Consider the following 71,690-nt stretch of genomic DNA (forward strand, 5'->3'; position numbering starts at 1 on the left):
GCCAGCGAGAGAGGGAACACAAGCAGGGGAAGTGGGAGAGGAAGAAGCAGGCTCACAGCGGAGGAGCCTGATGTGGGGCTCGATCCCATAACGCGGGGATCACGCCCTGAGCCGAAGGCAGGCGCTTAACCGCTGTGCCACCCAGGCGCCCCTGGACCACAACTTCTTAATCCAGTCATCTGTTGAAAGGCATCTCGGCTCCTTCCACGATTTAGCTATTGTGGACAATGCTGGAGAGCCTTGCTTTTACCTACGATGGTGCTATACTGTATGACTGCATTTTGGAAATCTTTAGATAAAAAGACTTCTTATCCTTAGTGTTACTGATTGGCCTGAAAACAGCATCAGCAAAATTTAAGATGTATTGACTCTTGGGAGTAGAAAATTGGTAGATTCTGAAGGAGACCACAGAATACATTTTTCTCAGTAATGACAGGAGGATGGCCTAGAAACCCTTTTGACCAAAGACAGGCATGATTTTGGCCATTCTGGCCATTCTGAGAACAATATCTGGCCTATGATAGGATGTGGGTCCAGTGAAGAGAATGCCCTTAGTCAATTTACAATTGGGGGTACTGGTGAGAGTCCAGGGTAATGCCCAAGCTCCTCTAAACTAGCCTCAGAGAGATGGTGACTCCAGGGTTATCCGGGGTTATTGGTGGGCGAATGGTTATCTGCCTTCTGGATTACTTGTGGCAGAGTTTGAATTCTAGACTGGTTTTCCAGAGTGACACTCTCCCTGCCCACTCCCTCCAGTTTTTTCTGCTATGTACTCCCTCTACTATCCCCGAAGGGATGTGAACGTCTAATATTATTTGCGTTGAATGGAATTAATATGGTAAAGTTGTTATAAAATGTTATGTAGTACCGTCTGGTATCTCTGCCTCCACTGAGGGGGCAGTCGTGGATAATCCCAATCTGCAGATCACCCCAGTTTTAAATAATCGAAGTATGGATATGATCTGACATTGGAACAGGATACATCTTCTGTTCTTGGATTTCAGATCAAATAATGGAGCTTCCCTGAGGGGGTTCAAATCCTCTTAGGGGGCTAGACACACTCTGGCTTTCCACCTGGCCCCCTTGTCCACCCTTTGAACTCAGACAGGATCTTTATTTTTGTCAATTAAATTAAAACATTTCAGTGATTTGTTTTTAACTGTGTCCCCTGAAGGACAGGTGGGTGCCCACGATGACCAGCCCAGGTCTGGGAATGTGAGATTCTCAGTCACTGGAATCTGCAGTCCTCTGCCTGAAGAGCTGAGGAAATAGCTCTGCAGCTGGCAAAGGTGACAGAATCAAGCTGCTTTATAGACCTGAGAGAACTTAAGTGAGGGGAGGATGTGGAAGGGGGGTAGGCTGGAATAAGCAGGCAGCTTGGGATGCTCCTTGGTACTGGCTCCTTGGCAACGGTTACTTAGCAACCCTCATTCACCTCTCTTGGCTGCCTTCTCCCCCCCCCCAACCCTCCTCCCATCCACAGCCGCAGCCTGAAGATCTAAGAGGCTCTAAAGAAGATGGATAAGAAAATCGGTGCATAATAAAAACTGCAGGCAAAGCCACCTTGACGGAGGGCGGGTAGCTCTCTCCTCCCGCCCTCGTTAGTCTCTGGGCTCAAGCCTTCCATCTTAGCCTAGTGTCCTCTCCTTCCTTCTTTCCATCTGCCTTTTACTGGTTTAGGGAGGGTTGTTTGGCTTTGGGGTGGAAAAAAGGGAGCAAGGAACCCAGAAGAGAAGAAAACAATGTATAGGTGGGATGTACGTAGGGGGTGCTGGGATAAGAGAGGGAGAGGGAAAAGGGAGGGATTTATATGAGAGAAGCTAAATGAAAATGAGTTTAAATTGTACCAAAAAGTACTGCCCTCAGTCAAAAGGAAAACCTTAAAAATGGAAGTAGGGAGGCCTCATGTGAAATGTGTGAAGTTACCCTCTCTGCAGGATGTTAAAGGAAAAAGTATAAGCAGTCTTTCTGGAAGGGCTGGGTTCGAATACAGCTTGCATAAATGAAATGCTATATGTGTAAGCACCTACTACTGGCACATAGTAGGGATATAACGAGTATCATCTTCCTTCTGTCTTAGAAGCAAGGGATGGAGGACAAGACATTTTAGAGGTCCATGTTGGCCCGAGAATCTGTGGAACAATTTTGTGCCTATGAATGGTTTTGACTCTTACTGTCTTCCCATTCACGCAGGCAGGAAGTCATTTCTTTTTTTTTTTTTTTAAGATTTTATTTATTTATTTGACAGATAGAGAGACAGCCAGTGAGAGAGGGAACACAAGCAGGGGGAGTGGGAGAGAAAGAAGCAGGCTCACAGCGGAGGAGCCTGATGTGGGGCTCGATCCCAGAACGCCAGGATCACGCCCTGAGCCGAAGGCAGACGCTTAACCGCTGTGCCACCCAGGCGCCCCAGGAAGTCATTTCTGATATCAACCTTCACCCCGTTCTGTTGAAATTAAAACCTTTGATCAGTTAATGAACCCTTTATTCCCTGGTGTTTATTGAGCAGCTATATGCCGGGCACCGTGAAATTGGAACTAGGAGCCCTGTGTCTGTTTGTGATACCGGGTCGAACTCTTACGCACAGTGCTCGGTTCAGGCAGCTGTGGGAGCCTGGGATTACAGTGCTGACCGCTGGAGGATTGAGATGGGAGCAGAACACTGCCCCCCGCCCTCCTCCTGCTCAGCCTTATCTCCTATGATCCTCTTGTACTTGTTTGCTTTCCACCTTCTCTCAAACAGGGGTTGTGCTCTTTAGCAAACCATCTCTTTCCTAGCCTTCAAAACATTCCAAAAGTTCCTTCATTTCAGGGATGCTTTCCTGAATTAGAGGCGAGCTGGTGACTGCCTTGGGTCATGATGGCTGGACTTGGACATCCGCCCCCCAGCCTCATACTGTATCCCTCCCCCAGTCCTTTTCTCAAACCCTGTCCTTCCCTCTCATTTTGCACATATTTTGGTCTTTAGTCTCAATTTACACTTACTTCTGATTTCTGTGGGATATTATTATTTAATATTTCAGACTTCTGATCTTTCCTTTTTGGTTTTTTGGGTTTGTCTGTCCTTTATTTATAAGATCATTGACTGTATTATGACACTTGAATGTGCAGGAGGCCGATCTATGTAATTTCTTCCTGTGTCACCCAGCCCAGGCAGATGATGAGAAAGTCTTAATGATGGTGCTTCTGTCAGGTTGCCTCGTCCGTCGATTCTACACCCCACATTCCCACTTCATGATCTTCCACCCATTGCGGCTGCCTCCCCCCTCCCAAGTTGCCCACTTGGTTTTTTATAACTCTGTAACTTGGACTCTTTCTACGCTTCATTCTGAACATAAAACTCTCGAAATCATTGAGGGGGAGGAGGAGCATATGGCTACACCAGTTTGAGTCGGATAGATACACACACAGGAAATTGCAAACTAGGTACCAGATGTATAGTGTAAAAGAGAGCTTGGAAGTGGAAATTTGGCTTACTTAGGGAAGCCTTCCTGAAGGAGGAGAATTCTGGACAGGGCTTGAAAGAAAGGAAGGGCTAGATATAGGTGAAAAAGAGAAAAGGATGTGCCAGGCAGAGGTCAGTGTGAGGGTTCGGAGGCAGAGAGAATAGAAACAGAAAGAGGTTTGCTTGCGTAAATCAGAGGGAGCATTGTGGAATCACAGCTGGAAGCGTAAGCGCCAAAGCTTAAGCTGAGAAATGACGATTTAAAATTAGGGATGATTGTGAGCCACCCTCCGGCCCCTGAGAAGAGGAAAGATCAGGATGACAGTGAAAGTTACGATCGGTGAGTGTGGAATGGCTAGATGGAAGCCACAGGCTGTTAGCAAGTTTCTTCTGTTGTCCTGATTCTGACCAGAGACCTGGTCAATGACCTGGCTGGGGTGTGGGGAGAGGAGGTGGAGGGGAGGGGGTGAAGATACAGGGAGCACATTGTTTCCCTAGAGCTTGCATCACAGACTTCTTCCCCTTGAACAAAACCCTCTGTTTCCAGCTCCAGCTGACTCATCCCTCCCTTTCCCCTTCTCCCCATTAGAGGAGCTCTCCTGGTCCTGGTGAAGGCCTCCTGTGGCTGCTTTTGAGGTGGCAGTGATGGGAGAGGATGCCTCTGCCTCTGCTGGGTCAGGACTCCTGGGTTTTACCTTTTTGTTCTTATTTATTTGTCTGTTTTTTGATGTTTACTTGAATCTAAGGAAAAGTTGACCAGCACCTGGGTGCCTCAGTCAGTTAAGTGTCCAACTCTTTTTTTTTTTTTTTTACTTTTTTACTTTTTAAAAAGATTTTATTTATTCATTCGACAGAGAGAGAGACAGCCAGTGAGAGAGGAAGCACAAGCAGGGGGGGTGGGAGAGGAAGAAGCAGGCTCCCAGTGGAGGAGCCCGACATGGGGCTTGATCCCAGAACGCCAGGATCACATCCTGAGTCGAAGGCAGACGCTTAACGACTGAGGCACCCAGGCGCCCCAAGTGTCCGACTCTTGATTTCCGCTCAGGTCATGATCTCAGGGTCCTGGGATCAAGTTCTGCGTCAGGCTCCACGCTCAGCATGGAGTCTGCTTGTCCCTCTCCCTCTGCTCCTCTCCACCACTCGCACATCCACACATATTCTCTCTCTCTCTCTCATAAATAATAAATTTCAAAAAAAAAAAAAAAAGGAAAGAAAGGAAAATGGAAAGAATGTTTTAGTCACTTCCTCTCCTTCGGGGATGGATGACCCTTGACTTATTTCAGTTGAACAGGGAGGTGCTAGATTTCCCTGAGCCTTCTGTGGTCACTTCATTGCTCAGGTCACTGTCCTAAGATTCTTCACAATATCTTAGTGGTGGTTGAGGCTGATGAGGAGAAGGGAAGGGAAGTTGAGACCTGTGACCTAATACCCTAGAAGGCTTAAGCGTTTCCAGAGAAGGTTAATAGATGATGTTGGGCCTAGGAAATGGGAAGATGGAGAAAATCAATTCTCCAGACTTGGAGTTCTGAGACAAATTTTCTAGCTTGGGGAATCCTGGGTAAAAATTGAGCAGGAAGCTTCGTAGAGAATAGGGGTTGGGATATAACGAAGTAATGATAAGAAGTAGGCTAAGTGCTGAGGATTTTAAGAATAAAGATGGAGAGAAAGCCAGCAGTGATTGAGTAGGTTAGTGATTCTCTCGGCTACGTTCCTGAGACCTGCACAGGCTGAAGCCGGAAGGTCCAAGGAGGCTCTTCCATCCAACCTGCCTTCTCACCAGAACCAAACTGTAATAGATGAAGAAAACGAATACTTATTGAGCATTTATCTGTAGGTGCTAGGCAGTGATCTACTCTTTCCATATGTTTTCTCACCAAGTTAAGCCCTCATAAAACCCTGCCCAGTAGGCTCAGAATTTAAGGTCTCTAATAACTGGTGGAGCTGGGAGGCAGAGTCACTTCTTCTGACTTAAGAACCATGGCTTTTTTCCACGACTCTGTACTGCATTTCCATCCTGGAAGTTTGCTTCTTCAGTTGGCCGACATGGTGTCTCCAGTCGCATTACACGCACAACCGTGTGTGTAAGGCACTGTGTTAAATGCCTTGGGGTGACAGAAGGAATGGCAGGGTCCCTACCTCCAGTGCTTGAAGTCATTTGGGGAGGTTAAATGTATATCTTGTATAATACATATATAGGTAATATGCAATATTTATAGTGTTTATTTAAGTATAGCGCTGGCACACTATACATTAGGCAGTAAGACAAGGCCCAGTGAGTGATACAGACAATGAAGCGCTACTAGAATTCTGAAAAAGGAGGGGAAATGGTGACAGGATAGCTAGGGAAGACTTCATGGAAGTGGTAGTATTTTAAGGAAAAATTTAAGACTAGACAGGACATTCTACATGAATGGAATGGTACAAAGTCATGAGAGCAGGAAAGCAAAAAAATATAGTCTGGGGATACCAAATAGAGCTTTCTCAGCTTCTTAAGGTCGAGGATGATATATATTCACATTTGCTTTCTCAGCACGTCAAAGATAGAGTAGCTAGGTGTTAAATGCATATTTGTTGAAGGAATGAATGACCCATTTATCTAGCACAGAACATTCATGTGAGGATCTTTTAAGAAATATGAATTGAACTGTAGGCTGTAGTAGAGAGGATGAAATGACACACAAAGTGGTTTAAATGAGTTTCTTCCTTTTTTCTCTTTTAAAGCAGGGCCTGAATCCATGACCCTGAGATTAAGACCTGAGCGAAGATCAAGAGTCAGATGCTTAACTGACTGAGCCACCCGGGCGCCCCTAAATGAGATTATTCTGGAGGCAGTGGGAAGATAACTTGGAGAAGAGACAGAGGCAGGGAGACCAGTTAGGATGCTAATGAAGTCTAGATGAGAGAGGCTGCAAGACTAAACTGGGACAATGGCGTGGGAACAGACATGAAAGGGTGGAGGTCCCAGCATTGTGAAAGCATGATGAACAGACCTGGTCACTGAGGGACTTTGATGGGCTAGTTGTGGGGAGGGTGAGTAAGATGAGAGCTCAGGGAAAAAGAAAGAGGAGTCAAAGATGAAGCTGGAGGTTCTCAGCTTTGGTGATTAGAATAGTGGTGACTCTAACAGAAAAAGAGGAAGTTAGAAGAAGAGGCTGGTTGTGGAGGGAATATGAATTATATTTTAGATTAAATTGCTGATAGACCCCCAGGAAAATTCATCATACATTGGAAGTAGAAGACCAGAGAGAACGTGGTCATGTCTGGAAGGACAGATTCAGAACGCACTCACATAGAAATAATCACTGAAGCTGTGAAAATGGATGAGACAATTGAGGAAAAAAGTGTCTTGGGGGAAAACTAGAAAGTTGGAGGTATCTTCGCAAGGGTGAGAGTTTATTATAGGGCCACCTCTAATGTCTTCCAGTGTTGTGGCCAGTTCTTTACTTGTTCTTGAGAGGTGAGGTTAAATAACTCTCTAGATAGATAAAAGACCCTATGCTCAGCCCTCTGTGTTCTCTTCTCCACTGAATTCTGGATCTTGACCAGAACAGTAATAGGCTGGAATTTCATGGAAAATTTTTTAGCTCATCTGGCTGAAACAGGCAGAGTCTATCCTAAATAAATGTGTCTGTCTTCTCAATTTTCAACTCCCTGGAGAAGAAGTAAATACTCGGGCAGTTCTGTTCAGGCTAGCTTAAAGTGCTCATGCTTCAATGCAAACCTGTTTTGCACCCATTTGCGAAAGATTAAGAACCTCAATCTGGGAAGTGGGTGGGTGGGGTGGACAGTGATTTGCTCCTGAGCCCCAGACGCTTCAGCTGACTTTTTCACAATTCCCCACCCTTTGTACTTTTCATCCAGAGATCTCAAAGCTCTAAAAAAGCCTTGATCCTCCCTGACCCCCTGAGTCATCTTCTCCTTCCATTTTCCCAGATGTGGGGGTGGCAGTGGGATACCATGTTTGGGGATGGGTACTTGGTGGGTGGGGGGGCAGTGTTGGTGAGCTAGGTGCCCCTTCCCTATCATAGGGTGGGGCTAAAGGCAGGCATCAAGGTGGTTCTATGCAGTTTGGTTTCAGCTTGTCCTTTTGAGGTTGTTTTATGACTGCAGAGACTTGGATAAAGAGTCCGAGCTAGAGAAATTGAAGAACAAACAAAGCGGTAAAAGACGCCGATAAAATTCCTCCCAGCTCAGAATAGTCTTTGGATCCTCTCTCAAGAATCTCAGGGTAATCTGGGAAGGCTAATTAAGCCTCACAGCCCCCAGTGGGGACTGGGGCTGGACCAGGGCAGAACCAAGGTTAGGAGAAGAGAGCGCTGAGAGATTTCCCTTATCTCCCTCTTCTCTCAAGGGACACGGGTGTTCAAACATTCAGTTTGGAGGTTGAATTAAGACAGAGGGAAAAGGGGAATGGATAATGGGAAATACTGATATTTTGTAAGAACTCTTTTCATTACAGAATGCTCGAGAATCTGGAGGCAGGTTAGATGATGAGGAATCCAAATAGGGGGACATTAAGAATGCAGGCTCTGGGACATGAAAATAGGGGATACTATGCATAGGGGTGGTATGAAGAGTGGGTCTAGATGGGGCTGAAGGCACGTGGCCTCGGAGGATGGCAGTTTGAGGGTGAGCAGGTCTGCGTTGGGGGCTTATGAAGCTAAAGGATCTGTATTTGGGGACCAGTAGAACAGGAGTTCTGGATGGGGGCAACTGTGTGGGAATAGGAAGACGAGATCAGAGGAGCGGGGAGGTTGGATGGTAGGGGCTGGGGGGGGCATCTGTGTGAGGGCAAGAGCAGCATCTGTGATCGTAGGGGGGGGTCCTCAGCTCAGGTGAGTGATTAGAAAGCTAGAGGTCGGCCGTTCTCCCCCAAACCAGTGATTTTTCTGTTCTTTGTTTCAAATGAATTGGTGTATTGGTCACAAAGAAATCTTCTGAGCTGATATGACTCGGAGGTGGGAGGGAAGGAGGTGCTGGGGGAGCGTGTGTGAGGGGGAGCCAGAGAGAGACGGCTGGTTTCCATGGTGATGGCCAAAATCTTCATTTCTATTCTCCTGTTTTCTGCAGCAGGTCAGGAAAAGCCGTAAGGGAAAACTGCTACCTTTTCGCCTCCTCAAAAGAATCAAGATCTAGGGTGGGCTGGGGAGATTGGTGAGGGTAGGGGCCTTTGGTGGGAATAAAGTCTCTAGTTCCAAGATTAATTGAGTTATCTCCTTTGATATCTCATTACATTTAAGAAATCTGTGGATGGAAAGAAGCAGCAGAATCCAGAGACCTTTCTTACCAGTGGGGTGGTCTGGGGTTTTTCAGGGGGTCCTTCAAGCAGGGCTATCCTGATCTGAGTATAGCCAGCTGGGCGTCTTCTCTGAAACCAGACACTAAGTTTGGGTCTCCACAGTCCAATGATCCTTCCTGAAATTGCCCTTGCAGCGATAGGAACCTATTTCTGAGTCTCTCCAGCTCTTCAAGCAGCCTCAACACAGTCTGGCTGCTGTTGGGCATTGGGCACTAAACAGGGGGGAAGAGGTTGATGACGGTGGGGTGGTAGGACAGGCCAGTGAAGAAGCTGTCGCTTCTATGGCTCAGGTGTCACATGTGCCAGACCTGGATATTGTAAGCTCCTGGCCGTTCCATTCTGTTTACTTCCCTGTGAGGGCCAGAGAACTCGAGCAACTTACCAAAAAACACCTAGTGTATTCAGGATTCAAACTTGCTTCCTGTCCCAGAGTACCCTGACTTTTGCTCCAGTCATACCCCTTTGTAATCAGTTCTGAGTCTAAGTGGGTGCCCAGGTCCCCAGCATAATGAGATCATGTCTTAGGCACAGTAGCTTCTGTGTGCTCCCCAAATTCCTTCCACCTGCCTGACTTGTCTAGTGACTTCAGAATGAGGCAGCTGCCAACGCTGGCTCCTCCATTCTCAGAGATTTGCTATGGGATATTTGCTGAAAAAATATCTGTCTCCTGCTTGTCTGTCCTGTGCTCAGTTCTTCTTTGTCACCTCTTCCAATTGCAGGCACCAACTGCGAGGCTATAAGGGAATGCCTCTTGTGCAGAAATTTCCCCTCACCTTCTTATTTCCCTGGGACCCTGCCCCCATTCTGGTTCCACTGGCATCCTGGTGGCCCCTAGCTCTCTTACTCCTGTGCCCCCCCCAATGTCCATTTCTCCTCCACTGGTAGTTCCTGCACCTTTTCCTGTGTCCCTTTAGCTCTTGTCCCCTTTTCCTATTTTCCTCTCAACCTCTGCTCATTTCCCTACAATGTCCTCAGCCCTGCTTCCACTTCTTTTACCTCCCTCCCCTTCTTTCATCAAACATTTATTGAACACCTATTATGTGCCAGGTCCTCTAGTTGGTTCTGAAGGCACACAGGCCCTGAGCAATCTCAGGAAGCACAGAATACTCCAGCAATTTTGATGTAGTGTGACAAGCGAAGACCCTTGGACTTCTTCCAGAGTCCTCTTGCGGCTGTGACAAGTTAGACTGACTCACATCCCTTAGTAGTGCATTCCCATGTTTTACAATTCCTACAGGTGGTATGTTCCTCTCAGTGCCCAGCCTCAGTTCCTCCTGCAGGGAAGACCTTCCGCTGGGCTTCCATTTACTCACCTATACTTTTTAATCAAAATGGGCATCATAATACCAATGGCTACTTTCCCCATCCCTGTATGGGACGTTTGTGCAGATTGGTTGAAATAATGGGTATAAAAATTCTCTAAAAACTTAGTGAATGCTAGACAGTGATTCCCTCTTGACTTCTCAGTGGAAATAGAGTGCAGCCTTTTCTCCTACAAATAGTACAGCTCACAGGATAATTTAATTTAATTTAATTTAATTTTATTTTTTAAAGATTTTATTTATTTATTCGACAGAGATAGAGACAGCCAACGAGAGAGGGAACACAAGCAGGGGGAGTGGGAGAGGAAGAAGCAGGCTCCCAGCAGAGGAGCCTGATGTGGGGCTCGATCCCATAACGCCGGGATCACGCCCTGAGCCGAAGGCAGACGCTTAACCGCTGTGCCACCCAGGCGCCCCCACAGGATAATTTTAAATAATTATGAGTTGCGTCTACCTTTAGCCTCCTTTCTCTTTACTCATTATTTGCAGATGGTAAGTCTTTGACCTCTGTCGCCAGTAAGATCCATGTCTCTTGAAAAAATTTTCCTTGAAGAAAACAAAAGCTTTTCTATGTCGTAATAGGGACCGAGGGCAGACTTCAGACAGGAGCCCTTAAACACCTACCTACAAGGGCATAAATAACAGGCGAAATCCTCCCCAATCACAGTGCGATTCCTTTGCGTTATCATTGGAGACAGGGGAATTGCTGTGATGACTGGGGAGGAGCCCAAGGATTACATGGGAGAGTGCTATGACGCTTGATCCCAGATGATGGATTTCCAAAGAGAAATTAAGAGTCTGACTAGGCTGCCCTGAGTCAGAAAATATCATCAAGCTCTGCTCCTATTAATGACTTAAGAGCAGCCGCTGGATTCACCCCATTACCTACGGAGGGTGGAGGCAGAGAGCAGGGGAAGAGGCTGCTCAGGGCAGAGACCGCCCCGGATCGCAGGGTGGGAAGCCAGCCTCTCCTCTGCTTGCTGAAGCCCTTGCTCGCCGGGCTCGCCCACAGGAGAGGTGGCAGTGGGCTATCACTCTGGTCCTTCTGCCCTTCCATGTGTCAGCGAATCAGGCTTCGGGCAACTGCCGACATCTCCAAGGCTCCCTTTCTCTGTCTGCCTCCAGACTGACCCAAAGAAATGTTTTTGGTTTTCCAAACGCCCCGCTCGGTCGCCCTCCCCCCGGAATCCCGTCAGGGATCTCTTCCAGTTGTTTGCCTTGAGGCTCTCATTCTTCCTTTTCTGGCCAGCGTCCTTCCCAGCCTGCGCCTGGTGGAAACACGGGCACACTGCCCTGCTGTTCTGTTCTATAGTCCCTTCTCTAGCTCCAGTGGCACTTTTTGTTTTCTTCCACTCTTGTTGACCTGTGTCTTCCATGCCTCTGACTCGAGGCAGAGTAGTTTCTTTGCTTCTCTGGCCTCTTAAGGCAGCCACCACTATTTTCTTCGTGGGAAAGTTTCCAACTTTGATGGTTGGTAGGTTCTTTTCAGTTTGTTGTTTCATTCTCTACCAGTTCAGCTCATCCCTTGTCTCCCCAGTTTCCCTTATGGAACCAGGAAGAGCTGCATGCTCCCCAGGACTCTGAGCCTGGGCATTTTCTGAACTCGCCTTTCCTCATTGTTAGCCTGATTCTTCCATCTGCTGGCTGCTGAGCAAGGAGACCCGTGCATGGCGGCTCCTAGTGACTCAGGCTGAGCAGCTCCAGCTCAGAGGCATAATAGAAACCCATTTGTAATGTGGTTGTTTTTCTTTCAAATCCTTAAGAACAGAAGCAACCTATCTTATGGCAGAGTAGTGAAATGGAGGTGGGGGGTGGGGCTGAGAGGTGGTTCCAGATTTTATTTTGACTTCAGGGGGCTTGTTTTTCAGCTATTTCCTCAGCCTACAGTGGGCTTGGATCCTTTTTTTTTTTTTTTAAAGATTTTATTTATTTATTTGACAGAGAGAGACAGCCAGTGAGAGAGGGAACACAAGCAGAGGGAGTGGGAGAGGAAGAAGCAGGCTCCCAGCCGAGGAGCCCAATATGGATCCCTGGATTCTGGGATCATGCCCTGAGCTGAAGGCAGATGCTTAATGAGTGAGCCGCTCAGGTGCCCCTAGAGTGGGCTTGGATCTTAGTCCTAGTTAGTAGCACCAACTTTTTATGGCCTCTGCCTCCACTATGATTTCTTATTGTGGTATAATATATTTAACAAAATTGAGCATTTTTAATTTTTTAAGAAGATTCATTTTGTTTTATTTTTTAAAAGATTTATTTATTTTAGAGAGCGAGAAAGAGCGGGGCGGAGGGGCAAAGGGAGAGAGAGAGAATCTTAAGCAGACTCTGTGCTGAGCGTGGAGCCTGATGTGGGGTGCTAGCCTACAACCCTGACATCACGACCTGAGCTGAAACCAAGAGCTGGGCTCTTGGGGCGCCTGGGTGGCTCAGTTGGTTAAGTGTCTGCCTTTGGCTCAGGTCATGATCTCCATGTCCTGAGATCAAGCCCTGCATCAGGCTCCATGCTCAGTGGGAGCCTGCTTCTCCCTCTCCCTCTGCTCCTCCACCCTGCTTGTGCTCTCTCTCACTCTATCTAAATAAAATCTTTTTTAAAAAATTCAAAAAAAAGTGCTAGGCGCTTAACTGACTGCATCATCCAGGCGCCCCAGAATTGAGCATTTTAACCATTTTTAGGTGTGCAGTTGAGCGGCACTAAGTACATTCATGTTGCTGTGCAATCGTCACCACCAACCATCTTCAGAATATTTCATCTTCCCAGATTGAAATTCTGTGCCCATTAAATAGTAACTCCCCATTCCCCCATTGCCCCCAGCCCCTGGCATGCCTCCACTACGATTTTACTCCGTTTCTTAAAGCACCATTCTGACCACAGAGGCTCTATTTCTTCTATTAAATCTCAGCTCCTCTGGCTGAATTTCAAGACCCTTCTTCACCAGCGCCTACAGACTCACTCCAGTGAGGTCCTATCGTTTCTTGGCCCAGAACCCTGCTCTGAGAGGCAAATGTAGGCCCATGCCCTTGTGTGAGTATCCTTCTTTCCCACCCGATCCTTTGCATATGCTGCCCCTGACTCTTCCTTTCAGTCCCATTGGCCCCTTACCTTCATACTCCGTTCATAATTCTCCTGTTTTAACACATCCTTCCTCATCTCCTGAGACGTCCCAGCCTCTATTAGATGATTCCCCTTCCTAATCTCTGTAGCATTCTGCCTAGTTGCTCTTCCTCTGTTCTTGCCTCTTCATCTCTGTGTCTTGGTTCCCTTTCAGACTGGAGGCCCCCTCAAGGCAGGAGGTGAAATCCACTCCGGTTCATGTACTCTGTTCTAGGTCCTCGACACTCATAGTGTGGTCTGGGCTCCGGTGGCATTAACCTCACTCAGGAGCTTGTTAGAAATGCCGAACTTCAGACTCCACCCCAGACCTACTGAGCCAGAATCTGCATTTAATAGGATCCCCAGATTTTTGGCATGTACATTAAGTGAGAGAAGCACCGCCGTAGGAGGGGGAGGAAAAATTTATGTTGCAGGTGAGCGAGAATAAAAGCTACCTAAGTAATACTTCTAGACTAGATTCGAACTGTGTGGGGTTTTCAAGGAGGGGGAGGGAGGGTGTTTTGTGTCTTTTGGATTCTGAGTCCGTATCAGAATTGCCTAGGAAGCTGAGAGGGAACAGGAGTCAGTGTCCTCAAGGGGAAGGAGTCAGTGTCTGTCTCACAGTCAGGCACAACAGGGCCGAAGTTCCCAACGATTCACTTTGAGGTTGGCTGGTGGTGTTCCTCCAGAATTAGGCACTTGTCTCCCAGCAGACATTTGTCACTGGAGTCCTGAGGGGAGCAGAGCTTCAGGCCTCAAAATAATCTTCCTCGTTTCTGTCTCCATGGCTGGCTGATTCATATTTTGTAGGAGGTTTGACCATAGCCGGGAATGGCTGAGGAGCTGGTGTAATTCTCTCCTTCCTCACCCCACGGAGAGGGAGTGAGGAGAGGCATGAAGAGTGGAGACAGGGTGTGGGAGTCAAACCTGTTCTTCACATAGCAATCGCCTCGTCTCACTCTTTGCTCTCACTCCAAGAAGTTGAGTCCACAGCTGGGAAAACTAGGAGCCGGTCTCTGAGTCGGCTTGGCTTGTACCCAGCTTCCCTCTTTTTTTGTTCCCTCTCCCTGTGGGAATTAAAGGGAACAGGTCACATCTCCCCCTGCTCCCCCACTTCCAGAGGTAGGAGAACTGTAATGCACAGAAATGTAGGCCGGAGGTGCGAGTTTGAAATGCTGTAGGCTAGTGCCTCGCTCTCCTTGGTTATCTCCAGAAGAGGATGCCAGGGTCCACTCACTGGCCTTACTGCTTGCTTTTCAGGGCTTGAAGGGATTGTAAAAGAACCGTAGGGCAAAGTAGCTTTGGGCAAATTGGGAAGATGTGGTTTGTGGAGTGGGCACATAAAGTAGTGAGAGGTTTCCCCCCGGAGTCATGGAAAAGATTACTCTGAGTCTTTCTCACACTTTTCTGGGTCTCTGAGTTTTGCTCTTCTGGTGGAGAAATGTATGCTTGGTCTTCTCCTAGAGGTGATTTCTAGAGCAGAGGCCTTCGGATTACAGCTGGAGCAGAGAACTCCTGTGTATCTCTTGTCGTCTCTCCTGTCGTCTCTCCAAAAGTATTTTCCCTCAGAAGCAGTGCCCTTCGAATTTTGCCACCTGCTATAATCTAGTCCTTGAGTGTCATTGCATAGCTGGGGTGGCAGGATGAGGCATTGGGGCCTGGTGGTCAGGACCAGGAAGGAGTGCAGCCCAGGTCTTTCAGAATACAGTTAGTTTCCAGCCTTTCAGTCATTCAGAGTGAATAATAACCCCCCCTCACTTCTGTCTTTCCTGGGGGGCAGCATGGGGTTGGTCATTTCATCTTTCACCGAAACATCTTCCTCTTGTACTTTGTGCCAGCTCTGGGACCTTAGAATCACTACTTTAGCACTGAGTGCAATATTTCGGTGTCCTAAACTTATCCCTCTTCTCCATCAGGCTGAAATCTTCCTTGAAGGGAATCCCACATTTCTACTTCAAAAAGTATCTAAGAGGTCAACTTGTTTTCACATAGTTCCATTAGGAGAGAGATTATTAGGCATTAAAAAACAACAACAACAACAACAACAACAAAAACCCCTCGGGGTGCCTGGGTGGCACAGTGGTTGGGCGTCTGCCTTCGGCTCAGGGCGTGATCCCAGCGTTATGGGATCGAGCCCCACATCAGGCTCCTCGCTATGAGCCTGCTTCTTCCTCTCCCACTCCCCCTGCTTGTGTTCCCTCTCTCGCTGGCTGTCTCTATCTCTGTCAAATAAATAAATAAAATCTTTAAAAACAAACAAACAAACAAAACCCCTCAACTTCTAGGTCAGATCGTGTTGGTTTAGTTGAGCAGAACTTCTGACGAGGCTGTAGCTTTGGGGCTGTCTTCTGTCTCTGGCTTCTTTCTGGAGCAGACTCAATGTTTTGAATACTTGGAGGTGGGGGGATATTGCTGATGACTGGGATATGGAGAAATCATGAAATTTTAGCCAGGAGAAGCTATCTCAGGAATCTGTAATGAGTGTATGTGTGTGTGTGTTGTTATTTCTTTTCCAACAGGCTGCATAATTTTTATGACCAATTATTCCATTTGTAACGACGCCGAGATAGCAGAGATCCCATCTCATGCTCCATGGCACACGCCAGGCACTCATGGGAGCTAGAAGACACCATCCCTTATGCAATGAGATGGCAGGAGTGCTGGGACCAAGACTCAGTTCTAGCAGGAGAGATAGACGGGAGTGCTAAGAGAAACTTTGTGACAGGAAGGGTGTGAAGTACCTGAAACAGGGCATGGAGAGGACTGTAGTTTTAAAGCAAAAAGAGATTTACTGGGGACAGATAGAAGACCTGTCTTCCAGCCTGAGGATTTTGTGACCCAACAAAGCTTTGACGGTGTTATTTATACATAACGAAAGGACAGGTGTCTTTGGCTGTGGAGATAGTGTTTTCTCAAGTCACAAGGAACCAGCCTTTTCCCAAAAAAGATTTGAGGGCTCAGTTGGAAAGGACTGGCTTTTGGAGGCTTGGGAAAGACTTGGACCCGACTTGGGCGGGGGAATGCTCCTCTTGGGGCTAGCGGTTCTCTTTTCCCTTCCACCCAACTTTCAAGTCAGAACAGGGCTGATAATCTCCTTGAAAGATCTGGTAATTGGCCCATCAGGCCTTACGGCATGCAGGCTAAGGATTGACATCTAGTTGCTCCTACCGATTGGTCCGGAACACTTACTTGCTCCTGCCTCCTTAGTGTTTTCCAGGATCTTTCCCATCTGCTTGCCTTCTTACTATTTTTCTGTCTGTTTTTTTTCTTGCTCATTAGTCGTTGAGGGTTGGATAGTCGAAGCCAGCAGGCCTAAGTCTGAATCCTGGCTCTAGCACTTGGTATTGTTCTACTTAGACTCTTTGATCTTATTTCCCCATCTGTAAAATGGGGGTAATAAGACCTATTGCTTAGACTAGTTGTCAGGGTTAAATAAGAGAATGTTAAGTGAGGGCATGAGACTAAGTAAGTGCTCAGTAAAAGGCAGCGTCTGTAGGACTCCCTCTCTGTGATCCCCGGCCACATTTTGGGAGACTAGAGATGCAGAGACAGACGAGGATGACTGTAAAAAAACCAGATGGATAACAAAAGGGACAGACACCATGGAGACAGGAACACAAGCCCAGTTAGACTTTGAGGAAGACAGCAGGCACAGCAGGCAGAGGCAGAGAGAGCAGGAAAGACACACAGATGGACGCGGAGAGAGGAACAGCGAAAGGTAAGAGAAAGAAGAGGGAGGATAAAGTCAGCCGGACAGAACTGTTAGAGTCCAGAGACGAATGGTTCATTTGCAGAAGCTGGCGTAAGATCCCTGGGCCAAGAACATTCCTGCTTTCTTCTTGCCCCTTGCTATTGCGGGACTCAAGTTCTAAGTCCCTGCTCCCCTCCTGTGCCTCCCTGCAATCTGGTCAGCCCGGGTCTGGCTCTCCCCGGAGCTTGAGCAGCCCTGCCCCGCCCTCCTCTGAGCTCCTTGGCCCTACGTGGTGGTGGCTACCCAAGTCCGTAGGGATTTTTCATCTCGAACACAACTGTTTAGAGTGCAAGAGCACCACGGTGTCAGCCAGTCAGTGCAATAACCAGGTGTAGTTTTACAGTCACTCCCCCCCGACTGTAACAGCACTTTCATATATCTCCGGCTGCGACAGGCAATTTTCTTTCAAAGATTGTTTTTTCTGGAGCCCGTGATTTCTACTCTCGCCTCCAACCTCTGGGATATTAAAACGGGGTCAGTGGCTCTTGGCAGGCTGACCGATTTGTGGTCATTTCCCAGCTCCTCTGTTCACCCTCCCTTGTTGCCACGTCTCCAATCTTGGCATCCCTCTGCCTTTGCACCCTGTCTAATTGGGCTAGAGGGAAGTGGCTTCTGTGGCTCTCCATATGGAGAAGTTTGGTCGTGTGTCCTTCCTGAAGAGTGGAGGCTGAGTGGGGTGCAGGTGAAGACCCTGCAGAGGATTCACCTTCTAAGCCTCACCCCTGTTCTGTGGTCCCCAATCCCTCCATGCCATTCTGGGATGGAACTGTCAGTTGCTTTCTACAGAACTATTATAACTTAGAGGCGCCTGGGTGGCTCAGTCGTTAAGCAGCTGCCTTCAGCTCAGGTCATGATCCCAGGGTCCTGGGATTGAGTCCCGTATGGGGCTCCCTGCTCAGCAGGGGGCCAGCTTCTCCCTCTCCCACTCCCCCTGCTTTGTTCCCTCTCTCGCTGAGTCTCTCTCTGTCAAATAAATAAATAAGATCTTTAAAAAATATATATTACAGCTTATTTTACAGGGGGAATATTTTGAAGAAACTGGTGAATTGAAATAAGATGTAACATTAAGGAATTTTTCTCTGCTAGAGACTGGGGTGGGGTGGGAAAGCTAGTGTAATCTCTTTTTCTGGAAAATTCGGAGAATAGGAGGAATTCCCATACAGATTAATGGCTGGGTTTGGGGAGAGCTGGCATATGGGAAGGGATAGGGCAAACTTTGCATCCCTGCTTCCCTACAGGGAGACTCTATGACTGCTCTCAGGGCTGCCAGAAGCAAGGTCTCTTCCAGTGTTCGCTGGTGCGGTAGCTCTGACCAGCAAAATCGCCTCCCTATTTCACACTGGTAGGGGTTCTTTTCTTAGAAGAAAGATCTAAACCTGCTTTTGGGGTTGCCCATGTTAGGATTTCTCTGTTCCCTTCCTTGGCCTGTGGTCCGGTGGAAAAATCCTTCCCGAAGTCTAACTCCTGCTCCTCTTGCTTTGCCAACAGATCAAATCCCCTTGAAAAACAACATGACACCACACGCTCCCCTCCTCACTCATACCATCCCTTGTTTTTATTAAATAAAAGTAAGTGGAGCTATAAGATGTGACTGGCCTGGATCCCGGCTTCATAAAACAAAACTAACACCCTCTTTATCAAGGGGCTGAGGCATCCAGAGAAGATTTCTTAGGCCATTTTGCTGTCACGTAAATGGGAATCAATATTCAATAAGCCTTTGATGCACGACACTAGCGGTTCACTTAATACCGACTTCCAGTACAGTAAGTGGCGTTGATATAGGGAGGGCTTGTTTGCAAAATAACACTGCAGCCCTCACCTTCTGGATATTGGATCTGGCTTCCGCTAGGAGAGAAGATTCAAGACTCCGAGCAAGCAGGAGAGTCATCTTGCCGGGCCCGCTGCCTCAGGACGGGCTCTCCCATAACCTAGCTGGAAAAAGGAAACCGATTCTATGCTTTTAAAGCAAACCATTTCTACGATCCTAGAGGTTAATAGGCCCACCTTCCTCTTAGGAAATTTTTCACTGTGCCTGGTCTGATCGCCTCCCCATTTCCAATGAATTAGTCACATTGGAAACCAACTGAAGGATAGAATTGATTCCACCATTAACAGATGACAGTAGACTCTCCAGGGCACTCAGAGCCTGCAGGGGTTAGTAATAATAACCTCATTTCCCTCAGCCCCTGTGTTTGCTGCAGGGGAAGACTGCTGGACGCCTGGCCCCCTGGTGGATGCATGGTGGGTCTGGGTTTCCCCGTGTCTTGTGACTGAGAGTGTGGTAGGAAACTGACCACTTAAACGTGGTCAATTATTTCAATTATTTAGTTTCCATTCTAGGACATCTTTGCAGGGAGTTTGTGACCTTACACTTGTTTTCCCACCCAGCTCCGAGCAAGCATGCATTAAGGAAAAGCAATCTCATGTCTGCCTAAAAAACATAGATAAATCTTATAAGAAAATTTTGTATCACACATTTCAGAGCCAAATGGATTTTTGAAAATTTATCAAACATTTTTGGATTGTCTGTGTTCTCCATTCCCAGTGTTCATAGAGTATATAGGATTCACAGTCTGGGATGGAAGTGGAAATTTACAGAGAGCTTTAACCCGTATTATGGTCTCGGTTATTTCTTATCCCATTTAGGGCGTTTGACAGTTTGGAGGGAGCTGGGGATAGAAGACTTTCCCATTTGTTACTGTGTGGGGATACACTGGCAGAGGTCAGACCTGCTCTCTGCAGTGATCCTGTAGTTGTCCCTACAGAGAGATGCCCTGGCTTAAGTTTCCTAGAGCCCTTTTTGACCAGATCTGTAGAAATTTCCCATCCTGTTGCAGAGAGCTTCAGTGAATCTAAAGCGAGAAGCTGGTATTTGGCCTCTGCTTGGGCACAAATAGCAGGAGTGAGCTGTCTCACAGCATTTGCTTGTATGAAGTTGTTTTTATGGGGTAAGCCCTCCAAGGATATTGAGTAATGGGTGCATGTTTTGAAGGAGAGATGTAAAAACACTCTTGGGGGTTTCTTTTTTTTTTTTTTTTTAAAGATTTTATTTTTATTTATTTGACAGAGATAGAGACAGCCAGCGAGAGAGGGAACACAAGCAGGAGGAGTGGGAGAGGAAGAAGCAGGCTCATAGTAGAGGAGCCTGACGTGGGGCTCGATCCCGTAACGCCGGGATCACGCCCTGAGCCGAAGGCAGACGCTTAACCGCTGTGCCACCCAGGCACCCTCTTGGGGGTTTCTTATCTTTCGAGTTTCTCACTTGGTGTGCTTAGTGTCCTTGGGAAGAGCCCAGCAAAGAGTAGCCAGGAGCGATGAGTTTAGAAGGGGCCCGGGGATTTGATAACCTGTTTCTGGGGTACCTAAATGAAGGAGAAGGGTACTTCCTTTTCTCCTCTTCCAAATAAGAGGAAAACAGATCATTTAAAGCTGGAGGTGCTGAGGTTAAACTTAGCAAAAGTCTTCCTGACAGTAAGCACAACATGACCAACTCTTTTGGTTTAGAGGCCGTTCTGGCCTTCCTCCCAGGCCTTCTTTTCTGCTGCCCCGCCTGGGGCGTGAGGGCCAACTGTTGTTATGCCATCTCTCACCAAGGGTTCACTGGATGGGAGTCCCAACTTCCCTCTCCCTTTCATGTCCATCCCTCCTGCAGCTGCATACTTAAAAAAAAAAAAAATTGGGACGTGCTTGTCTTTGGTTAGAAGTGCTTTCTTTGGTTAGACAGGAGAAATCTTCTCTGCTAACCCTCCAAACAAGCTCTCTTGTTTTAGTGAGGCGCACAGAAGATGAGATCAGACCAAGAACGTGGACAGAGGACAAAGATTCCAGGGGATGGACCTCCTAGGGGGCAGTGAGCCTCAAGTTACTTTCCTAGGGAAAGAGGTCATGGGCGAGACGTAAAGCTTTCGCCACTCTGAGATGGTCAGGCTTCTCCCAGCAAGGGGATACAAGGCCACGTGTTACTTGAAGAGTCCCACCATGCCGTATGCTGGCCTCTTCCTTTGCGTCTGCTTTCTGTTGGTGATGGAGCACTTATCAGGGAGCAATAGCATCTCAACATAGGCTGTTACTGATGACCAAGCCCCTCTTCCCCTCTGGTTAAACTCCTAATCACTCGGTACCTCTGGCAGTTCATTCTTGCCACAACTTGTGTTCTGGCATCAGCGCTCCCCCACGCAACAGCTGATGACATCTCTTGGCCTCCCCCATCCATTCAGCAACGCCTCTCCCCCCAACCCGCCTCCTCTGCCTGCTGTCCCAGCCTGTAATCCTGATCTCATTTCCTCCTACCTCTCACACCGTTCTAAGACCTCTTGCCTCAACCTGCACCTGCACCCCTTTCTTTGGAGCCCCTCTCGTTCCTTCGGAGAGCCTGCTCCTCTCTGATCTAGAGTCTCCCCTGCATGTGTACCTTCCCCAAGACTTTCAGGAACCAGAGGACGCTCCAGAGAGGAGGGTGGCTTCTATCCCTCAGGTTGCCTCCAGCTCCTCAGTGGGGTGGATTTCATGCCTGGGTTGTGTGTTGTTTGTCTGTCTCAGACTTTGCAGCCCCCGAGGCAATGGCTCTGTCTTTGCAGGCTCAGGGAAGCTTTGGCAGCCAACAAATAATAAATAATACCCTGGTAACACCACCTGCAACTTGCTAATGAGTGCCTTTCCCCTGCCTCCCTCACCTCTTGGAGGTTGGGGGTGGGGACCCCCAACTTCTGGGCAAATGGATGCTTCTCCTTCCAGTCTGGGAGAATTGGGTGGGGTTGGAGGGTGGGGGCAGGTTCTTTTTTAGGACAAAAGAATATGGAAATGACCTTGAGGAGTATACTAAATAAAAAGGGTCTAGTTGCAGAGTTTTGGAGAAATGGAAACCTTTAGGAGCAAGACAATAGGTGTGGGGGTCTCTGGATTTCTTGGGGGATCCTGGGCTTTGGTCCCAGAAGCAAGCTGGAGAGCTACCATCTGACTCCCATCTCTTCCCTCAAGGCATGTTTTTCTAGGTAATTGGTTCTCTAGGTTTGATACTCAGGGAGTCATCTTCCTCCAAGTCCATATAGGCCACTAAGTGACTCTACTGTCTTTGTTCAGTTTTGGACTATTAAAGTTAGCACACCAAGGGCAGTTTTCTTGAAGGTACCTGTACCTGAAATTCTAGCAGTTGCCACCAGGGCAATCAGGGTGATTTGGCTTTGGGTCATCTAAAGAGACTGAGACAGGTATGCAGTCTTATCCATTTATGCATTTCCATATTGTCACCAAAAATGCCATTATTTTTAAGTATATTTTTGGACATAAGTTTGGCTTTGTACAAGCCACATATGCCACCAGGCAAAAGCCCTTCCAATCTTTGTTGTGGCAGTTGCCGTAGCAAAAGGAAGCGAATAGAGTGCATGATTTTCTGAGATTGTCTAATGACCCGGCCAGACGGTCCGCGGAATTAGTTTGTGGTCCATTTTTCTAAATGCAGGCTTTGTGGTCTGTATCAGAAAGAGCCATTCAAAATAATTTTGGCTTCACTCCGGTGTAGTGATCTCTGTGGAACTGGGCAGGTAGGTTGGGATGTTTTTATTTACTTGATCAATGCAGCTCTTGGCGTGGTGTAACGGAGGCTGTGAAGTGGGGCAGGAGAACAGGATCGCTGGTTAATAGAAATCACATTCCGATGTACACACTATGGGTTTGCATTTAGACTTTGTATGTAGGCCACTTCTGTAGAAAAACCGATGTTGCCTCTTTTGACACCCAGGAAAATGAAGAGCAGCCCTTCCCTGCTTGGCCATCCAGGGCCACTCCTACGACTTGAGTTTCCCAGAACCATCCTCCTCAGCTCTCTGTTGATTCGGGCAGTGTTTCTTCAGCAATTTCCCATCTCCTTTAAGAGATGTTTCCCTCACTGCTGCTTCTCTCTTCCAAAATTGCCCTTGCCCGTGCTTACTCCCCCGTGCCTCCCACCAGTTCTTGGGGGAGTAAACAGTCCTGTCTGGTATTGGGGTAGACAAGCTCTGTGTTGGATTAATTCTACATGACCCTGCTTGTAGACTGCTGGGGGAGGAGCTAGCCTCCTTTTCATTCCCCTGGAGTCGGCACCCAGACCTGGGCCAAGGAGGCTCATTTTCCCACGTGTAGGAAGCTGATGGGCCCCCCTCCTCTGCAACATTTGGCTCCCTAGGTTCTCTGAGTCACCCCCTGACCCTGACCGTCTGTAGCAAGGGCTCAGACCCATCGAGCCAACCTCCTCCAAGAGAGCTTAATGAGCACCTGGCGGCTAAGTGCTTTGAGATGGTTCAGATGAAAAGGGCTGTCTGTGGTTCGGGGGTTATTATTGTCAGGGTGGTGGCGGTGGCAATTACTCTCGATGATCGGGGCATCCAGCTTCCTTTGCCCCTCATGGGAGCACCCGTCTCGCTGAGGAATGGCAAATTGCCTTGCTTTATCTGCCTTGGATTCTGGTGGGCTATGAGCAAAGTTCCTTTAACGATCTGCCATCTTCCCTCTGTGGCTGGACAGGTAGCCCCGAGAAAGGGCAGGAAACTCTAAAATGCTTATTCCCTCGGAGGTGAAGTGGTTCTGAGTTGTGTAGAGCAACAGAAACCAGACTCCTTCTTTCCAGCTTCTGCATCTCAAGAGGGACCGGAGGAGCATTCAGGACTTGGGGATGGAGGATGCCCATTTCATGTGACTTTCTGTCTCCAGGACTGAAGGGGGAGGGGAGTGGTTGGTGCAAGGGAGCCTGAGAAAGACAATTCTATGGGTAGGCATGAGAAGAAAAAAACGTGGGTTCTGACTAAAGCTGCTCAGGGGTTATGTCAAATTTATAGAAAAGAGAGGAAACATGACAAACTGGAGAAGTGGTGGAGGCCTTCCACCTTCTCTGAAGGGTTTTAAATGAAGAGAATTTTGATCGCTGAGTTGGAGGGTTGAAGAGGAGGAACATTCCAGAGACAGAAGGATACTGGGGATCACCCGAAGGAGTATGTCCTCCTAAGTGAATATATCCATGGGCCACAGCCATGCCCCACTTTTCTGCCTGAGAGGAGTAGGGTGTAGTCCCTCATAATAGTGAAAGATGGCAGAGTATTTTTAGGGGGTCACTCAAATGGAGGTGCTGCTCCATTGCTCCTGCAGCCTCCTGGATGGGGCGGGCAGATGGGAATGTCACTGGCACAGGGAACCAGGGCCTTCACTGCTTCCCATCTTACCCGCACCCTCTTCATCTTTACTCTGGGAAGGAACACCTCCTTTACCATTTCCACAAAGCCAATTATTTTCCTTGGAAAGGAAGAAAGAGGCACAGATTTTCCTTGAGAAGTTAGTTTGTCCCATCTTCCCAGGAAGGTAGTTTTACCTCCTAGAAAATCTTCTCAGACATGAGTGGTGCCCTTTCCTGTTTAAAAGCCTGAGATGAGGGGCGCTTGGGTGGCTCAGTCAGTTAAGTGTCTGCCTTCAGCTCAGGTCATGATCCCAGGGTCCTGGGATCCGGCCCCACATCAGACTCCCTGGTCAGCGGGGAGCCTGCTTCTCCCTCTGCCTGCAGCTTCCCCTGCTTGTGCTCTGGCTCCCTCTCTCTCAAATAAATAGATAAAATCTTTAAAAAAAAAAAAAAAAGCCTGGGGGCGCCTGGGTGGCGCAGTCGTTAAGCGTCTGCCTTCGGCTCAGGGCCTGATCCCAGCGTTCTGGGATCGAGCCCCACATCAGGCTCCTCCGCTGGAAGCCTGCTTCTTCCTCTCCCACTCCCCCTGCTTGTGTTCCCTATCTGGCTGTCTGTTTCTCTGTCAAATAAATGAATAAAATCTTTAAAAAAAAAAAAAAGCCTGAAATGAAGATGTTACACACTCCAGCATTTTGAAAATCTCGCTTAACCACAGATTGTCCTCTTCTACCTTGCTTTTAAGGCCACAAATTACGAATAGTGCCATTTTCTTCACTCACATCCCTCCCAGTCACAGGTGCTTGGGGTTTGGCTTACATCTCTGCATTGTTTGCTGCCAAAAATGACAATTGTTCGAATAATATGTTTCACCCACTCTGAATTAAGTGATATTCATTGCAATGATTAAGGATTCTAGAAAAGTCTTTTGTAAAAAGTCACATGGCTTTGAAAAAAGGATGTAAGTAAGAAAGTTGTGATTAATATAGAGAAGAGAAAGGTCAGGAACAGAGGGGGAAGATAGAGGAAGCAGGGAGGAGAGAGAATGCTGACTGGGGGATTTGAAGTGTTGAGGCTCAAGCAAAGGAGAACACTAGCCTTTCCTGAGGCCAGAGCAGAAGCAACTGGACTTTCAGCCCGAGAGCTTGGGTGTAGATTAGAGGAAGCACTGCCTTGCTGGGAAGTTGATGGGGCTCCCTCTGAGAGATGGTGGAATCTACTGCTGTTAGCAGCCCTGTGCAAAGGAGCAGTGGGGGGTGGGCGGTGCAGAAAGAGAGCTCACTACAGTGATCCCTCCCCACCCTCCTCCTGAGCTGTTTGCTGCCCTCCCTTATCAGTCAGGACTGTCCAGTCCCGCTGTCTGAAACAGATTTGATGACTCAACAATGACCAATTAGGCGTTAACACATCTATCTCTGGGGCTATCTAGCCATCTTTATGGAGAACAGGATCTTAAATCTCTGCTCATCGGGACAGCCAGAGGCTTTGCCTAAACGGTGGAAAGAGCCATAGACATTTTTCATAATTATAATGACTTTTTACAGGGAAAGCCATAACTCCTGCTCCATAACTTTAGTGTGGAGAGGAGCCCATTGCAGACTCTCTGATGCGGGGAATGGAGCCATCTGATGGCTGTCTTCTTCAGGCAGTCTGTGCTTTCCTACCATGAACAACTTCTGGGAGCAAAATTCACCGAGGAGGATAAGGTGATTTCTATTCCGAGTGCCTGTCTACTGAGAGCAGACAGACTATAGTCTCTAGAGGCTCCAGAGGTAAACGGTTAGTGACAGAAGGTCAGGATATGAATGAGTACTACATAGCTTGGCCAAGGTCCAGATAGCTGTGTGTGGGGAAGGGCATGGGGGGGGTTGGTCATTAGTTCTGGAAGGCTTTCTGGAGGAGACAAACATGCAGAGGAGGAGGTCATTCTTAGAGGAAATGGCCCTTGTGTAGAGGTGGGTAAGATGGAGGGGCAGAGCAACTTTGGGAGCATAGATCCCATTACGGATCATCAAGAGTCTTGTCATCTTAGTCTTCCAGTCCATTAATTAGGTCATGTTCAATGTCTCCCAGTGATCCCCTATACTTTCATAAGAATTTCATGACACCCCACGCATCAGGCCCGAGATCATCCTGTCTCACCACCCCTCTCCTTGGCCCACCATGTCTAATGACTTTTTGGTCTATTTTCTCTTCCCCTGCAAGACATATGTGAGAATATGAACCTTCTTTCATGTTGCACTTTAAAAGTTTGATTTCCCCCAAACTATAGGCAGTCTTTTCCTCGTTCTTCTAACAGCCCGTGCTTTCTTCACTACACCTCAGAAGCTCTTCTGGGCCAATGGGAGGTCAGCTTGTCAAAATGTGAATGACCGGCCATCCCTGCTCATTTCCCAAGCCACGTACCCCAGAGCTTTACCTAGTCTAATGCCTTTCTTTGGCTCATTGTACAGCATTAATGGCTTTCAGCTTCCTTCTGGTCATCCTCACTGATGTGTTTCAGTCTGGGTGTCCCTGAACACAGAGCCTGTGTTTGCACTTTTTGCTCCATTCCACACCCCAGAGAGTGCAACTGAGACCCTGCATTCATAATAATCCAAGGTGCCAGAGATGAATAGTTACCTAGATAATTTGTCCTGTGTAGACTATGCTTGTTTTTCTGAAACATGTTTGGAGAATTAGAATACCCATGTGATTGCTTCCGCAAGCCTCTCCTTTGGTCAAGTAGACATAATGTTATAGGTGTATCTTTTAGCATAGGGTTTGACCTTTGTGTCGTCCTAAAGGATGGTCATAACGCTGGAAAGATAAGCTAGTATGTTTCCTGGATTCAGTTAACAAATAGCCTTATTTGTGGTCACTACTACTCCGGACAAGGGAGGCAAAAATGAGTAAGACAAAGTCTCTACCTTCTAGGTACTTTGAGGTTGGTGGGAAGATAGACAAGTAAACCAGCGCTCATAATACAGCATGATCAGAGCTGTGATGGAGGTGCACATAGCGTATGGAGGTGAAAGGTAGATATCTAACTCAGATGCAAGGGGTGTCATTTACTGGCCCAGGAAGCAGAAGGGGGTGAGTGGTTGTGCTAGCATAAGACTAAGGCTAGACACTAGAGAGTCTTTCTGGATTAGATTACCAATCTTAATCTATGCATTCACGCACTGAACGGTTGTATACACAAGTACTAACTAGGTGCTAGTCACGTGCTAGGTCATATTTGAAGATGAACAAGCCACCAGGGAGCTTGGAGTCCAGGGTGGTGGACAGAAAAATAGACATTTCAAATCCAGTATTATAAGGCCTGAGGTAGAAGCCGACACTTTCTCAATTAAAGCCAATGGAAATGTTACACTGCATAGAATGCTTAGAAGGGGAAAAAGAGGGCAATTTCAATGACTTACCCTCTTGCTCCCTTCTAGTCTGTGAATAGGTTGATTCAGATTCCACTGTGCAGTTTATTTATCATCTGGAATCCCAGCAGCCGAAGGATCCGGAATATATCAAATTTCCTAGGTCTCTGTCTGGACACCCTTTCTAGTTCAGGAAGCAATTAGTCTGAGAGAGACAGAAGTGAGAGTGTAGGAGCAGAATATATATCCTTTTAAAATAATTTAGTAACAACCCTAGGTAAGTGACCAATAATTTATAGAGTCTATTCTTTTTATAGAGATATTTCCTTGCTGCTCAACCAGAGAGCTTGCCGGGTTTAGAGGATTAATCTTTGACGTAGTAAATATGCTGAAGTTGTAACTCAGTCGCAGGGATAAAGGGAACTTAGACTTGTCTTGTATAAGGGAAAAATATTAAATGGGTTTGTGGAGAAACTGCCACGGCAGTCCTTACTGCCTCTTGTACCTTAGCATGGAGAGTTTTTCAACTGCCAGGGGCCTGCCCTTGAGGTCCTCTAATCCAATGGCCTTATTTTACAGATGGGAAGACTAAGGCCTGGGGTACCTGAGACGGCAGCAGATCCAGGACTGGAATGCACGTCTTTTGACTCACACCTCAAGATTTCCCATATTGCACCATGCTACTACCTGTCACAGTCAGACTCTGCTTTATTTGCAAGACTCCCCTGTTGGCCTATTTCCACTGGGTTCTCTTCTGTTCCCCTCTATTCTAGACCTCTTATCCATGCTACACCTTTTCTGTCCTCCGCAATGTCCCTCACGTGCATCCCCTCCTCAGGCTGGGATGCCTTCACTTTTCTCTCCCTTCCACCCCTTTCTTCTCCAGCCCAGCTGCATACTCCCTCCTCCAGGAAGCCTTCCCGAACCAACCTTTTCTGTCGTTCAGTGCTTCTTGGCTCTTCCTCTTTTCAGCCCACTTGTTGGTTTGTACTTGCTGCTTTGTTGTTTCGTAAGCATTTTGGAGGAAGTTTATAGATACTCATGTTCTGTCAACAAACTCAGATTAGGAGCTCCCTAATGGCAAGGTCTAGAACGCGTAGGGGGGGGACCTTCTATTGTTGCCTGATGACAGCTGGGATTGGCAGTCTGAGAAAGTGAAATCACTTCTGTATTTGGGAAGAGGGAAGGAGATGAGACTGACTTCCAGGTCGGTGGGTATGCTAGAGACGGGAAGGTGGTTGGAATGATGTCTTAAGGTTGTTTCCAGTCCTGGGATTCTGTAGCCTTGCGTACCAAGTTGGATATGCCAGAGCCCTCGCCTGATGCTGTTACCAGTTCTGTGGCCTGTGTTAAATAACAAGACATCCTACACAACTAGTAGGTGGCAAATTGGTGTGTCCACTGCATTTATGAAGAAGAAAAAAAAGCTCGGTGAAAGGAACGTGCCATGTGGAACACATTGTCAGCTGGCGCACCTGGCTGCCCAGCGGATGACCTCAGTTGCCGCCTGGAGGTCTCTACCTCAGGGAAGGGAGGCCCTGAGAGCCATTTTGACCCAAGTTCAAATTCTCTAGAACAAACAAGCTGATCTCTTGCTCCAAGGCCCAGTCAAAGAGGCTCCAGTGTGTTTATTGACTCTTGCGATGCCCTGCCCTGGAGAACAAACAAACAGCTCAACCTGACTCATTCCCTCCACCACTGTACCCAGTTCTGTTGCTGGGCTCTGCCAGGAAAGATCCCTCAGACCCTATGGAAATAAGAGAGCCGGTGCTTATGGGTCTCTGGTCATATATTCCTACTTTTCTTTCCCATAGAAAATTAATCCTCCCTAGACGTACAGAAGGCTATCAGTGACTTCAGATTCGCTTGGCTTGGGCTCTCTCCATGGCTTGAGGCAAATGGGCTTGCTTCATGGATTCATTCATTCAACAAATATTTGTTGAATGCCTACTATGTATGAGGCTCTGTCTTCTCATGATGGGGGCTTGCTAGCTCTTGCTGTGGAGAGTGCTGGTGGTTTTTTCCCTCTGACTAAATTATTCCAAAGTCCCCTTTCCTAGCATTTTGTTGTAATAGCAGTGGTAGATAATCGTAGTGACACCTTTTCTCTTCTTTTCCACCATTGGAAGAACTTGGTTTCTGAACCCTAACCATCTCCTTCCATTAAGCCTTGGTGGAGTCGTTTCTACCTCTTGTGATATTCCCTCTTGCCTTTCATTGAAACCTACTTCACATTTTCCTCCACAGAAAAGGAGACCATTTTATGCTCACAACTCTGCTCAGCTCATCACCTCTCTTTTTTAGAAGACACCCGACTCAGACCCTCCCCATGTAATTCTCAGAATGTACATGTCCCACATGATGTTAATAGGTGTTTCTTAAAAATGACCACATGATCAGCTCAGTTTGGGAGACATGGGACTAGACAAGCTGAAATCTTAAACTGCAGAACTTCTCAGAAACTTTAACATATTAATATTCATTTTGAATCTCCAAGAGGGGACATGATATGTGATATCATTAGATCACAGAACCCCTTTTAAAGAAAAACCTCTTAACAGTTTTGGGGACATTAGCATTTCCTGAAATTAAGTTTGGGAAATGCTTAAGTTGTGGAAGGAATATTGGACTACGAGACAAGAACCTGGAATTACTTCCTTCTCTGCCACTCACTTTTCTAGGTGACTCCGGGCAAGTCACTTCACTTCTCTGGACCTCCATTCTTTTACCTGGAAAACGAGGGGCCTAAATTAAATTCTCCCCCAATCTTCTAGCTCTGACATTATAGAATTTTTCTCTTTTTTTATCCCTTTCTTTCTTTTTTTTCCCAATAAGGCTTATTTATTTATTAGAGAGAGAGAGAGAGCATGAGAGTGTGCGACTTGGGGAGGGGCAGAGGGAGAGGGGGAGAATCTCAACAGACTCCCCGCTGAGCACAGAGTCAGACATGGGCTCCATCCCATGACCCTGAGATCATGTCCTGAGCCAAAATCAAGAGTCAGTTCCTTGACTGACTGAGGCACCCAGGTGCCCCCCGTTTCTTTCTTAATGTTTGTTCCTACTGTCAGTCTGAGAATCCCTAGGTGGATGTAATATCTCTTTTTCTCTGTATATCTTACTGAAACACCCAAGACAGGGCCCATCTAAATATAGAGTAGAGATAGAATGAAAATACCCAACAGTGTCAGCACTGTGCAAAGGCAGCCACAGGTAGGCTCAGTATTCTAAGAATCAGAAACTTAAAATCTAAGATAGATATCTTGATGTACTCATAAAGGACATACAAAAAATAGAATAAAACATAGAATAAAAATAGAATAAAACCAATAAGTAACTGGAGACTGCTGGAATAAATGCATTTTAGGCATTACAGGAAAGGAAAGCTCTTCGTGGAAAGAAAACATGTTGTTCCATGTGCTGCTGAATGTCTTAAGGGAAAGATCTGAGAAGCTCCTTGGAAGAAAGAAGCGGTGATGTTCCGGAGAGGAAAGAGAGGATGTTCTTTGCTGGTGGGGTCGGTGAGGAGAGGGGGAGTATCCCCGGTCTATGGCGCACCCTCCTTGGCTGAAAATTCAGAGAATGGAGGAAGTATGATGCAGCAGACCAGACCAGATACTAGATGTCAAGGAGGGGAAATAGGAGCTTTTTCTGTAGCACCTGGGAAAGTAGGTCAACATATTTTACTCCCAGTGATCTGTGGTGAAGTCGAAATCCCCGGATGTTTGAACAAGACACACACATCCGTGGTTGGCTCTGGAGACAGACAGATTCTCTAGTGGGTGGCCCAAACCTTTCGCCTTCTCTTGCATTGGGTATGATGGGCTAGAGCCCTAGATTAAGTTCATACCTCCGGGCACTGTCATTTAGAGAAGATAAGAGCGAGGAGCAGAGACGCTTATCTTTATAGCTGTTCTTGTTTGATTTATATTCTGTTTGTTTGCGTGTGTCTGTGCGTGCATTGCGTCTGTACACACCTGTGTGTGTATGAATGTGTGTTTATGTGAGTGTATACTTCCACACGTATGTGGAAATGTGACCGTGTTTCATATGTGTATATGGGTTTGCAAAGCGCTTATATGTCTAGGACTTTGTTGTAAAAGGGTGAGGCTTAATTGTGTGTGTGTGTGTGTGTGTGTGTAAAATGGTGTGTACACTACACGTGCATACGGATGGTCGTCTGTTCTATCTACAAGAGGATTGTGGTCACCTGTCTATTGTGTGTATCGGTGTTTATATGTATTAGCAGGTCTGTATGTTGGGCTGTATCTATTTGAGTTACTTACTTTCATATTTCTTTGCCTTTTATATTTCTTCGTTTCATTAATTCACTAAATACTTATGGAGAGCCCACTGCGTGTGGGGTACAGCTCTGTGTATGCGTATGGGGGCGTCTACATTTGTATACACGTATGGAAAGTACGCATGCGCTTACGAACATGTCAACACGTTTATGAAACGTCTGTATGTATCTTGATTTTCTCATCTGTGTAATTTTATCTTGCTTGGCATTTTATCGGAAGCCTGCCCAAGTCTTTTTGGAAAAAACAGGAGTTAACTAACTAGATTTAGCAGAAGCATCTAATGTGGGTGTGTACAAGTGGAGTAAAATCATGCCCTGCTCTTTATCCATCCGCGATCTCCTCCTTTGTGGCATCTCACCCTAGACACCCCTTTGTGCCTGTGGAACTTGGAAAAGGACCTGAAACACCCTCCATGTTAGCCTGTCTCCCTTCCTGGGCTGTCCAACCAGGAAGAAGGGCTGGGAGATAGCCAACAACGGGTCTCAAGCCCTAGCTGTTCGAGACGATTTTTCTTTTCTTTTGCCTCTTCCTGGCTTCATCTTTTCTATCCCTCAACCTGTTCTAATCCCTCGAAAGACAGGCACAGGGTTTTCTTTTCCCCAGAGCAACCAGAGAGAGAGCGAGCAAAAGAGATTTTGCTCCAAGGGAATCTGCTCCCATTTTATGGGATTTGTCAATAATGTTCCTTCATTAAGATAGCATCTCAGCAGAATGAAAGAGGCCTCTGCCCTTCATGAAAAGAGTTGTTTTCTCTTGGGGGGTGTGTGTGAGGGGGGCATTAAATAAACCTGTTTTTTAAAAAAGTACCTCTGCAGCAAGGAAATGTGTTATTATTGTAATTGTCTAATACTAATTATACTTATTACTATAATAACCATTTTGTTGTAACAAATGATGTAATCCTCTTTATTTCTGTCGCTGCCAGAGGCGAGTGGTGTGTGTCTAGCAAGAGGGTACTGGGGAGTGTTTTTGGTGGGGAGGTGCAGTCCATCCGGTGGAGGGAGCTTGTGCTGCTGAATGGCTTTGCTGCTTTGGGGGTGGGGGATGCAAGGCAGAAGGGAGGCAGATTGTTTTACTCCCCAACCTTGCTTCTCTCTGGAACTTCTCCTTTTAGGCCCTTTCCTGTAAGTATTTAATCATTCAGGCAGACCTTCATTTATTCATTCAACAAACATTTACTTAGTACCTGCTATGTTCCCTACGTTAGAGTCAGCTGTAGTGATGTGAAGTAAATAAGATAGGATCTTTACTGCTGAGAAGCACACAGTCTAGTGGTGGAGACCGATATACAAACATTATTTTGAATGCACCAGGATAGGTGAGACACAGGGAGGTCTATTTAAAGTGCTATGAGAAGGTGCATGGAAGTTATGCTTTATTCTACATACGGCAGCCTGAAAAGCTGGCTTTTTTGGAGAAATACTAGAAATTTGCAGCACAGAGAAGGGGAGCTGGTCGTGCCATAGAGAGGGAACTATTAACGGCGTGAAGGCATGATAAGGCCTGTTTGTTTTGTGATGTTAATACCAATCGCAGTAATAGCTAATATCACGTCCTATCATGCATTGTTTTAGGCACTTGGACATGTTGATCCCCTTACTCTTCACAACACTATGATGTAGTACTGTCATAAGATTGCACTGAATTAGTAGGGGCAGGGGCACCTGGCGGCTCAGTCAGTCAAGCATCTGCCTTTGGCTCAGGTCATGATCCCAGGGTCCTGGGACTGAGTCCCGAGTTGAGCTCCCTGCTCGGCAGGGAGTCTGCTTCTCTCTCTCTCTCTACCCCCTTCCCCCTGCTCGTGCTCTCTCTTTCTCAAATAAATAAATAAAATCTTTAAAAAAATAAACTGAATTAGTAGATGAAAAGCACTCAGAACAGTACTCGATATGGAGTCATATTAATTCTTTTTTTAATTATTTCATTAACAAATGCAAAACCTGAGGTTGAGTAACTTGTCCCATTTCACATGTACAGTGAGCAAGAAGGCTTGGATTTGAAGCCTGGTTCTGAACAGAGCCCCAGTTTTTTATCCACTCTTGTAATTAAGGTGTAGGGTGCTTACTAGGGACAAGTAATAATTTGTAATGAGACTGCCAAATAATTTGGGGCTAAAGTGTGAATGGCCTTGTGTACCATTAGAGGTTCCTGAACAGAGATCAGGTCTGTGTTTTAGAAAGATCATTCCAGAAACTGGGACTCTGTGGACAGGTGGCATCTAAGACGGCTAGTGCTCACTCTTGACGTGTTCAGCTCAGCAGCTGGTACGGCCAAGGGGAGCTGCATGAGTGCCTTAGCTGACTATCTGTGAGACATGGAAGGAAGATGGGTTGGGGAAGGCTACCAGGTTAACAAGATCTAGGGAGAGGGCCAAACCAAGTTTCAAAGGCCCCATAAAGGGATTGTTTAAATGGGCCATAGTAATGTAATGTCATAGGCCTTCACTTCTGTCGATGTTAGTAGGTATTTCAGGCCTTCTCTATTTTTGGGCTGAGGCCTTGTCTGTCTTGTTTACCACTCTGTCTCTAGTACTCAGCAGAGGGCCTGCCAGTGGGATATGTTAATAAAGCCATCATATGAGTGACCATTCACTCTTCCTGGGGCTCTAGGTACCCCAAGCTTGCCCTAATGCTCCCACAATTGACATTTTTCATTAGCAATCAAAGAGGTTGTCCCTCTTGTTATCAGGGCCCTTCTCTATATCCCACCACACACACAGACTTATAATCTTCTTTTCTGTCCCCACCTACTAACTTAAGTGCAGCCAGTTCCCCTTAGCAGGATTTGAGGAGTGCATACAAGGGAATAGTAGTGGGGCACCTGGGTGGCTCAGTCAGTTAAGCAACTGACTCTTGATTTCAACTCAGGTCATGTTCTCAGAGTCATGTGATCGAGCCCTGCATAGGAACCTGCTTAAGTTTCCCTCTCTCCCTCTGCCCCTCCCCTGCACTGTGCATGCCCATGCATGTGTGTCTGTGTGCTCTCTCTCTCTCTCTCTAAAAAGAAAATAAGTAAATAAAAAATTAAGGGGTGCCTGGTGGCTCAGTCGGTTAAGTGTCTGCCTTCAGCTCAGGTCATGATCCTGGGGTTCTGGGACTGAGTCCCATATCAGGCTCCCTGCTCGGTGGGGAGTCTGCTTCTCTTTCTCCTTCTGCCTCTCTTCCCAGCTTGTACTCTCTCTCAAAATAAATAAATAAAATCTTTTTTTTTTCTAAGATTTTATTTATTTATTTGACAGAGACACAGCCAGTGAGAGAGGGAACACAAGCAGGGGGAGTGGGAGAGGAAGAAGCGGGCTCCCAGTGAAACAGGGAGCCTGATGCGGGGCTTGATCTCAGGATCCTGGGGTCATGCCCTGGGCCGAAGGCAGACGCTTAATGACTGAGCCACCCAGGTGCCCCTAAATAAAACCTTTTTAAAAAATTAAAAAGAAAAAAAGAAACAAAAAGGGACTAGTGATAACAGTTAACATTTATGCATGCTTGCCAGATGCCAGGTACAGTCCTGTGCACTTGACGTGTGTTAACTAAGGTCTCACGATACCTGTATGAGGAGATACTACCACGGTCCCAACTTTACAGATAAGGAAACTGAGCTATGAAGAAGTCAAATAACTTGTCCAAGGTCACGTGTCTTTTAAGTAGCAGAGCCACTCCAATACACCAGTGCTCTTAAACTTTAACAAGAGGGTTTTGTTAACATGTACATTCTGATTCGGTAAAGCTGTGGTGGGGTCCAAAATTCTGCCTTTTTTTTTTCTTTAAGATTTTATTTATTTATTTGTCAGAGAGAGAGTGCAAGCAGGGGGAGCAGCAGGCAGAGGGAGAAGCAGGCTCCCCGCTGAGCAGGGAGTCCAATGCAGGACTCAATCCCAGGACCCTGGGATCACCACCTGAGCCGAAGGCAGACGCTTAACTGACTGAGCCACCCAGGCGTCCGCTTTTGCCCCCCTTTTTAAAAATGATTTATTTATTGAGGGAGTGAGAGAAGGCAAGTGGGGTAAGAGCAGAGGGAGGGGGAGAGAGAGAATCTCAAGCAGACTCCCTGCTAAACTCAGAGCACAACATGGGGCTTGATCCCATAACTCTGAGGTCATGACCTGAGCCAAAATCAAGAGTCACACACTCAACCCACTGAGCCACCCAGGCACCCCTAAAATTCTGACTTTTATTATTTTTTTAAATATCTATTTATTTTAGAGAGAGAGTGTGGGAAGGAGCAGAGGGAGATGGAGAGAGAGAATCTCAAGCAGACTCCCTGCCGTGCACAGAGCCCAATGTGGGGCTGGATCTCATGACCCTGAGATGATGACCTGAGCTGAAACCAAGAGTTGGACGCTTAACCAACTGCACCAGCCAGGGCCCCCAAATTCTGCACTTTGAATAAGCTCCCAGCTGGTGCTCATGCTGCTGGCCCATGTGCCACATGGTAAGTAATAAGGCTCTACACCTTGTTTATTACCTCTCCAGATCAACCATTCTCTGACTCATGTTGTCACGAATTGTCAGAGTTATTTCTTGGACAGACAGACATCTGCGGAAAACAATTCTATGAACCACGGGAGTTACCTTCCTTCTGGGAGAAGAGAGGGGAGCTGGCAGTTGGATATTGTATTGACACATGGTTGTGCTCCTCGTGCGAAGAGCTGAGTATGAGCGAGGGGCGGGCAGCTCTAGACTTCCTGTGTTGTGGGCCCTGCCTACTGCAGGCTCTGAGCGTGCCCTGGTTGATGGCCACCAGTGGAGGCAACTCTGCTCCCATTCCACTGAGGTCACTAATTGAATTAGACCTAGGTATTCTGGGTGAAAGTGTCCTAGCCTAGGGGCTTCTGCTGTCGTCTGTCAAATGTGCCTCTGGAAGTCCCCAAGCTCAGATGTCTGGAATTCTTTATCAGCTCCTTCCAAAGGCACAAGTTAACAGGAGAAGGCAGGAAGGCAGGAGCAAAGCTTCGTGAAAAGAGTAGATCAATACATTTATTAACAAGGATTTATTGAAGCCCTGATATTAAAAATGCAATGATTTTATCCTAACCCCCAGGCCTAAAATAGTGTTGTCAACTCCCATCTAATATCTTTTCCTAATCAAGGCTGCCTTCTCTGTTTCCGAACCAGACGTAATCCCCAAGACAATTTGAAAGCAGAGATACATTTGTGGAAGATTAAAAAAAAAAATGTTGCATTAAGAAGTCCAAAGAAATTATTTACTTTTTCTACTGACTTGGTGAGGGATGAGTCACAGCTCTGCTGCCTTAGCCAGGTACCTGGGAGTTGACTATAGCCAGAAGCGGGAAGCTGAACCTCTATGGTCCCTTCTGATTCTCTGATTTCATTCAGTCAGGCCTGGAGACCTCTGGTACTCAAGTGAAGCGGTTGAGACCTTCACGGGCAATTATAGCTCCCAGACAGCTTGGGTTTACTCTTAGAAAAGCTTAGGCAGTTCAACTCTTGGAGAGATGGAACTCCTAGTGGGGGAAGCAGAGACTTGAATGTTGTGGGATTTCTCTCAAGCTTTCCATTTCTTCCTATCCCCATGGCTGTCCTTACAGTCTAGAACAACACCAGGCTTCTTCACTTTTCCTGTTTAAATAAAAATTTCAACCTAGGTTATTAATTCATTCAACAAACACTTGAAAGTGCCTGTTATGAATAACACATTGGGCTAGCTGCCCAATGGAATATAAAAAAAAGAATGAATGACAGATAATCGTTGTCTTCAAAAATAGCCTAATGGAATAATAATTGTGAGCTGGAGTGTGTACCATGAGAGAGGCACAGACAAAATCCCGTGGGGTCTGAAAAAGAGACAGCAAATAAAATAATGTGTGTGAAAGGCATTTTTTAAACTGTGAGTTCTCCATACATGTATGTTTTTAATTTCCTAAAGCAAGGAAACAGAACAAGATTAGGAATCAGGAGGCCTGGCCCCAGACCAGAGGTTGGCAAACTATGACTCAAGGCCTGTTTTTGGATAACCATCAAGATCAGAATGGTTTTTTATCTGTTTTTTACATTTTTAAAGGGTTATGTTAAAAAAAAAAAAAAGCCACACCAAAGAAGAACGTGCAATAGAGACCACGGGCAGCTTGCAAAACCTCAAATATTTACAGTTTGGTCCTTTACAGAAAAAGCTTGCCAACCCCCTTCAACTAGACCAAATTTTACCCTTACTGTATGAACTATGCACAAACCTGCCAAGGAGTTGGAGTTCCTCATGTAAGTAACAGGGGAACTATTCATTAAGTGAAAAAGGTGGCTGGATTTGGTGGCAGTAGGAGGGTGAAATGGAATAGGAAAGCATTTAAAATCCCAATCTAGGGGCGCCTGGCTGGCTCAGTCGGTGGAGGATGTGACTTTTGATGTTGGGGTTGTGAGTTCAAGCCCCACGTTGTGTGTAGAGATTACTTAAAAAATAAAAATCTTTTTTTTTAAAGATTTTATTTATTTATTTATTTGACAGAGAGAGAGAGAGACAGCCAGCGAGAGAGGGAACACAAGCAGGGGGAGTGGGAGAGGGAGAAGCAGGCTCCCAGCCGAGGAGCCTGATGTGGGGCTCCATCCCAGGACTCTGGGATCACGCCCTGAGCCAAAGGCAGACGCCCAATGACTGAGCCACCCAGGCGCCCCTAAAAAATAAAAATCTTAAAATAAAATCCCAATCTACCCTCTAGAACCCAGTGGGGGAATGCAGATTTGGGAGTCATCAGCACACACCCAGTGATCGAAAATTGAGTGGATGAAATCACCTGAGCAGAAGACCCAGGATGGAAACTTGGGAGTGCCTACTTGGGGGGGGGGGATGGAGAATGAGAGCGGAGTGAAGGAGCCTGAGAAAGTGATCCAAGCTGTAGGAGGAGAACAAGAGATGAAGAGTATGGTAGACAGAGTGGGTTGTCAACAGTGTGGAATGCCAAGGGAGGTAAAGGGGAGCGAAGAATGGGAAGAAGCCATTGCATAGGTCACTGGCGACCCTGTGAAGACAGTTTCAGGAGAGAAGTAGAGTTGGGGGTGGGTAGTGTCTCTCAGGATGTTGGTGGTGGAGGGAAGAATGGAGGTCAGCTGGCAGGAGGAGGAGAAGCAGCAGCAGAAGCAGGGAACAGTCATTTTGTGCACCACGCAGAGGTGTGTGAGGATCAAATTAAATAATGCATGGAAAAATAAAAGACATTGTGTCATTATAAACTGAAGTACCTTCCAGTTCTAAATTCTATGAAACGATTTCTCAAAGTTTATAGGTTAGAGCCAAAGACTTTCTATTCACTGTTATCAAGTCTAAACCTTCCATTCTTCAAGACCCTGCTAGCAGCCAACTCTGATCATTGTCTCCCTAGTGTTTGACTTCCCAGTATGGAATTATCCGTCCCAACCAGCAAATCTATTGCTCATCTTCCCGAAAACCTTATTTTCCTTCACTACCGAGCCTTCGCCTAGGCCATCTGCCTTGCTTTAAGGTTTAAGAATTGCTTGCTTTAAGGGGTTGACAGATTTAGCAAATAAAAATGTGGGATGCTAATTAGATTTGAATTCCAGATAAACAAATAATGGTTATTTATTTATTTATTTATTTGAGAGAGAGAGAGAGAGAGACAGAGACAGAGGGGGAGGGAGAGAAAGAAACAACAGATAATTGTTAGTCCATGTCTCATGCGTTATCTGAGCACGGGCCTCCCGTGTTTTATTTGGCAGCGCTGTTTCTTCTACTCTCTTAGTTTATCCATATGTGTCTTTTTCTTTAGAACTCACCTCAAGGCTCATGATGATTGGCATGATAATTTAATCCAAAGAATATAGACTTTTGTAGACAAACAGATTTGGATTCAAACCCTATCCCTCTACTCACATGTCATGTGAACTTGATTAAATCTCTTCATTTCTCTGAATCTGTAAATTATCTTGCAAAGCATTTGTAAGGAGTACAGTAAACAATGTTTTGTTTGTTTGCTTGGGACTTACGTGGGTATTTAAACCTCCCCGTCCCACAGGTGATTTCTGTGCTCCGCGCGCCCTCTCTGCTTAGAACTCCACTTGCACCTCCTTCACTTCTACTGCTGCTTGGGTTTTCAGCCTGGGTCAGAGTCTTGTTTTTCTCATCAACCAGGGGATGACCTGGATTATTCCTTATACCACCTATGGTAGGGATCTACCCACAGGGAGCCTCAGGATAGGGACGGACTGCTGGGCTCCCACGTGTGTTTTTTCTCTGGATTCCTTGGGAGGAGCTCAGGATCAAGTGCTCAGGGAGCTCAAGGGTGCGTTTTCCAGCCCACATTCTCTTGCTACTGCCATGCTAGTTCTGCGCAGGTTTCCTGAGGGGTTGCTGGTAAAGAAGGGCGTGGCGAGTTCTTTGGGGTTAGGGTTAGGGGTGGGGAATGGGGGGAGCCAGAGTAATTGTTATTATTAATTTCTTCTCTGTGACTCAGATCAATTATAAATACTGAGATTCATAAGAATCCTAGTGATGGGATACAGGTAGAAAGGTGAAGGCCTTCTATGGATTTTCTCTTTAACTCCCAAACTCTCACCCAGAGGACAAAACTTCTTTTGCCCAGTTGGCCTTCCCTGCCTACACGCAATACACCCAAGTGGCAGGTGGGAGGTACAGTCTGGTGACCCTGCTTCCTCTTGCCTGAAGCTCACCCACAACCATCCCTATTGTAATGCCTACCCACTCCCTCACCCCAGCTTCTGGGAGAATGGGTGAAAGGCCTGGTTGGCTTCACTACCGAAGCCAGCTCTGATTTTTATCTCAAGCCTGAAACCTCCCTCAGAAACACCCCTCCCCTCCCAGCTCTGATTTTTATCTCAAGCCTGGAACCTCCCTCAGAAACACCCCCTCCCCTCCAAAAAAACCCCCCACAAAAAACCCTACACCTGACAAAACTCAGTAATGGAAGGTGTTTTCTCCCCCTTCCCTTTTCTGGTTCCCTGGAGCTTATTTCACTCGAAGGGAACGCAGGTTGATGTATTTTTAAATGGCTTTGATTTTATCACCTTGCTTAATGATTTGGCACATTATTTATTAGATGGGGAGCTTCCCAGAGGGGCCTGGCCCATTAACGTATAAATAATGTGGCAAATAGTTCAATAGAGCCGTAAAAAAAGTGATTTAGAAATAAATTGACCTCTGTTTGTTACGTGTAAACGAAGGGCCAGGGTCATAATGTATTTCGTGCCCTTAAGCTGGGTTGGTGGGCTTTGGGTGGGAAGGGATGAATAGGGGGCTAGGGCACACACTGGGGAGATTGTTTTGGCACAGCTCTTTTTTCTCTGCCATGTTGAGGGTGTGGCGGATGTGATATGGGCTGTGTCTGGTGCATCTGTAGCCAAGTGCAGAGAGACCTACCGTCTGGGGCAGCAACGCGGTTGGTAGGGATGGGGGGTGTGGTGTGAGGTGGGGGTTTGCTTCTGGACAAAAATCCCTGTTCGTACTTTCATTGTACTTTCAGAAGTTAATTAACATTTAACCCAGGGATGTGGAAAGAGAAGTTGATGGTTTGAAATACAGGAGCTGTCTCGGTGCATCTGGGTCACTGTAGCAAGCACATTTGATGGGGTTCTGTGTCGTTCATCTCTCCCTAGTACAATGTGCAGCACATAGTAGGTAGTCAGTAAATGTTTATTAAACACATATCCACAAATCTCCAGTGATTGCTGCAGGGAAAGAACAGCACAGATAATTTCTAAACTAGAGGTGGGAAATAATGGGTACAATAGGTAGCATTTATTGAGAGCGTGGTATGCACTAGGCATTTTGTTCATTACTTCACATACGTAACGTAATTAAATCTTCTTAGTGTTAAAACTGTGAAATGACACATATTCATAAGACTGTATAAAGAATGTATATGCATTTTAATGAATAATGTGGCATATAGAAATGCCCGTGTAACCACCATTTATTTAAAAAAGAACTTTGCCAGCACTCCAGAAGCCCCCTTGGTGTCCCTTTTTGATCACAATCCTGTCCCTTCCCCAAAGTATCCTGTATTTTGTAATTAACTAATTAATTGTAATATTAATTTTCTGATTTTTCATTATGGTTTTAGTACCAGTGTATGCATCCTTGATATCACTTTGCTTTGTTTTGAATCTTATATAAATATCCTCCAACTGTGTGTATTCTTTTGTGTCTTACATTTTTACTCAGCGTGTTATTTGTAGGAATCATCTGTGTTGCTTGTCACTGCAGTTTGCTCATTTTCGCTGCTCTGCCTGTCTTATAGTATGAATATACCCTCACTTATCCCTTGTACTGTTGATGGACATCTGCAACCTTTCCAGTTTGTATCAGTTGAAAACAATGTTACTCCGAACATTCTTAAACAGGTACCCACGTTTTTTAGGGTCTATACCTCGTAGTGGAATTTCTGGGTTATAGGGTATGGGAACCTTCAACTTTACTTGGAAAACCAAATTGTTTTCCAAAGTAGTTGTATCAGTTTTCACTCTAACCAGAGTATCTGAGAGTTCCCGTTGTTCTAGCATTCTTGCCAAACTCTTAGTAGCCTTAGAATTTTCCAATTTAGGGGCGCCTGGGTAGCGCAGTCGTTAAGCGTCTGCCTTCGGCTCAGGACGTGATCCTGGCGTTCTGGGATCAAGCCCCACATCAGGCTCCTCCGCTGGGAGCCTGCTTCTTCCTCTCCCACTCCCCTGCTGTGTTCCCTCTCTCGCTGGCTGTCTCTCTGTCACATAAATAAAATCTTTAAAAAAAAAAAATTTCTAATTTAATCTTTACAATATCATATCAGATTGGAATTATTATGATTCCCATTATATAGATGATTAAACCGAGTATCAGGGCGTTTAAGCAACTTGCTCAAAGATGTGTAACCGGTAAATGGCAGATGTGTAACCGGTATTTGAATTCGAACTTGACTCCATAACCCAGCTTTTAATCTCTATATTTACAGTTTGTCTTGATAATGAAAACTTGATAGACTTTGGATAAATTACGTAGCAAAAATTTTCTGCACACTTAACTTTGTTAAACAATTGAAATTCTTTTGTTATGTATTGAATGGACTGTCCATCTCTATGCTTATTACCAATTTGCGCAGTGGGACAGGTGGCATGTTTCATACTTGGGGTGGGGGAAGAATTAAGGTTAAATATTTAATCTTTAATATTTGTCAGAGAGTATCTGACATGGAGTTGGCTGTAGGACGTCTAGATGAAGCTTCTAGAGATGACCCGGACCATTCCTTTCTATAGGCGGGTGAACTATCTGTAAACAACTCTTGGGCGAGGGACTCCACCCAGGAGCCAGAAAGTCCTATTTTCATGCTACTTCAACTCCTACTGCTGTTTCAACTCATTCCCTCTAGTTCATTCTTCCAAAGAGAACCCTTAATATATGATCAAAGGCCCCCTTTCTGGTTTCAGGGTATCATGTTGGCTGGGCAGAGTTTCCAATAGAGTCAGGGCTTTAGGGTGTCTTTCATCCCAAGAGCTCAAAGCCTCCCACGGACATTAACCCATTAATCACCAAACTGCTCTGTGAAGTTGAGAACTAGTCAGTGGCAGCCTCCCCCGCTTCCCAGGTAGAGAAACTGAGTCCATGACTTGTCCAGAACTGCCCAGGGAGTCAGGGTGGAGCCAGGAAAGGAACCTAGGTGTCCAGGGAGACCATCTCCTCTATCGTCAGTGAATCAGGGCTCCGGTTTTCTGCACATTCAGCAGAAAAAAGGACTCACTAGTGAATGGTGAAAGTTGAGGCCGGTGTTACAGGCCATCAGAATCCTGGGCTCACTGAAGAAGACAGCCTTGCCCTCAGACGTGCGTTCCTTAAGACCAGGTCCAGGGTCGTTTACTTTTGTATCGTTGTACCTGGTGGACTGTGCCCAGAACATAGGAGGCCCTTAGTAACTATTTGCTGAATGAGCGTTTGAATGAGCAAGTGGCAGGATGCCTGAATTTGTCTCATCTGGGCCTCCTCCCCGCTCCTGATTTTTCCTTCTAACAAGAACATCTTTGGGAAGGGGTAGGGGCATGAGGAATGGAACCTTCAGCCCAATGTCTCTGAGTGACATGTGAGCCTAGGTAGAACAGTGGGGAAAGAAGCCTTAGGTCCACAGGCTGGGAATGGAAGAGAGAAGGGGGGGCAGGAGTTCCTGAGATTCACTCACACTTTGCCTAAGAAGATCTACAAATGAAACTCAATTTTAAACTTATTTCAAAAATTCTGTGAGTTCCTGTCCCTCACCTGCCAGCATAGTCATCTAGGACAGACACCTTTGCCAATTATAGCCTTTGTCCATTTCATAGGAAATAGTAGAGCCCTGGACCTCATGACCAGATAAAAATATGAATTTTGTTTTCTACAGGTCCTCATCATTTGGTGATACTCTCAATGGATTCCTGTTTAGGGGAAGCAGTGAACATATATCAAAGTATGTTGCTCTCAGTGTGCTCAGAGATCACAAAATCATAGACTCTTTTAGGACTAGAGGATATCCCTGAGGTCATGGCTTATGCATCCCTGTGTTTTAGTAGAAGATGCCTAACTCGGTTATGGGGTGGACTGGAGGAGAGTTACTTTGTTTAGAATGTTCGCGTATGTAAGACTCCTTCTGTGTATCTCTACACATGACTACGTGTGTATATGCAAATCGGTTTACCTGTTATTTGTAGGAATCTCTATGAGTGAATGTGTCAGGAGGGAGGAAGTCCATATTTGTGTAGGCTGCTTTGCTCCCTTTGCAAGAGCCAAATATAGCTCTTCTCCGTCTGTGGACCCTCCTTTCCCTCACCCCCCACAAGTGCTAGTTGGCAGCTCCTGAGGAATCTTGAGGCTGGAGTTGAGGATATTTGCTCCCAATTCTTCTCCTGATGTGTCTGTATTTCAGCCGCCCATCTGATCCCATCCCCGTCCCTAGAAGGGCTCCCCGCTGCCTGCATTTATCTCCCTGTTTTATGATGTCATTTAATTAGCTCGCACATGGTGGTTTTATGGGACAAACACGGCCTTGTTTGCCTTATAACTGGATTTCACAGCTCTGTGGGGACAGGTCAGGAAATTTCATGCCCATGGTATGTGTTTAGGAATACTGGATCTTTAGGAACCTAGGAATTTGGGGAATGGTCTGACTTGGACCTCTATCTTCCAAAAACCAGAAAACACTCACCTCTTACTTCTCTAGTTTCCCATCCTATAGCATGTGAATCACCTTGCTGGGGGAAGTGGGAAGGCCGTGCCAACCATTAGGAGTGAGGGGATACCAATTCTCTTGCTGTCCTGAATCTCTGTTGCTCATGTGACTGTTACACTACTTTTGGCCCATAGATAGAGTGGCCACTCATAGGGTAGTTAGTTATAAGCCTCCTGAACATTGAGTCTCGGGAGGAGATGCAGATATTGTAGGGCATATGCTAAAATAGGGCCTGAGAGCTCAGGTCCCCAAATGAGAAATACGGAGAGAATCTTATTCCTTTAACAGAGACTTGTGGGTCTAGTGGGACAATTAGGGTGTTGATCAAGCAGGGTTCATCCAGATGCTAATTAGGGAATTGGGACTACTGTTTATACAGGTTTATATTGGGAAAGCAATGGGTGTTTCGTTTGTGGTTGCCTTTTTTTTTTTTTTTAAGATTTTATTTATTTATTTGAGAGAGGGTGAGGGGAGCATGGAACCAGACATGGGGCTCAGTCCTCCAACCCTGAGATCATGACCCGAGCTGAAATCAAGTGTTGGGGCACCTAATCGACGGAGCCGCCAACATGCCCCTATGGTGGTTGTTTTGTTAGCCGGTTCGGTCAGGAAGACCTGGGAAAATATAAGAATGAGCTATTCGGAACCATTCTAGAAAGAGGAGTTTCATCTGATTTTCCTATATCTCCAGTGAAGAAGACCCTGCCCTCTGTTGCCATGTGTGACAACTTTTGTGGAAGCAGCTTTCCTTCTCCTCTTGCCCACCTCACCAAAGTACCTATACTCACACCCTTAGAAACATCCATGAGCAATTTCTTGGTCAATATGCTCTTTTTTTCTCAGCATTAGACAGAACATATCTCTGGCTTAGTGTTGGTGAGTAACTAAGTATGTGTATGTGAAATCTGCATGAGGGCAAGAGATGGGCTGGAGGACCCGTGAGTAACCTCTGCTTCATTCGTTCTCCTACTGCTCTCCTCCACTGCTCTGCCCTGCGGGGGTGAGATCCTCAAGCCCTCTGTCCGTTCCTCACCCTCCCCTTACTCTGGCTCCCATCTTTCACGTCTCCCTCCTTGGCCTGTCTCTGCATATGACATCCTTTTGGGGACCTCCTTCTGAAACCCGTCAGTCTGTTTTCTCCAGGACCACTGGCAGAAAGATGCATAAGAAAAGTAGCCTGGAAACATGTGAGCAGTGCAGGAAGCAGAAGGGAAACTGCAGCAAGTGTCAGCCTGGGGTCGGGAAGGGTGTTAGCAGAGAGTAGCGATTGAGGGAAGAGCACCCTAAATTGTAACTGTAAGTAGAAATAAAGGAACTTTAATCTCAGATACAGAGGCTTATTTGAATTTCTTAGTATGTTATAAATTGGATACTCTAAACCTCACTCCTCTTCTGGAATAGTCGGGATCTAGTTCTGCTTAGATGCCAAAGATTAGACCAGGTGATCCCCAAACTCTCAGAGGAAGGAAAGACTCAAATCTCTGTGTTTCCAGAATCTACCTTGTTGGGATTTTCTTCAGAAATTTTAGCCTAAGTCCCTCCTGATGCTGCTTGCAACACCTCACAAGTCTGGTGATGAATACAGTTAGTTCATCCTGACTGTCCTGTCCTCCCTGGGAGCTTGTGACAGCACGTCTCACTGAAAAACCATTATGCTTAGATGCCAAAGATTAGACCAGGTGATCCCCAAACTCTCAGAGGAAGGAAAGACTCAAATCTCTGTGTTTCCAGAATCTACCTTGTTGGGATTTTCTTCAGAAATTTTAGCCTAAGTCCCTCCTGATGCTGCTTGCAACACCTCACAAGTCTGGTGATGAATACAGTTAGTTCATCCTGACTGTCCTGTCCTCCCTGGGAGCTTGTGACAGCACGTCTCACTGAAAAACCATTAGGTTCCGAAAGTGTCGGGACTGGCCCTGGCACGCCTTTGCCCTTGTGTGCTGTCCTATCTCCGGATGACTTCAGAGAAGGTGAGGGTGGTGTTCACTGGGTGCTCCCGCCTCCCCCTTCTCTTTCCTCTCAATCGCCAATATATTTTCTCTGACAGTTTGCACAGATAGTTAGGATACCGTGTAATTACTGTTGCATTTGAAAGCCAAACATGATTTATATCTGACAAGCTCAGTCATCTTTGGGTTGACTTGGTGTGTGTGTGTGTGTGTGTGTGTGTGTGTGTGTACATATGTTGGTTATGTCTTTTTGTGGGATCAGAGTAGGTACTGGACCCTCTGCCTCTCTCCCCCACTCAGTTACCTTCCCTTACGGAGTCAAGAGGCTGGAGTATATAGGACACTGGGGGGAGAGGCAGCGTCCCTATTCTTGGGAGACCCTCGGCGGGATGGGGCTGATGTGATACCCAGGACAACACACACACGGACGTAGGGGGTGAGGCCAGTGATGGAGGCTGGAGAGACACTACTGGAAGCAAAATGGGTGACTTATTGACAGAGGAGCTCTTTCTGGAGGAGCTGTGGGAGGGGCATTTGGAAGAGGTGGATTAGCACTGAAGGGAAAGGAAAGGGGGGTGCCTTTGATGAGAGGGGAAAAAAAATACCTTTAAGTTAGAAGGAGAGAACTTTGCAGGGAAGGAGGCAGCTTTGCCTAGCTAGAAGGACATGTCTGAATGAGGGAGTCGCAGGGAAGGGGAGGAGGGGGGTACGCGTGGGGGGAGTCACTGGTGATATTGCATCAAACTACTGTCGGGAGGCATTTGGGTAGTGCCTTTGAAATCCCAGATCCGAGGTGGGGTCCTGAGGTGGGGTTCCCTGCAGTGGGGGACTGGGCTTGAAGACAGCAGGAGTTACAGCCGCCAGGGAGGGCAGCCAACACGAGTGGGGCTGCAAGACTGGAGACCAGGGCTTTCCTGAATATTGCTTCTGAGCTTTGTGACGGGGGAGAGGGTAACTGCTTCTTTTCCATTTCCCTTCGAATTTCAGTGGGAGAGCTTAAAGTTGGACAAGAGAAAGGACTGTAGAATTTCCTAAAGCAAAATGTACCACTGCATTGTTTCTGTGCCCTAGAATAGGTTCGGGCCTTGAGCAGGGTGCCTGGCTTGAAGGCAGAAAGATGCACAGGGATAGGGCTGATCTTCAGCCCCTGGGGTAGAGTGGGAGTGGGGGTGGTTGGTGTTCTTAAGTTTTGCTCTTGGCGTCTCTGGCTCAGGCTTCTGTCAGTACAGACCTGCATCCCGGCCCCGCCCCAACTACTGATTATACCCCTTGGGATGCATCATTGCTAGGAAAGCAGATGTGCCAGATGTGACATGTTTGAAAGAAAAAAAATCCCTTACCTCTGAGCCTTGGGGAGAGCTGCTAATCACCATCTTGCTGCTGCTCGTGGGGAGGGCAGGGCTGAGGTGGGGTTGGTGCCGGCTTCATATTCTCCTGCTCCTCTGCAGGAGGGTCTCTAAGCACCTGTGGAGCCAGATGTGGGAGAAGGAGGAAGAGAAACTAAGGCCTATATTAAATGGCAGAGATTTTGGTTGCACAGTAGTGGGTGGGCTGCCAGCAAGTTTATTGTTCTGGGGTTGAGCAATTTATGTAAGGAGGTGCTGGTGTGTGTGTGTGTGTGTGTGTGTGTGTGTGTGTGTGTGTGTTTCTAGGAATTCAACCCAATGGTATCACTTCAGTTTACCTAGCAACTTCTCCAGGAGGACCCCCATGACTTCCTGAGAGGCTTCCTTCCTGTTCCATACCCACCTGCTGCTCCACAGTCTTTCCTAGTTTTATTTTCTTCCTGTCCTCAGAAACTGAGCTCAGAACTTGCAGTGTGTCTTGTCCTTTGCCTGAGGGGAGCCTCCTGAGCCTTGCTGACAGATGTCTCAGTCTGGGAAGCCCCAGCATGCTTTGCTTAGTGCCTCTCCGCCCAGACGGCGCCCGAGGTACCCAGATGTCAGGGCCCCAGTGCTTCAGCTCTTCCCCTGGCCATTTCCTGAGGCTGTTGGGATAGAGGAGAAATTCCTTTGATAAGACTAGGAGGGGCTTAGGAAAAGAAATACAAGAAAGACTCTTGAGTGTACTAGGAAGTTCTAAGTCTGAGGTCAAGGTAAAGTCACACAGTACTGCACAATGCCTAGGGAATGGACATAAGGGTTCTATGGTATCTACAATCCTTAGGAATGTAGTTGACTCCAAAAAAAATCTCTGCTCAGATTCCTAGGAGGTGATTCTTGATTACATCTTTCCTTAAGTGTTGACATTTCCTATTTTCTAAACGAGATTATAACTCTTCTAATCTGACCCCAAAGAAAGCAGACCCACCACCAAGACATCTAGGCTAATGCTAGGACTTTAACACGTGTAAATTATTAGAGTTCTGTCATCTCTACCAACTAAAAGTCCACTGACTAAACCAAATCCCAAAGCAGCTCTATCCCTAACACTATCCTTTATCCTGATCCTGAAATTAAGTCTAATTCAAATCCCAATTCTAACCCTGCTTCCCCACGATCACCACCTGCCCCCTTCATTGCATAGAATGATTTGAGGGGAGGAGGGGCTGGGGAGAACAGGCAGATGAGGAATGCCTCTGGGGAGAAGGAGGAGGAGGAGGAGGAGATCCAGCCAAAGCGACCTGGAGGAGCCAGTGTGGTATCTGGGAGCCTGGGGCATGATCCCTGTACTTGCCAAGCTGTGAGTCACGACATCATTCTCCATGGCATTTTGTTGGGGGTGTGTCTGGGCTGGCAGCTGGTAAACAGGCTTGCTTAGAATGAGGTGCTTCCCCTCTGCCCCTCTCCCTAATTTTGGGACAAGAGAGAAGTCTTCTGTCCTGAGGATCCTTCTTCCCTTTTTTCTTTTAGGTTTCACAAGACTCAAGCAAAGCAAGAGGAAAAACTTGGCACTTTGTCATTAGTTGCAAGGAGATCACGGAGAGACTAAATTACTGAGAATGCAGAGTCCAGAAGCTTCCAAATGTGAGGTGGCCTAATCCGGCTCCCTGAGCGTCATCCCCCTCAGGGACTCAGAGTTGCTGCATTTTGCCCTGTGCCCTCTCATCACAGGGCTCATGCTCTACCCTGCTTCCCTCCCACGGTAGTTATTGCCCAAATCCAGATAGGCATCCACTGTGGCTGGATAGAGATCTTTATGGAGGTAAACCTGTGCCTGTGGAGGAAATGACAGCTGGAAACACTTGAAACTTTTTCCTGAACCTGGTACCTCTCCCTGGCTAACTTTAGTCATGATGTATCAGTTTTCTGTCTACCTGACCTCTGCTCTTGAGAAGGGAGAGAAGGAGCAGGACACTAATGACTGTTTTCTGATGTTGAGGGATGATTGGGATTATTATTGTTTAGTCCCTGGGGAAGCCAGACAACCATCAGCCTGACTCTAAACATATGTAGTTCAGGACAGTTGCTGTCCTCAGGACTCGTGGAAGCTCTGCTCCTCCCCCCTCTATCCTTAGCCTACATCTGCCCATCTTGCTGTAACCACTGTAGGTAGGACTTGGGGGAGGGAGGGTGCCTGGTTCCTTGGTGTGTTCTCTTGGACTCATTTTCATGCCTGGAGCAGAATTTATACTCCCCTCCCATCACAGATTTAGCTCCTGTCCCAGGCTCCTCCACGGGGTGTGGAGGCCAAAAGTCCTCTCAAACCAGCTAGGAAGTGATGATGGCAGGACTTCTTAATGTATGGTATGTAATGAAAGATCTCTAAAGCTCCATTCTTTGAACAACACGCAAAACTCACTTCAACCAAGCCTAACTCTCAGGTGCAACCCACTTGGAAAAGACCAGTGTATCATTTTGCTGAGGATTTAAAATATGCAGTATGATTTAGAAAAAAATCAAAATGTGTGAATCAAAAGGGGCTACGGGTCAGAGTTCCTGCCAGCTGCGTCCTTTTTCTTTCTCACAATGCTGAAATACGATAGTAATAATAATAATTAACATTTAAATGGTATTGTACAGTTCCAGAGTGTTTTCATTTATCATCATACAATAACCTTGTATGCTTGGAATTCTGACTCCTGTTTTACAGACAAGGAGTCAGAGTACTTACATGATTCCCTTAAGGCTATGGAACTGGTAAGCAACAGAGGTGGCATTTGATCAAAGTCTAGTGACTATTGCAAGGGGGGCCGAAGATCCTGGTGTCCAACTATCACAGAAAGAGTTAGGTAACACTTTCTGAAGAATATCCAGGGTGGGGAATACAAAGTTTCTAATGAAATCACGAAAGCATTCCTAACTCATAGGTTCAGGATAAGTGGCCTTGGTGTGGGACCCCTAAAAAATGAGGTATAAGAAACTAAATCTGGGGCACCTGGGTGGCTCAGTCGTTAAGCGTCTGCCTTCAGCTCAGGGCGTGATCCCACGGTCCTGGGATCGAGCCCTGCATCGGGCTTCTCCGCTGGGAGCCTGCTTCTTCCTCTTCCACTCCTCCTGCTTGTGTTCCTCTCTCGCTGGCTGTCTCTCTGTCAAATAAATAAATAAAATCTTAAAAAAAAAAAATGAGAAACTAAATCTAACCCCAATGTCAAGACAATGCTAAGAAAACTGGGGAAGAAGTGCCATCACATGCAAGCTGATAATGTTTTATGGATGAAATTTTGGATGTTCTAATGAGTGTGATTTACCAGTCACCTCCAGAGACTACTCTGTCTAGGTCCCCACCTCTGGTGCCTACAGTCAACATGTGGTTGGATGCCCAGTTCTTAAAGACATCAGAGGAATAGGAGCCCATGGCAAATTTTGACCCTCCTGCCAATTCTATCTTAGCCTAAACTAAATCGCTTTTGCTACTGTCCCACTAGTTCTGTTAGCGGGAGTGGGGGTAGGAGATATCACTGGCTATCTAGCTCTGTCAAGATCTGGCAAGCTGTCTAGAAGCTTTCAGTGTAAGATCCACTTATGGGTTTATAAATACTTCATATTTTCAGGCTTCTTCAGCCTAAATAACACCAACTCCCTTGGCCTTTTCTTCTCACATACAGCTTTTGAATAATACAGGTTGTTCCAGGTCTTTCTGGGAGGGCAAGTCTCCGAGAATATGAAGCATTATTATTTCCTTCTGCTCTGATTTGGGCTGTCCTTGCCTTTACTTCCTTGTTATAAACACTTCCTAACAGGACTTCCCTCCTTCAGTTCTCTCCCTTATAACCATCCTAAACTCTGTTGAAAGATTTGTCTCCTTAAAACATGGTTCTAATCACGCCACTTTTCTGCTCTGTTCCACAGCTACCTCACTGAGTACTTACCCATGTGTCAGGCAGTATACTCCGTGCTCTATGCCCATCATCTAATTTAATCATGTCAACCCTGTGTAGTAGAGACTTTTGCTTTCTCTGTTCAAAGATGAGGAGAGACACAGAGTAGTTACAGAACTTGCCCAACGTCTCATGACTGGAAAGAGGCAGAGGTTAGGTTTAAACCCAGACCTTTCCAACCCAGAGTGTATGCTCTCCCAATACTGTCTGTATATTTTCAAATGTATCTGTCATGTGTCCTGCTGTCAGGACCTGTGATTCCTGTCATATCAAGCACACTACCCTATTTAGTACTGTTCAATAAATGCTCACTGATGATTATGATGATGTGGGAAAAAAGCAGTTCTTGGTGAACAAGGGAAAATGGTGAAGGGAGAATTTTAATTGTGATTATCCAATTTACTAAGGAGAACTTGGACTTCTTGATCCCTGTGGACTTTGCTAACTCTATTTCAAGAACCCCAACTATGTGCAGAGCCCTCAATTTGGTGGAGAAATTGTCAAGGGACGAGACTTGGTTTCTGTCTCCCAGGCTAATGGAGCTCCCAGACAGGCATTTTTACCAAATCTGTATGACTGTTGCAGGTGCAGATACCATCCAACAGAGTTTGGAGGCTCTGTTCTGCACAATGGCAGAAGCATATAGATACTCTTTGGTAGCTCCAGCTGTCCTTCAAATGCATAGTCTGGCTGGGGCACAGAGAATTTGGCTCAGCTGTGCGGGTTGCCTCCACCGTGTGGTCTCCGGTCTGCCACTCAGCAAGGTAAAGGGGGTGCCAGAAATGATTTACCCCCGGAACAAGGAAAAGAGGCTGAGGGGACAGGAAGAAGCTCCTTACAGCCACAGGACAGCAGAACTGACCCCCCCGCCCCGAGCCCTCACCCCTGCACTTTGCTTAAGTGCCTGCCCTGAAGCAAGAGCTGAGATCTTAGGTTTTGGGGAAAGTGAGGTGCAGCGTCACCTGACAAATGGGTGGGTCTCCCCCCACCCAGTTTACAAGCCCAGGGTGGCTCCCTCTTAACACCCTCCCTCTCTTTATGGACCTGCCGCAATCTTTGATGTCTTCTTCTGGTGAAGTGGTGCTGGGAGAGAGAGAAGCCAACCTCAGCCAAAGAGGCCCTGCCCACAGTAGTGCCCAGGCCAGGGAAGGGGCTCCAGGGGTGGGGGTCAGGGATTTAGCACGAGGAGCAGTTGATTGGACGAACTGACACTGAGTGTCCTTTTAGATCTGTGTCTCTTTAGAAAACATCAATGTTATATTCAGTCTCTTTCATGGTATTAGAAAAAACATGCTTGGGCTTTGGAGGGAGCCCCACGTGGTTCAAACCCTAGATCCTTCACATTTGAGCTTTTTGACCTTGGGCAAGTTACTTAACCCTTTGAGCTTCAGTTTCCAAATCTGAATTGAGTAATAGACAATTCATCTCACAGGATGTCATGAGAACGGACTAAAGCATGTACAGAAAGTGCCCAGTAGTTTCTCATATCCAAACTTGCTCCTCTAATTAAAAGATAAGCTCCTTGGGTGCAGGGATCTCACTGGCGTACTCCCCTCCAAATCCCTCCCCCTTCCCCAGCACCACAGGTCTCTCTGCCCCTCCTCTGCTTGGGTGGAGACGCTTTTCACTCAAGCATCCCCCCTTTCCTCACAAATTCGAGAATCCCAGGATCTGCGCCAATCTTCTCTGTCATCTGCAGGCCCCCATCTCGAAAGCCACTTACCTGGAGAATCTTGTAAACAACCTCGTCTTCGTGCTTGGCAGTTTTTCCTCTTCTCTGCCATGCTCCCTCTCTCCTCCATTAAAATGATTTTATTTGCTTTGCTCCTATTCTTATCCATCTATAATTTTTATTTTATAGCCACTCCATAATGGTCTGGGGCCATCCCTACTGAATCACCAACTGGTCTTACTTTAGGATTTAATTTGGTTTTATTAAAATTACCAAAATTCTCCCTGGGCAGGTGTAGACCTGGCCAGAGCAAAGCTCTCTAGGCTGTTGACTGTGAGGCCCCTCCCCACTGGTAGATTTCCAGGCTCTTCAGTTTCTTCGTTCAGCCACAGCAGGTGAATGTTCCTGGTGCAAGCAGTGTGTGTGTGTGTGTGTGTGTGTGTGTGTGTGTGTGTGCGCGCGCGCGCGCACATACGCTTGCCTTACTTGGCCCTATAAAGTCTCAGAAAATGGGTTTCCCACCCCCACTCCCTTTACTTATCCACTTCTGCACTTTTTTGGAGGAAGAAAATGCTCATCTACCTTCCTTTTGCCTTTCTAAAATCATAAATGGATCCCAGTGTCTCTGACGTAAACGCAGCTGAGATCGGTGAATTCATCTCAGGTGTCAGGGCTCTAGGGAGGAGGCGCGTGCGTGCGTGCGTGCGTGCGCATGCGTGCGCCTGTCTAAATATGGCGTGCAGTGTGGATGTTTCCATTTCGCTGTGAGAACGTAGATTTATACTGCCCAGGGAAAGAGCTATAATGTATTTTGAGTGGCTAAAAAGCTGCCTACAAGCAGCCACCACGCATGCCTGCACTTGGGAGTATAGACACATTCTGTCAGAATAGAATTTTTGGTGTGAAATCAGTGATAGTAATAGGTTTTAGCTGCTTTATAGCTTTACTTTTTCTTTTCAGGGAAATGGGTTAGGAAAAGCTTGGGAAAAATAGGATTTCCACTTAGATTTTCCAATATATTACTTATTCTCTTAAATAAAGATATCTTCGTTAGATGCAGAAATTTTAGCGTTAGGGGTATTGGACCCAGAAGCAGCAGCAGAAGAAATAGGATTCAAAGAAAATGAAAATAGCAAGAAGACACCTCCTGAATTAGATGTGCCCTATTTGCCCTGGTGGTTGATCACTGACTATCCCCCAAGGCCACTAATGCACATGGACCCCATTGAGAAGGATGAAATCCCTCCCATCTCAATTCCATGGACATTTTTGTTTTGTTCCCTTGCCTGAAGAGAGACGAGTTCAGTTAAATAAGAGCCCCCTGCCTCCTCCTTCCCTGCCCCCTCCACAGTCTTAGGATCCACTTCTGTCTGTATATCCGCATCCCAAATACCTCCTAAGGAGCCGGGGAAGAACTCTACAATGGGAAACATGAACAGTGCCCTTCTTTACTGGAGAATCTCATAAAAGTAGGTCAGAAGGCTGTTGGGCTCGGAGTTCTGTTTTAGTGTCTCAACTTCTGCTTCCTCCGCACACTTTTGCTTGGCTGGCATCCGTCGACATTGCATCTGCCTGTTGCTTTTAAGGGAAAATGGCATAGAGCTGGGGTGAAGAAGAGTTAGCTTCCTTCTGGGAATAATTGCAGGGACTCCAGCTCTTCCTTAAGGATCTAATTTTGAATCTAGAGGGTGGAATAAGAAATAAGGCCATTTGAGGTAGCCTAACACTGGGCATTTGAAAATTGACATTTTCTCACCATCCTTCTTTTCCTTTTAAAAAACAGTGTAACTTGCAAGAATATGATTATCCTAAAACATTTTATTTTTTAATTAAAGAGGGTTCATTATGCTACCCGTCTCATCTCGTCCCAGAGGAGGGAAACCCTGTGTTCAGCAAGTTTGCTAAGAAATAATTATAGGTTCAGATCTTCCCCAGGCCCCGAAATTCAATTAAAATTTTTTTTGTTTTAAGTTGCTTGCAGTCACATGGTAAGTATGTGTGCATGCGCGTGTTTGTGTGTGCATGCCCGCCCCAGTTTTCCTCGTAACTGCTCTGGGAATGGGCTCTCGATGTAAGCTCCTAAAGGCCAAGCATGCCCCCCACTCCCAGCCCCTCTTCTTCAGCCGTATCTGTGTGAGCAGATATTAACATGATGAGAGGAACCTTACTTTGTTTTTTGATGGTTTGTCTTGGCTAGAATTGCCCTGATTACTTACCAGTCCCCAATGCCTGGGATACGTCTCTGGCACATACTGAATTAGGTCAGTGTACCTAAGCGACTCTCAACGCTCACTGTGGATCAGAATCCCCTGGGGGGACTTTAAACACTGGAGATGCAGCTGGTGTGGAGTGGGGCCTAGGCATCGGTATTTTTTAAAAGCTGCTTAGGTGCGGATATGCAGCCAGGGATAGGCACCCCCTGGGGAGGTGACAGCTCTGTCCTGGAGGCATCGATGGTGCCGGGATTTGGTCATTAGTAAAGAAGCCAAACAGGGTCATGACGCCCAAATGTGACTACCTACACTTCTCGGCTCGTTGTATGGTTATTTTAAATAGAGTAAGTGTAGGGGCAGAGTGCTCATCTGTCACTTGTCTCCAAACTCTGAGTTGTAGTTAAACTTTGGTGGGAACAGGTACCCATAGCTGCCTCGCCCCTTCCCTCATCTCAGGAGAGGGGGCAGTTCTAAGACTGTCCCTGTATACATAAAGAAAAGGATTATTTACAGAGGATAGTGTATTGATGACAGATCCTGCATGAGCGTTCCAGGAGATGGGCCACTATTTATGGGTATTGATGGGTTCATTTAGGAGTGACCTTTCCCCCAGTTTAAAGAAAGTAGCTAAAAACCCCAGGCTTCAGGGCACAAGCCCTCCTGGCAGCCAGGAATATGAGAAGAGGGAGGGCAGGACAATGTGAGGCCAGATTCGCACCAGATAATAAACCAAAACAGACACATCTAATAGAAATCCAATAAATGAATTAATAAAATAAATAACATAAATGTACCTATGAGTGCCCATATATCTCAGCATATAAACATATACAGTTTATATATATTAGCGGCTTACCTAATGTTTATGTGCATGTGTGTAGATTTAAATAGAGTGGTATATAAATACATTTATATAACCACACTAGCTTTGTTGGGCATAGAGGTAATTATGCAGATTTTTCAGGCACAGTTTTTGGCAATTGTAGCTACTTTCATATATATTTTTTAAAGATTTTATTTATTTATTTGACAGAGAGAGAGACAGCCGGCGAGAGAGGGAACACAAGCAGGGGGAGTGGGAGAGGAAGAAGCAGGGTCCCAGAACAGGAGCCCGATGCGGGGCTCGATCCCAGGACCCTGGGATCACGCCCTGAGCCAAAGGCAGACGCTTAACGACTGAGCCACCCAGGCGCCCCTACTTTCATATTTTGACTGAAAATTTCACTGATATCCTGATGCTTCCAAGTATTTAATGTATAAATTATGTATGTATTTTCTGTTTTGTATATAGATGTTTGTTGTCTATGTTTGCTTTTCTCAGAGAGAGAGAACTGAGTCTGTGTAGCTAGCCAGAGCGAGCAGTTCAGACTAAAATAATCTGCTCTGTGTGAGATTAGCATAGCTAATCTATGCTTATGAATTATGTGAATCCAGTTCCAAAATCTTTACTTATTTGGTACTACATAGAGGTGGCCCCTAAAAATTTGAACCAGTTGAATGCACTTTATTTTGCCTTCAGGGATGCAAATGTGTGGTGAATAGCTAGTAGGACCTATTGGGTCCACTTTCAATTATCTGCACTTGAAGGGAGGAAGAGTAGACAACTATCCAAGAAATAGCTAAGAAAAGGAATTTCAGATTTGTGAAATTAAGTCAGAATCTAATGTCTCTCTCTTTTTTTTTTTTTTTAAGAGAGAGAGTGAGAGAGCAGGGAGGGGGAGAGAGAGAGAGAGGGAGAATCCTAAGCAGGCTGCACGCCCAGCATGGAACCTGATGCAGGGCTTGATCCCATGACCCTGAGATCATGACCTAGGCTGAAATCAAGAGTCGGATGCTTAAGTGACTGAGCCACCCAGGTGAGGCGCCCCCTAACCTCCTCTCTCACACATAAGCCCATGTGTGCACACACAGGTGCACGCACACATGCATGTATGTGCGATCACTCTTGTGTCAGACTGACCCTAATTTCTTTCTGGGCTGGATTGACAGTAGCCCCGTGGCCCCCAGAGAGGAGGAAGCAAACCTAAGCAGTCTCCAGAGACAAGAATGGACTAGCACACGTTATCCGCGTAGTAGATACATGCTAACGTATGTAGAGATGTGCTTCTGTTCCAAAAGGGCTTGCTTAAGAAATTGTTTACAAACAACTACAAAATCCTTCTCTGATTTCTATGACACTTCTGCTTATCTCCCAGTTTGATTCTGTCTCTGAAACCGGAACAGATACTGGAACTGTGTCTCGCTAGACTGCCTCCAAGAGCTGGGGGTCACACAGTGGAGAGTTGGAGGGAAGCTACCTACTATCATTGTCCCATCTCCTGCGGATAGACTGGGCGGAGCCAACTACAGAGTCCCCCCAGACTCTGCTTTACAGGTCCATTGATGATGATTTTTTATGAAAAAGAATATAGATGAGTTTTAATAAGATTCCTCTCTCTCTGGGTTGGCTCAGCAACAACTTAGCTTTAAATATGCATCTCATTCCCCTGTTTCTTTTAACTTGTTGACAAAACCAAAATGAAGCATGTAAAGAGGAGAGAACAACTTGGCCCTAAAAAAAGACAACCCTATTTAAACTCAAGACTGGCTACTCACAGATAAGGAAACATAAAAGAGAGTTTTCTGAATTGTTTGGCCTCAGACATCCCATTTTATTAAATACATCCAACGTGAAACTAATTTTTGTTGTTTTATTTGAATTCAAATCTCCACTTTGGCCTGGGTATGTAGGAAGCGGGAGTAGGATTGCTCTGTTTAGTTTCAAGGCTGCTATTCCATTTCCTCCACACCCGTGGTGATGCCATGCGGCATAGTGCGGACAGATCAGCTGGCCGGTTTTCAGCGGAATAGATATGGTCACACTCCACATCGGTTTGTGCCAGCAGAATGAAGTGAGGCAAGGAGTCCTGGACCAGCTACCTGTTCACTCATTCAGCAGAAATTCATTGAACTCCACTTATGTGCCGGACACTGTGTGCAGTTCTGGGGTAGCAAAGAACAAGATCCTGTCTACAAGGTACTCACAGTATTAGTGGAGGAAATGGACATGTTGACAAATAGGTATAATACAATGTGTAAGGCTTAGTGCTAGAAACAACGCATGAGGTATTATGAAAACACAAACCTACTCTTTGGGGTGGGGTGGAGTGAGGAGGATGGACTCTCAAGGGGGAGCAGATGATGACAGCCAGAACTTTATTTTATTCATCTTTGTATCTCCTAGTCCTTACTACAGTGCCATGCTTGTTGAATGGATTGACCAAGGATGGATTTAAGTCTCTTTCTGCAGGGGCAAAAGCACTATAATAGGAGTCAGTAGGTCTGAGTTCTGGTCCAGACTCTGCAATTGCAGTTTGTGACTTGGCCCTGTCTCTGCTTGTCAAGAGGAAATTAGGGGAAGATCCTGGATGAATTCCAGACCTCCACTTCCCTGGTTAAATAAAATACACTGTCCCTCCTTCCAGTGTATGTATACTACATCAGAAAGAAAACCAAGATTTTCATTCTATGATCCATTCATGAAATAGTTGTTAGCTCCCTGTAACCTGGATCCTTTCCCAATTTTCTGTGACTCTTTTTAAAGATATTTTTAAATCATTTGGAAGAGTATTTATAACTCCAGACTATTTTTTGCAGACGTTAGGACAGATTGACTAGTACTGAGGAGGCTGGAACCTGGAAAAAGTGAAATATGATAGAACCCGTTTGACTTCATTTGGCCAGTGCTGAAAAACAGCTTAAAACCACCCTGTGCTTAGAGCAGAGTAGAAGCAAGCAGGGTCCAGGGACCGCATCGTGTCCTTCTTTATAGAACACTGTGTCTTTGCTTGAGTCAAGTGCAGAAGGAGACTGGTGACGGGAGTGTCCTGACCTGGTTGCAACAGGAAGACTCACATCCCTGCTCATCACGTTGCCTCTTCCTTTCCCTTACCCTCGGCCAAAGGGAGGGGACAGAAACTAAATGTGCTAGTCTAGTCAGACAACGGAGTGTTAAAGCTGAAGGGCCTAATCCTTCTCATAGAATCCTTACCCTTTTCCCCTAGAATACTTAGACTCTCATTTACCTCAGTTTTCTCTTCTGCAAAATAGGCTCAGTAATTCCTGCCCTACTTACAATTCAACGTGCTTTTTCTTCTATGGTACTTATCACAATTTGTAATTTATGTTTGATTAATACCTGCCTTTCTAATTTGACAGTAATATTCACAAGGACGGGAACTCTGTGTGTTTTTTCCTTTCCATTTTAATTCCCAGCATCTAGAACAGTGCTTCCACATATTAGTCATTCAGTAAATACCTTCGAATAAGTGAATGCATGGTATTTTTAGGATCAAGTAAGGTGAAGTATTTGAAATGCTTTCAAAAAATTGTACAGGTGAAACCTGCGTAAAGCATTGTTTCTAGTTAACCAGGTTATGTGTTCCTTGAGTTTAGAAACTAAGTCTTATATTTTTTATTTCCCACTCAACCTAGCAGAGCACTTTCCTTTTTTTTTTCTTTTTTTTTTAACTTTTTTTTTTTAAGATTTTATTTATTTATTCGACAGAGATAGAGACAGCCAGCGAGAAAGGGAACACAAGCAGGGGGAGTGGGAGAGGAAGAAGCAGGCTCATAGCGGAGGAGCCTGATGTGGGGCTCGATCCCATAACGCCGGGATCATGCCCTGAGCCGAAGGCAGACGCTTAACCGCTGTGCCACCCAGGAGCCCCAGCAGAGCACTTTTCACACAGTAGGTGCTCTGTAAGTAATTATGCTTACCACTTATTATTTAAATGAACATGGTAATACTTACAATAAACTATCTGAAAGTGAGTGTAAGACAGTTCCATTTACAATAGCATCAGATGTAAGAAGATATTTAGGAATAAATTTAACAAAATAAGTACAAAAATTATACCTTAAAAACTACAAAACACTGTTGGAACAAACTAAAGAGACCGAAATGAATGTAAAAACATCCCATGTTCCTGGCAGTACTTCCCAGATAAATCTACAGATTCAACATGATAACTATCAGAATCCCATCTGGCTTCTTTGCAGAAATTTACAAACATTCCAGAATTCATGTAGAAATTCAAGGGATCAAAAGAGCCAAACAATCTTGAAAAAGAACAAGTTTAGAGGTCTCACATTTCCTGCTTTTACAACTTACTACAAAGCTATAGTAATCAAGAGAGAATTGTAGTGGTATAAAGATAGACCTTCAGACCAATGAACTAGAATGAGAATCCAAGAATAAACCCTTTTTACAGAATAAACCATTTACGGCCATTGATTTTTGACATGAGTGCCTAGACAACTCAATGGAAGAAGAATAACTTTGTAAGTGGTGCTAAATGAAGAGCCACATGCAAAAAAAAAAAAAAAAAAAAAATTGGACTCCTACCTCACACTATACCCAAAAATTAATTCAAAATGGATCAAGGACCTAAATATAAGAGCCAACATTATGAAACTTTTAGAAGAAGAAACCATAAGTGTGAACTTCATGACCTTGGGTTAAGTAATGGTTTCCTAGATAAAGACACAATAAGAAAAGAAGAATAGGGGTAGATTGGACTGCATCAAAATTTAAAACTGTTTTCTTCAAAGGACAGTATCAAGGGGCGCCTGAGTGGCTCAGTCAGTTGAGCATCTGCCTTCAGTTCAGAGCCCCACATCGGGCTCCCTGCTCTGCAGGGAGTCTGCTTCTCCCTCTGCCCCGCCTCCCTGATTGTGCTCTCTCTCTCTGTCAAATAAATAAAATCTTTTTTAAAAAGGACACTATCAAGTGAAAAGAAAACCCACAGAGTGGGAGAAAATATCTGCAAGTCATATATTTGATGAGACTTGTATGTAGACTATATCAAGTATTCTTATAAATCAATAATAAAAAGACAAATGGCCCGATTAAAAATGAGCAAAGCATATGAACAGGCATTTCTCCAAATGCCAATAAGCACATAAAAATATGCTCAGCATCATTAGCTCTCAAGGAAAGGTAAATCAAAAACCACTAGGATGGCTATGATAATAATAAAAACAAGATAATAATAACTGTTGGTGAGGATTGGACAAACTGTAACCCTTATACATTGCTGCAGGTTATAAAATGATACATCTGTTTTGAAAAACAGTCTGACAGTTTCTCAAACTGTAAAACTTGGAGTTACTATGAGACCCCAGCAACTCCACTCCTAAGTATACACCCAAGAGAAATGGAACATATATTCATGTAAAAACTTGTATATGACTGTTCATAGTAATGTTATTCATAAAAGCTGAAAAGTGGAAACAACCCAAATGTCCATTATCTGGAGAAATAAAAAGTGGAATATTCATATAATGGAATATTATTTGGCAATAAAAAAGGAATGAAGTCCTGACACATGCTACAACAAGGATGAACCTCAAAGATATTATGCTAACAGAAAGAAGACAGTCACGAAAGACCACATATCACATGGTTCCATTTATATGAAGTATTCAAAGTAGGTAAATCTACTTTGGTAGGTAAAACAGTAGACTAGTAGTTGCCAGGAGCTAGGAGTCTTGGGAGTAGTGGGGGGAAAGGGGAATGGGGAGCTAATAGAGGTTCCTCCTTGGGGTGACGAAAATATTCTAGAATTGATTGTGATGTGGTTGCACAACACTGTGACTATGTTACAAATCACTGAATGGTACACTTTAAATAGGTGAATCATATAGTATGTGAGTTATATCTCAATAAAGCTTTTATTAAAAAAAGAAAATTATAATACAGTGCCTGCCCTTAGGGAAACTCCAAGTTATTGAAAAAATTTATTTTGATTCTCCATCTTGAAAGTTTATGTATTTATTTTCTATGGGTAACTGTAACTTAGTACTTTGGAGTTTAGGGCAAAGTTGCAGGAAGATATTAGAGAAGAAAAAAGGGCCAAGAACAAGGGCAAAAAGAAACTCAAGGAGCTAAGTCTTTTGGGAAAAGGCCTGGGAAGCCTTTTCACTTTCCTAGCCAATCTATTTAGGCAGGAACAGCGACTTCAAGACTTCAAACATGAATATTTTTTATCGAGATTTCTGGTTTAGGTTGTGGTGTTTGGTCCAACCACCTTCTTTGGGACGAAAGCCACCAAAAAATATGAAACATTGACCTCCTGTCCTTCTTTAGTGTCCCACATCTGTCTGAAGATCTGGATAATTGGAGGGTGTGGAAAGAAAGCCATGAAGGACTTGTATCCATCTGGAGAGTGGAAAGGTGAGAAGGAGCTGGTGGATGACTCAAGAAGATTAGAGTCTTGGAACGAAAAACTCCGAAAACCTCCCTACGTGTATAATGGGAAGGAACTTGCAAGTCTTGATGACTGAATTGACTTCCATTATGATGTAGTTTTGATTCTAGTCTTTGTTTCCTTCCTTTCTCCAGATTTCAAATTTCAGTGACCAAAGTAGCTGTCACACCCATTTGTTCCCAACAGCTCCTTTGAACAGAGCCTGTCCTGACCGAGAGGAGTATAGGTAGGTGTTGGAGGCAGAGAGATCTAGCAGGAAAAAGAAGAGGGAAAAAAAAAAAAAAAAAAAAAAAGCTCTGGTCTTTAGGAAACTCTCAGTCTAATGGGGAAAATAATACCCAGCTCTTGGACTTAAGAAATAAAGAATTAACAAATAGGAAGACTTTCCTTATTTGAAAAAAAAAAATCTTCCTAGATGAGAATATGTTGCACTAGCTGTTAAAGGAAGTTCAGAATAGGGAACGGGGAAGCATTCCCTCTCTTGATGTTAGGCCCCAACCACAGGAATAGCTCTGCCCAGAGCGGGTGAACCGTGGCCCTTTGCCTGCATATCCTGAATGATTAGATGTGAGTAGCTGAAGTCCAGTTAAAGGATGACTGAGTGGGCAAGGTAGGGGATACTTATGAAGTAGAGTTTTGGTTTGGGGCTTGACTGGAGAATTCAGTGCATTGGCAGTTGCCTTTAAAGAGCTAGGAGCCCTTGTGGACATGTAGGTTACCTACACCAAAACAGACTTGTGTTCTGCTCTCTGGCCAGCCCTATTCTCTGCTCTTCTTATCCCAACTTGCCTAATTGATACCTTGGCCGATGGTGTCATTAACAATGCTTGAATAATAGCCTGACCGGCTGATTTCAAAATGGGAGAGGTGATTAATCTGTTGGAAATCCAGCTTGGGGGGGGGGTGCAGGGAAGGGGATGTCCCCAGAAATAAAAAATGGGGGAGGGGTGTGTTTGTGTCCCCATGGCCCACCTGCTGACTTCAACCAAAGGGAATAACTTGGGGAGTCTGATTTCCGGCTCCATTTTGGTTTGCTGATCCCTCTCTGTTTCCCCTCCCCCAACAGCACACGTTCTGACACCTACAAGCTCGTTACATGATGATGACATATATTTTTATCTTTTTATGAGCATCAAACACACATCGTCTTGCAAGCACATGTGTTTTTTTTTTCCCCTATTGACGTGTGAGTGCCTTTGATGGTAATTTATTGTAGGGTTGAGCAGCCAGGTCTTAATTGTACCCTAAAATTGCTTACCATTTTGATGCCTCCAAACCATCCCAAAATGTACCTTTTTTCTACAGAAGGGTGTGGGGCAACCTCCTTTTTACTGTCTTCTGTGGTAGAACGTGGAGCTCAGAGAGAACATGAGGGAAAGATTCCCCAGCTGGGTTTCAGGGACGCCTTAGTCCCCAGCTACTAATTGCAGTTGGGCTGTATGAAAGTTTTGCTCTACTCAGCAAAACTGAACTCAGTTTTTCCTTCATGGTTTAGGGTTAGCATGGCTTCACTGATTGTTTAGAATGGTCAGTGAGCAGTTTCTACTCCAGCATTCAGACTTCTCAGGAAATTTCCGTTGTGGCCACTCGCATCTGTGAATCCAGATGAGATTAGAAATGAGAATGTCGTGCCTTAATCTAGAGACTCTAGGCTATGGCAGGCAGCTAACCCAAAGCATAGCAGTCTTTCTCAAGTCATTTTGTAATAACCTCTACTTCCACATCTAACCACTCCCTCACCTGGCTTAGGTAGAATTCAACATCCCCTTAAGGGATGTTCAGGGGGAGCAGAGGAAAAGGAGGATGAGGAGTGAAGTTCTAAGAATATGTTAGGCCAAGCAGAACTTAGTTCTTAAGTATAATTTCAATTTGGGTCCAATAGTCTTCTTTTCCCTGGCCTCACTTTGTCCCTGGTACAATAGAGAGCATCATATCCTAGGACACTCAGATTCATTACAGGAGGATGACTCAATGTCCAGAACAACCAGGAATGTAACCCACATCTCACGAAAGTGTAAGGGGAAAATGGAGACTAAAATTCCTATCTCTTTTTCTGGAGAGGCCAGGAGTAGTACTCAGTGTTGACCCATGCTGTTGTGCAGGAAACTGGTCTACCTATAGACTGAGTCCTTGTTAGCTATTGTTATAGACTGTCCATTCCAGCTGAGTTCATTCGTTCTGTGTCTCCCACACATGACACTCACCACATGTGCTTGCTGGGACTTGCCTCCAAACATTTATACAGGCCAGTTCCCTCCTCCCCCCAACCTTAGGTACTGTTTCTCTGTCCTCTCTGTTCAACCCTGTCCTTTTCCTCTTGGTATAACTGGTCCTAAAGTTTCTTCCAACCAGAGAGCTGCCGTATTCGACTTAGCTGGCTCCTAGGACTCCACTATTCTATAGTTCCTCAACATTATATTATTTGCAGTTAGTATCTGTTCTAATGTCTGCCTCTGTCCATGAAAGGACTTTTTGTGGCTGTCTGAATGAGTCTCCTGAACAAAAACAAAACTGTTACCATCACCTTCGTAGGTGGATTAAACTGTCTCTTCTCTTAAAGGCCTTTCCAAGTGGGAGACTTTATAGTCTTCCTTGACCTCCCATTTTTATGGCCAGTGGAATTGTATATACGCAGATGAATTTAGTAAAGACAGTAGCTTCCATGATGGAGTCCATGTGAAATGTCATTTTCTATATGATAATTTGAAGATTGTTCTCAAACTTCAGAAATTGAGTCAGTTATCTGGAAATTTCAGAGAAATATGGGCCATCATAATTCCTTGATTCTCTATTATACACCAAATAAAATCCAAACCCTGTTGTTTGGTCTTAAGAGCCCTCTATAGTGACACTATTTATATTTACATCTGCATCCCTTCATATAACCTGGACTACACCCCATGGGTCTATTTGAGGCTTTTAAACTTGTACTATGCTCTTCTGCCCTCAGATCTTCACACTTGCTGTTCTTTCTATCTAGAATGCCATTCCTTTCCTTATCAACCAATCAAGGTCCTATTCTTCATTTAAAGCCCAGCTTAAAATCTTATTTTCCAAGAATACTTCCTAGGTATCTCTTGTGACAATTATTTCTGTCTTTCCCCCACAATGGTGTCATATTTTTTGAGTCTCTGTAGTAGCACTGTTTTGTGCTGGAGTAATTTATATATGTATTTGTCTCTTTCACTAGATTATAAGTTTTTGGAAGGTGGAGATTATATATATTTTAACTTTATATCCCATTCTGGGCTTAGCATAATGCTTTGGCACAGTAGGTGCTCTAGAAATATCAATTCATTGAGTGAAAAGGCTGTGTTGTTAACGTTTGTTTTGCTCTTACAGTTTTCCCCTAACCATGTCACCATTTTGCACTGTCCAAATCAGTCTTTGGGTGTTCTCAACCTCTGTCTATGGTAAGAACAGATCATCTAAAATAATACAAATTAGACTGCAGGTAGAACTGACAGGTTTGAGAAAGCCCTGAAGACAGATTCATCCTTGGGAGGTTTCTGGACTAGTTGGAGATCTGCTTTCCTGCTTGGCAAAGGCCTTTTGAAGGGATGCCTGTGCAGAGCCACTCAGGGAGGAACCGGGACCAAGGGAAAGGCAGCTGAATATTGGTAAAAACTGATTTCTTGGAACCAGATCAGTTTTCAGGATTCTGTATGTCAGCAAAAAGGGCTGTGTCTTTGCTTAGAGGTATTCATTTCACTCTTGGCACCATGCTTGTTTCTTCATGCTGTGATAATGTCACTGACAGCACTCTTCCTGTCAGGTGCTTGAGGAAGGGCTGACAGCTCTGTTCCCATTTGCTTGTTGGTAGGAGGTGAAGAATGGGCTACTTTTTGACTGCTTATGTTCCATATACTTAAGAGAAGACAAGACTAAACCTCCCAGGTCTCTTACCAGTTCCTCCCATCAACTCCTCACTCCCCCACCCCGTCAGTTCTCCTGACTTCCAACAAGGCTTTTCTAAGATAAGCTGTTACCCTCACTGCTGATGGCCCATGCGGGTGACTTCTTCAGGCCCACTCCTCTGTGCTCAATTCTGTAGATTCCTTCTTGCCAAACTCTGGCTTATTATCCCCTCTTCCTCCTCTAGAAAGTATTCTCTGATTACCTTCATGAAATGCCCTTCATCTTTCCCCATCCTCCACAGCATAGATGACTAGACACCAGTCCTGACCTTTTAGTGATGTTTCTATTTATTCTCTGTGTTTCTCTGTATCTTGTTTCCTGTCATACAGGGAACTTCCCCACACTAATAATATTTTTCTTCTGTACCCATCCCATGGTCTCCAGTTGCTCCAGTTAGAGAAGTCATTGACTGGCCTTCTCTTCCTTGGAAAGTCAACCAACATTAACAGGTGACAATAAAGAGGAATTTAGAACCTGCTGACTTTCTCGACCCCTCCCGTTCACAAACACTGGCTGAGCATCTGTTACGTACTAGGCACTGCTCATATCACCATGCTTCTCTCCTGTGTATAGCTTATACGCCACGCTTTTTCTGAGTGGGAGTTTGGCTATTGGCCCGATTTGGGAAATTATGTAATCAAATGTTCCCAAACAATATGGCAAGTTTGGAAGTCTCTGATGGAGTACAGAATTCGGATTTCTGTTCTTTGTTAGCCATTCTATTCTTGATATTGCTTTCATTATTGGTCCATCTCTCAGAACTTGATACAGAAAAGTAGTTTTGTGTCTCATTCTGTGATAAGCATTAGTCTGTCTCAACCATAATTTTAGCATTTACTGAAGAACTCCAATGGTTGGAGTGGGGAGAATAGATAGAGGAGGAGGAGGAGGAGGAGGAGGAGGAGGAGAAAGAACAAGAAGAAGAAGAAGAAGAAGAAGAAGAAGAAGAAGAAGAAGAAGAAGAAGAAAAAAAAAAAAAAAACAAAAAAAAACAAAAGAAAAGGAAAAAAAAAAAAGAAAAAGAAACCATGGTCCTCACCCTTAAGGAACTTGTAGTAAAACAAATGAGACAGAAAACATCATTTCTCCTTCTGTCCTATAAAAATGCATTCCCGTGCTGGTTTATGCAATGAAATATTCTTGAAACTAAATAGCGAGATGAAACTGGGGCAAAGAAGTTATTTCAGTTAGTTGGAGTTAATAAGGAAGACTCTTTGGAGGAAAGAGTTTTGAGCTGGGTTTTGATGGGAGACTGAGAAGTAGAGGCCATGAAGACTACATTCTTGGGGTTAGGAGACTATGTTCAATCACAGGCTTGGATGTGGGAAAGAGTCGGGGTGTGGAGCTTGGTTAATGAGTTATCTTGGCTGAAGGACAGGTCTAAGTAGAAAAAGTCAAAAGACATGGGTCTGGTGAGAGATTAGTGTAGAATTGGTGGAGGGCCTAGATAACCAACATAGCTGGAAGCAGAGGAATATATAAAATAACTTTAGGAACACTAAAATTTTCTTCCCCTGGCTTTTGAGAAAAATAGATTGAGGCTTTGGGGACTCTGATTACTATCTGACTAAGGTGTTCTGCTAACATGTGGTAAAGAATAAAGACCAGTTATAATAATAAGCCTAAGGTCTAGGGGTTTTTTGGTTTGTTTGGTTTTTTTCCCAAAATATTGCTTAAATATTAGCTGTAATTATTTGTCCAAATGGGCTCTGTACTTCATTTTACTTGGTAATATTCTGGAATCCTAGAATGACCCTGCAGAAGTTAATTTACCCAGTCACATTGCTTCTTGCATTCTTCAGTCTACCCATTTTTCCTGTAAAACAAGATTTAGTGGCAAAGCAAAGAAACCTTCACACCTGGTATCTGTCCATTGACCTTTTTACCTTTCTGGACTGATCATGCTTGAAGGGAAGAGATACACACTGAGAAACTGCCTCTGGATCTTCCCAGCCTGTTGGAGGGAGGTCTTCCTAATCTGGGTTATGCTAACTAACTACATGGAAGGAGAGTCCTGGCTCTAACTTCCCAGACTTAAAATATTTCTACCTTGGACCTTTGCTGGGATCTCCTCTGAAGCAGAAGGAAGGGGTGACCACTTTTCATAAAATGTTTAAATATGAATGAGGGTGGAAAGATAATAAATAAATTTAGGTTTAAAATTTTGGTTTAGGGGTGCCTGGGGGATACAGTCAATTAAGTGTCCAACTCTTGATTTTGGCTTAGGTCATGATCTCAGGGTTGTGAGATGAAGCCCTCTGCTCAGCCTGGTGTCTGGTTGGGATTCTCTCTCCCTCTCCTTCTGTCCCTTCTGCTCATGCACACACACACACACACACACACACACTCAAAATAAATAAATAAATCTTTAAAAAAATAAAATTTTGGTTTAGAAGACAAAATGCCAAGAGAGGAATTAAATTTCATAGAGAAAGGAAGAATAGAATTACCAAAGAAAGGACTTTCCAACAGAGTGGGTTATTGATATGACTGAAGGAGATTGAATAGTTTCTTTATCTGAGAAGCTGAAAGAATTGGGTCAAATACCAACTGTCTGCATGATTTTGGAGCCAATGGAATGGATGAAAAGATCTCCAAATTCTGTCTTCAGGCCTAAGCCTCAGTGATTTCTGAATAGGATATGGGGAGGGGAAGCTAGAGCGATTTGCACCCATCTTTCCCATCTTTTCAGGTCTCTCTTCCCTGTAACTGCATGTCCCTCTGATTCCTCAATTTTTTTGCCCTTGAGGAAGACTTTGGGGAACTGAGGATCAAGTTTATTCAACCTAGATCTGCAAATGGAATTTTGTGACCACTTCTGATATGATTTTCGTATCTAGATGAATAGCCCACGTGAATTTTCATACTATCATTGGATGGACTCTTCATTCCTGATTTGCAGACTGCATACTTCCACTGCCTGGGGTTTGGCAGAAACACTGTGTGAGAAGAATCAGGGATAGACACACATGGCAGGTTTGCCTGTGTGTGTGTATGAGTGACATACACGGGTAGATAACATAATGCGAATTTATCTCACTTTTTTTAACACTAATTACATTTGAGCTTATATATTTATGAATCTGTTTAATTGTGACCTCTACCACTAGCTAGTGAGCTACACACAAGACTTACATCTGTTTTGCGCATCACTGTATCCTCACCACTTAGCTAGCATAGGACTTGGCGCATGTTGGCAATCAACAGATGAATAAATTATGTGTGCCTCTGCTCTCATCCACTGACTTGGATAATGAGAAGTGCCTACTTCTCAGGGGCTAGGATGATTCTACACACTGGCAAGTGGAGGAATCAGAGGTGAACCACAGAGACTGATCAGATCTCTGCAGATGAGGCCAGCAGCCCTAGGGTAGATCTCTAGTTGACTTCCTATGCCCATCTCTGGCTGCATCTTATCATAATACCTGGGGCACAGGCCACAGAGTGATCAGGGCTGGGGATGGGAGGAGGTATGTCCTGGCTATCAGAATAGGCATCTTATCCCAACTGCAGTTGTTCCAGATGTGTCAGGGTTCCCAGCCCACTGACCTGCAGGGCACAGTGGGGGGTTGGTGACATGAGTCAGAGAGGAATGTGGGGCTGGTTGTTTGGGAGTTTCACTTTGTGAGGAGAAGCCAGTTCCCCATGCCTGCCAGTTCTCTAATAGTATCTCCAGGGGCAGAGCCTAGAAACAATTAGTTGAAGAAGACAGACTGAGCACCCACACTCTTTTGAATCCCCCGGGATGTTGGCAGCAGAAGAATTTAAGTGGATTTTAATGGGCAAAGGACAACTCATAGACCAACAGAGTTATCATAGGGTGTTTCAATTGAAATGAAGTTTGAGAGATAATCTTATTCATGCTTCTGCCTTCATTCCAGATAAACAAAAATCTCTCCCTTGGAGATTTTCTGGCCTGTAACATGGAGGCCACACCAGGGCAGGGGAAGCTCAGCATAAATTCTCCAAGATTCCATTTCCTCATTTCCCTGGTGGGAATGAGTAGACACACCAGAGAGACCCTTACCTCTACCTCTCTCAGTTCTCTGCTTCTTCATACAGCACACAGTGGTGGAGCATGTTGGCAGGTGCAAAGAGGCCCTCATTCTTGGGTCTTACTGGAAAGGGGACCTATGAATCTTGTAAATGTGATGACATCGGCAATGACAGACTCTTCAGCCGCCTAGTAGTCTGTAATTGAAGCCAGGAATTCAGCACACGCTCTGACACACCCAGCCTTCACTGTGGGTTCCCAGAAGCGGGTTCTTGCATAGCCACTAGGCTGGGAGGACCCTCACTTAACCAACCCTCTCTGACAAGCACCAAGGCCTCAGAGCCGAATCTTAAATTACCAAACCAAAGGATAATTTTATCCTTCTCTCTGCTTCCATTACCAGTTGTGCCTAAACTCTTCTTGCAAGTTATTCCCAATTGCTAAACTCCCTAATAAGCAAAATTCCAGTCCCATGGCAGTACCACCGGAGTTCTTTCATTTTGGCTTAACTGGAATCTTTTTTGTGAGAATCAGAGCCTAAAATTGATCAAGCCAGAGAGCTTCTACACTGCTTTGAAGCCCCAGGCAAATAGG

At 45.4% G+C, this 71,690-nt stretch overlaps 1 long non-coding RNA gene across 3 annotated transcripts; it reads right to left on the reverse strand.

Annotated features, from left to right (window-relative positions):
- Window positions 1–22,142: 22,142 nt before the first annotated feature.
- LOC103675542 lies at window positions 22,143–48,387 on the reverse strand. Of its 3 annotated transcripts, none has more exons than XR_571874.2 (3): window positions 48,130–48,387; window positions 27,447–28,739; window positions 22,143–22,504 (listed from the first exon to the last, which is right to left on the reverse strand). It is a non-coding gene; the product is annotated as an uncharacterized LOC103675542 (long non-coding RNA). The 3 variants fall into 3 exon arrangements; XR_005837964.1 differs by lacking the exon at window positions 48,130–48,387 and having other exon boundaries at window positions 27,447–27,600; window positions 28,326–29,254; XR_005837963.1 differs by lacking the exon at window positions 48,130–48,387 and having other exon boundaries at window positions 27,447–29,254.
- Between the last annotated feature and the right edge of the window lie 23,303 nt (window positions 48,388–71,690).

This window comes from Ursus maritimus, unplaced genomic scaffold, assembly GCF_017311325.1.
Source record: "Ursus maritimus isolate PB19 unplaced genomic scaffold, ASM1731132v1 scaffold_26, whole genome shotgun sequence".
NCBI lineage: Eukaryota > Metazoa > Chordata > Mammalia > Carnivora > Ursidae > Ursus > Ursus maritimus.